Raw genomic sequence first — 72,089 nt, forward strand, 5'->3', positions numbered from 1 at the left:
CTGGTCACAATACTCCTTATCATCGCTAACTTAACTCCTTTATATTATCCTTATCCAATACTAGCAAACGTGCCTAACTGCAATTTATCCATCTTATCATCTAATATTCTTTTCATCCATTCAGCAGATTAAGAATGCATTAATAGTTTTAGTCCACCCAACCTACCCTAAAAAGTATTCCAAAGGCACACATCTAAAATCATAATTTGATGTGTACATACTGACTTAACCATAAATGCATGCTTACTGTAATAGAAAAGTTGTCTTTCCAAGAAGTACATTTTAACTCTGCTAGAACAATAAGTGAATAATGTACAGCCTTGTAGAACAGTGGTTATATATTAGTAAGCCACACAAACCTGAGATATATACCCCTAAGAACCTGGGTTTTCTCAGTCCATTTCACATTTCTTTGATGCAGGTGACTATATTACATTTTCTAACAAATATTACTGGCCTTTTATAAACAGCATGTCTTCCTCATCTTACTATGAAATTCTTTTTGTGTCATGTCTGGCACTAAACAAACAGTATAGATTGAAACATACGTCACTCCCACATACCTCATTCATTTGAATGTAGTGGCTTTACTCATCTTTTTATCAAATAGGGCAAGCTTAGGAGATTAAAAGCATCGCAGCTGCAAAGTCTTGGTCCCCTATAAACTTACATTTCACCAGTTGCCCAATAACCTCTTACTAATACTGCATGTTCTTTTGAATCTAAATGGATTTTCTGCTATGCTACTATCCAAACTTTTAGCTGTATCAACACACCCATTTCTATTCCTTTTATGTATCAGTACGTAAACCATTTACATTACAGCTAAAAATATTCACCCTTTTTCTAACATGAAGACACTCACCATTCCCCTCCCTCAGTGTACATGTTTAAACTGTACCTGTACAATAACAAATACTTTAAACAGTCCCCTGTAGCAAACAAGCCATCCACAATTTACATTCATAAAACAATCGCATGAAAAATAATAACTACATCAATGATGTATAACTAATTAAACTCAGCTAGGCAGAGAAAATCGTGATGATTCATGAGTAGCCAAATTTACTAGGTATCACTTGAATTAGGGTCTATATTATATAACCGAAGTTTTATAACTTTGAATACCATATGATCAAAGTTATAAAACTTTGAATATGTATAAAAAAATATAAAAAAAAAGAAAAAGTTACCTGACACTTTAAGTCATCCCTTTACCACATTATAGTGCGGTCTCAGAGTTGGTATATTTAAAGAGCGGGGGGGTGTGAGGGGTGCAGGGGAGCTTAACCCCCTGCTTACAATGCTTAGTTTTGTGTCAATCATATGGTAATCGAAGTTATAAAACTTTGATTATATAACACAGACCCCTTGAATTAACCAATGAGTACATATGCTCACAGATCCCCATCGCTCCCATTTGTTCTTCAGCAGTGGTCCTTCTTTTTTTTTTTCTTTTTTTGTTTTGAGTAGCTGTCATTTAAAAAAGTACTGTTAGGAAATGCTCCATTTATAGTCTTTGTCCATCTAACATCCAACATACTAACAACTGCAATCCTGAGTCAAACAACTTTTACTCTGAATGCAAAATTTTACATTAATCCTTATCAGTCAGATTATGCTTTATCATACATTGGCCGTGTTTTACAATATAAACCAAAATAGTAATCAGCAAATTTCAAAAGGAAAGTGCCATCACTTTTTGCATAACGTAATCAAAATATCATTTACTTAACCTAAATAATATCAATCACAACATTGTCATTGTTATATCTTTTTGTTTGAATATCTTTCAGAATAGCAGGGGATACAACTCTTAGTCAAACAACATTTCCTTTAAAGATAACCAGTTCTCCAAATTATCTAATACCATTGCCTTAGATGCCCTAGTGTTGCAGTTCAGATCAAATTATTAATCAATAAATCTGCAGTAAGCAAATGCAATTATGCACTGCATGACATAACTAGGATATCATATGCATAAATAATGTAGTGTCTAACATAACACATAGTTATCCATTGGTCACTCAGCCAATTTCAATCATGGCTGTAGTAGTATTATCTCCACAAATAGAAACACCACTTCTTAACCAAACATTTCAATGCTTTGAGCCGTGATTGAGCCACTTTTTTTCAATCAATCAATCAATAAATCAATCAATCATTTGAATGCATTAAGCCTAGATTGACTCAGCACATGATTCATTGCAATATTTTACCCTAATCTCTTTCACCTGGTACACCCTCACTTGCAAAGCTTTCTCTGAACATCCGGGCTCATTCCTTCTTACAACCCACAAAGCTTCCTAAGAGTCAATTAACATCATATACTCCTTCAGAAATATAAACAGTGCAGGGTACAACATGCAGAACTCCTGTTTCTTCAGATTACTACAAAATCAAAACATTACCCACTTTTACTTTATTTGCATACAATAGCCATTATCAAAAAAAAAATGCTCTTATCTTTTACCTTGCGTATCTTTCCAAGTCATGAAAGCAACGTCAACACTTGATCTTTCATTTTGTAAGTCACAAAATAAAGCACAATATGTTTATTCTGGACAGTTTCAGTCCTTATAACAGACAAAAATGAAGAGTAAGCATGCTGTATCCATAGCTGACTTTCCACAAACTAGGCCAAGACAGCAAAATTTGCTAAATAAAAGTAACACCGTCCACACTTTCTCTTTCCTGGCACAACAATGAGTCAGGTATTTTCCTTCGAGGCCTACTTTCTGATAAATTTGTCTCTTTTTCAGTTATTCCAGCTATATCATGAGCAAAGTGTACTCCTTCATACCTCTCTTTTCTTGCTATATCTCTTCAATAGTTCTCACATGGAGATTTAAGGCCCGAGTTACCATATCATTATAATGATTAGCTGTTTAAGATTAATTGTCCAACTTTATGCTCACTCATTTGATTGCAGATGATAACTGCCTCCAGAGAACTATTTCAGCAGCCTCATTACTATGTTCTTTAGTAAATTCTGGAAATTGTAAAGGCTCTTAGCATCATTTAACATGCAATCCACTAGCATATTCAGCTTGATCAATATAATCATTGAAGAACTAGTTTTCTTTACTCTCTTCCAAAATTTCAGTGTAAATTGTCCAATTTTATTCTCACTCATTTGATTGCAGATGATAACTACCTCCAGAGAACTATTTCAGCAGCTTCATTACTATGTTCTTTAGTAAATTCTGGAAATTGTAAAGGCTCTTAGCATCATTTAACATGCAATCCACTACCATATTCAGCTTGATCAATATAATCATTGAAGAACTAGTTTTCTTTACTCTCTTCCAAAATTTCAGTATAAATATCAATGTCATATGTTATAACAACTACTAAATACATTATAATGTAAAAAAGCACTATCTGTTTAATTTAGGAACACTTATGAGTAACCAGAGAATGTTTAACCCCTACCTCACCATCACTGAAAGTGTAATACTGTGGATATTTTTAACAGTGATTAACGTAGTAAAGTGGAAACCACTTTTGTTTGAGGCTATTACATTTTTGAATAAAGGTATATAATAAGAAATATACTGTTTCTAAAAAAGCAATTAAGCTCCAAAAATATGATTGAATACAAGGTTTTATTAATACAAATTTGAGGCTACTGGCCAATCAGTGCTGTTAATGAAAAGATAAAAAAGAGACCAAATGAGCACATAGGGAATAGAATAGCTGATTTGTTTATTAGAGTGAAAACTGCATTTTCCTATAGAGATGCAGACTTTATATGATTTGTTGTTTACGTGTAAGTGACACAAATTTTTGTTAGATGCTACATAGACTCTGTTTACAGCCTAGAATTGATATTATTCTCAGGGAGTGAGAAGCCATATGCAAAAGATCAAGCTGTTATAACAATGATTTGATAATGGCTGACTTACTAAATATTCTGGGAAACAAAGAGTTTTGTTTCTACTGACTGATCTAATCTGATGCCTCATATGGATTTCAGGTGTTTTTGAAAGACAAAGGATGAAACTGATTCAGTTACCTCCATATGGTGATTGTTCATCCAGGGACTCCAAAAAAAAAAAAAAAAAAAAATATATATTCATAAAATGTACAGAATTTTGTGTAGGAATAGCTTAAATGGCAGTCTTTGACATTATCTTTAGGCTTATGTGTATCTTCAGGCTAGTACATGTGACTGAGTGTTAGTGTGTATGTGGGTACCTGTGTCTGTATCCTACACTGAGTATGCACTGCATTCAGTATGGTCTATAATGCATTGCATTCATTGATAGCCAGGAAAAGCTCCTGCTCCCCTGTGATCCATTATTCATTAAGTAGATAATCATAAAATTAATGAATGATCATCTTATTTTGGGGAATACCTTCCTGTGGGAATCTGGGATATATTGTGTTTGTTTTGCAACTGTCCTTGAGGAATATGTTTCAGTTTGGATATATATTTCATTTCCAAATTTCACAAGGCTTCTTTTTTTGTGTTAATTGCATGATTAACTCTGGAAAGTACTTAATGAAGTGAGAGGCTATAAAATATCCAAGTGGACTTAGAATGCTTTATTTTTAGGCTTGATAGTATTTTAAATTCTTCTTGCAGAGTTGTAACTAGAGATGTGAAGGAAATAGCTGCCCCAAGCACAAGCTGCTAGGGGACGCAATCAGCAGGTACCAATGGAAGACTTTTTTTTGGTCCTCAAACAAACTTGGGGCCCAATGGCACCATATAAGCTAACTATGGGTCAATCTATCTGAACTATATGAAGTCAGATGACTGGATTATCAGTGTTAGCGATAACTTGTAACAATTCTTTAGCACAGAAAGATCTCTTACACTGAATTTTGATTATATAATATATATCCAGGTATATATTTATATTGGGATGGAAATGACAGGATGTATGGATTTCCTTGGATTGTAACCATACAGCTGCATGAAGCTACCATATGTGTTCACCTCTTGCAAGGAGAAGGTTACGTTTAGGTGAAATGCTAGTCCATGGGTAAGAAAGAATATGATATACACAGGGAAACTAGACACAGCTGGAGAAAGAAACAGATCTTGAGCAGAAATTTGGAACGTACCAGCTCGTAGCTTGCTGCTTTGAATGCTAGAAATAATGCCAGACAGAGTAGACATTATAGGGTAATAAAGGATCACATAATGGTGTTGTAAAACCCAAATCCACAAGCAGCGATTCACCACATCCTTGGAATGTCTGTTATTTCCCTATACTGCATACTGTGCCTCTCAACCTTTTAGTGCAAGAACTTTAGACAAAGCCTAAAATAACAGGGGGGGACAAAGGCCCAAAAATAGGAACAGATTGTAAATATTGCGCTTATAAACTTCGAAAGTTGCTTGAATAACAGGATTTGTGCTACCTTGCATTTTACAAAGCATGTGAAGTCTGAAACCCAAATTTATGTCATTATTTAGTGATTTCAATCCTCAGTGATTTGCTGGAAAACCACAGATTTTATGAGGAACAGACTAAAAATAGGAGGCAAAAATCTGTATGGCTGAGAGGTATACTGCCCACCCTTGAAGACATTAGAAAATGGTCTATCTGTTAAATTCTTCCGTATTTGTTACATTATTAATATATGCATTTTTTATATATATCTGATGTAAAATAGCTTCTCCTAATGTTTCAAATTTGCTGTAGGTTATGTAATTGTAGTAGGAAGATGTATTTTATGTCCAGAGTATAAAATATATTAGTATTTAATAATATTTCCATACACACGCATGCACACAGTTACATATATGCATGCACAAACACATGCAGAAGCAGAGACACAGACTCTCATAACATATACAGAATCTCAGATACATGCACACAGACACATCTAGATGGACAAGCACACACAGTTGCAGCAGCACAGACAGTCACACACGTACTTAATAGATGTGCACGCACACACACACACACACACACACACACACACACACACACACACACACACACACACACACACACACACACACACACACACACACACACACACACACACACACACACACACACACACACACACACACGAAGTGATCTCACAAATAAAACCACTTTCTCTGCTGTGTACATCTCAGTCTCAATGTGATCAAATGAATGGAAAAAAATACATACACTGTAAAATATTGCATTCTCCAGGCACACACAAATACATATCATTCGGCTGTCCCTGACTTTGAAAAATGTCCCGATTTTGTCTCATATTTTTGATCTGTCCTGAAAAACATTTAATTTTCTTGTAAATCTCTGAGGATTACAATTAGTCAATAGTATTGTTCAGAAAAAAGCACATTTGTGCAAATACCTTTTACTATATCAACTTTTTAAGTTAGGGTAATATTCGTATGTCAGTGGTGTAGCAATTAGTGCACTCCCCTTTGATGCTACAAGTCAGAAAGTTGTGAGTTCTATTCATACTCCAGGTGATTCGCTTGCTGACACTAAAGTGCAGCACTGGGGTAGGGTGGGAAATGCTGCACTCCTGAGTGTACCCTCCTTTAGGTGTGATGTTAAACTAAGAGCCATCTGCTTGACTTGGTGGTAGCTCAGGTGGTTGTAAAAGATCTCATGAGACCTATCAAAAAAGAGTAGGGGAAGTTCTCTAATTCCTTGTCCACATTTTCCCTAGTAGTAGAAATACTGCTTTGGGTTTCCCCTGAGAAGCTTAGTGGGACTAAACTGGTCAACAAAAGATAAATAAACATTGTCATTTCATTTTGGTCTTTGTAGTCCCATTATTGTTGGCTTTGTAAGAAGCTGAGGTCCATGTATGCACACTCTCTATCTCTCTCTCACACACAAGCACACACACATAAACACACACCATATAGCTGTATTACTTTTGCTTTATCTCTTTCCCATGCTTGCTGAATGTGGCTTTTTAAGCCACGGATAACAATAGAAAAGTGAAAAGTACGTTTTTGTAACTTCTGAATTCTTCATTTGTTTCTTTTTATATAATTATTTTTGTAAACTTGCTAAACTGATGCATTTATCAAGTATAAACAAGAGGTAGTCTTTTTTTAGTTAGTACATGTTTATGGCAGCATAATGTGCTGCCATGATGCTGTGGATCTGGTACTGGACTCTATTTGTACATTAATACCATGTTGGAGAACATATGTTTTTCAATACGGTATTGTCAATGAGTTCCACTCATTTTCCAAAGAAGAGTAAAATCCTGACTATGGATGAGGCAACATGTATTTCATTAATGCCACAAACATCTGCTGGAAATGGTGTCAGAAGTATGGGTGTACCTGTCTTAGGGAATAGGACTATCTGACCTTACTAGAGCCCACTGGAGGAGGAGTGGCAGCACTTTTATGGTGTCCTTGAGTCATACATCCAGCTCATCAAGCCACTAATTCAGTAGCCTGCACAGGTAGGTGTGCTGAAGCATACCCTATTACAAGAAAGTGAAATGGTCCTTGCAGGGACTTGGGCTGCATTTGTCTTGGAAAAAAAGGATGGATTAGGCCCTTAAAAAGAAACACACCTTATGCCTGCATGACAGCTGTGCCACAGATTGCTGTCCATCTACTGATGAAGAGGCAGGGGAGATGAATATGCAATGATTGCACCTGCATGGTTAAGGACTCTGTCATGCTCAAGGTGCAAAGTTTGATCCTGACTTCCGGACAATCCCTGCATAGAGTTTCCATGATCTTTCTTTATCACTGCTTGGTTCCCCCATGTCCCAAAATCATGCTGGATGTCTGCACTTCAAAGTCACCCAACACTGAATGAAATTATGGGTAATGTCATATACCATACATGATGCCTATCAGGATAAGGGTTGTATACAGCTTTAGGCAGCATATGTGGTACACAGTATCCTCTGTCCAGGAGAACACAGACCATAGACTGCATACTGTGTCAGGGGTAGCAGCTCAGTGATGCAAAAAGTGGCTCTAGGTGATTTGGTAGATGAATGATTATCAGGCATGTTGGCCAAAAAATGAAAATAAAAATATTTGTATTTATTTTATTTTAAATTTGTTAACTGGGAGAGTCTGACTGGATACAGGTCCATTTTCAGCAGTGGCCCAGGGAGAAAAGCTCCAATTACATTACTTTTTAACATTAAAAGCAATTACTTGTGACATTCATTACAGGCAGACTAACATTGTGAAACTAAGTGACACATATTGTATACACTGAGTAATTATGAAAGCAACAGGTAAGACAGTGTAAACACATTCATAATTATGAGGAGCAATACATAGAATTCATTAAAGTAGCTACTAGACAAATGGATGAGCAGTTAGTAATGCTCTCTTAACATGCCGGAAAACATTTCCTATCCTGTAGTAATACTAGGAATATGGGTAGGCTGAGAAGGTAGCATATCTTAGTGTGGTGCAGAGAGATTAGCTATATACTAGATTGTTATCCAGGGGTGAGACAGGAGCAAAGCCTGTTGTTCGCGAAGTGAGTTTTAAGGAGTTTTTTAAATTGAGTGATGGAATTGTTGGATGTTAAGTGGGCAGGAAGGGAGTTCCAGAGTTTAAAGACTGAGTGGCTGTAGACAGATTTTCCTGCCTCATTGTTAAATTTGTTACCTGTAGGTGATTTTGAGTGCTAGATCTTAAGGTTCTAGTAGTGATGTGAGGGTGAATTAGATGTTGTAGAGCTGGGATTTTGTCTGAGTGGTTTAATATTTTGTGCACTAGTGAGAGCTGATTGCTTTGAAGTATTAGTGGGAGCTCTAACCAGTTAAACTTTGATGAGACACTCACAGTGATGAGTTCTATAGGATGAGCCTGCAGCAAATCTTGCTATCTTATTGTAGCATGATTTGAGTTTGTTTAGATCAGTTTTGCGAAGGTTAGTGAGCACAGGGGAGGTATAGAGTAATGTAGGTAGTAGGTGTGTCCTTGCTATTGTTATTTTTGAATGATTTGAGAGATAGTGTTTGTTTTGATAGAGTAGCCCGAGTTTTTTGTGAACTTTCTATATAGTTTGGGCAATGTGTAGATCAAATCTAAGGTGGTTGTCTATTTCCACACCTAGCAGCTTGGTGTGATTTGTAGGAGTAATAGTGCTATTGTTGTCGGAGGTGATAGTACAGCTGTCAGTGCGGGGAAGGGATCTGTGGGAGCTAAAGAGGAGTAATTTAGTGTTGGATGGGTTAAGAATGGGCTGTTGGTTGGTGAATCAAATTTCGGCTAGAGAGAAGGATTCTTGTATTTGGGAAAGGAGGTGATCTAGTGTGGGGGCTACACATATAATAGTGGTGTCATCTGTATATTGCACTATAGAGGCTTTGGGTGTGGTGGATGGGAGCTGGTTGGTGAACAGTGTGAATAGTAAAGGACCTAAGATGGAGCCTTGAAGGACCCCTAGGGAAACAGGCAGCAAAGAGGATATTTGGTTTTGCCACTTTACTGCCTGCTGCCTACCATATAGATAACTCTTAAAGTAAACGATAGAAGATGAATTGAGGTTTAAGGTGGGGAGTGAGTAAAGGAGTTTCATATATTGTTGACCATATCAAAAGCTTTGGATAAATCTAAGAATGTACCAGATATGATTAGTCCATTATTTCTGTGGTTATTTATGGTGTAAGTGAATGAGGTAAGTGCAGTGGTAGTACTATGGAAGGGTCTGAAGCCATATTGTTTTATAGATAGTAGTTTGTTTTCTAGCAGATATTGCATCAATTGTGTGTGGATTACCCTCTCAAGTATTTTTGATAAGGGGGATAGTATAGCTATAGGCCGATAGTTATTGAGCTCAAAAGAGTTACCCCTTTGTGCATTGGTGTTATATGGGATATTTTCCATAAGTGGGGTACCATACATTCTGAGATGGATCTGTTAATTAAGGATAGTGACAGGGTAGGCTATAGCTTCTGTGGCTAGTTGTAGATATTTGGTGGTAGGTTGTCAGTGGCTTGCATGGTTGGTTTGAGTTTTTGGAGAAGTTTTTGAATGGTCTTGATTGATACTGAATGAAAGTTAAAGTTGGTGCTATTGTCTTTTGTTTCAGGAGGAGGATATGTTTTTGTTGGAGGGGGGTTATCAGGGCAAGTTTGGTTATTTGCAAGGGCTTGGATAGTTTCTGTAAAGACCTTGTTGAATAGTGTGGGGATACTGTCATGGTTATTTTCTGTTTTTGGTGAGGGGGTGGAAGTTTTCCCTGGTAGTAAGAGAGAGATGATTGTGACCCAGAATTTTTGTGAGTTATTAGCATGTTTATTTTGAATATTTTGGTAGTAGGCGATTTTATCTGTTTAATGAGTTTTTTGGCCTTGTTTCATAATTCAAGGTAGTTTTGTTTGTCTGTTTGGATTTTACTCTTATGAAATTGTGTCCAGGCTTTGTTCCTATTTTTGAGGAATGCATTTGTATTTTTAGTTAGCCAGGGGGCATATTTAGTTTTAATTCTGGTGGTTTTGGGAGGCATGGTGGTTAAGCATATTTATGAAAGTTGTATTAAAGTATTGGACTGCTTTATCGAGTGATAACTTTTTCAAGGGGGTTCAGTTACAGCTATTCAGGTCCCTGTTAAAGTTGTTAAGATTAACTAGTTTTTTATTTCTAATTTCCTGTACTGTTACCTGTGCTGTTAGGGGTGTTTTAAATCTTAGTAGAAATGTTGGATGGTGATCGCTGAGGGTGTCAGGCAGACATTCATCAAGAGATATGAGGGAAGGATGGGATATAAGTATCCAGTCCAGTATGGCTTGATGCTTGGTTCTTTTGTCAATTCTAGTGGGGGATGTAATTATTTGGGTTAATCCATGTAGGTTAATGTGAGAGAGTGGGTTTTGTGTGGAGCAGTTGAGCCAATCTATATTTAGGTCACTTAGTAGGGTGTTTTCTTGGGGTACGGAGTTGGATATCCATTCTAGTAGGTTTTCCATGATGGTAATATTGTTGCCTGGTGGTATATAGCAGCCTATGATGTTGATGTATTTTTTTGGGTTTAATTTTAATTTGGCAATGGTGAGTTTCACATTTTTGAGGTCAGGGGTTGAGATGTTCAATTGTTCTAGGATGAGGTGACTTTTATATAGTATGGCTATTCTCCCACCCCTTTTTCCTACTCTGTCTTTCCGAATGATGTTATACCCTGGTGCTGTAATTTCCTTATCATAGATATCTGGTTTTAGCCAGGTCTCAGTCAGAATGATAATTTCTGGATTATATATGGTGAGTAGGGCATGGAGGTCATGGACTTTGTTCAGGATACTCCTTACATTAAGATTAATAATGAGGAGTGAGTTTTTTTTCCCTATGGAGCAGGGCATTATTCAGATTGGGGCTAGGGGTGAGTGGGCCTGGGTTAGGGTGTATGTCACCACAACATATGAGTTTTGTCTTGAGGTATAGATAGAGTCTGCTAAGTTTACTGATAATTGTTATGTGTTTTAATGTAGTGTGGGATTGCCTACATGGTGAGAGTAGTTTGTGTGAGAGATGGTGAATAGGGGTGGTTTGGTCGAGGTATGGTGCTAAGTGAGTGTAGGCATATATGGGTGTATAGTTAATAGACGTAGATTGTTTTGGAATGATTAGGTTTTGTTGAGGTTGGACTTGATAGCTGGTAATGGATGCTAGTATTACTAGGGTAGAGATGAATATAGAATATAGTAGCAGTTGTAGACTTGAGTTTTTTGATAGTGAAGTCATTATTGTTTTTATTATTGGGGAGGGTGTATAGAGTTGTTGGGGTAATATGAGTATAGTAAAGTGATAAGTGGTGTAGTAGGTAGAGTGGAAGGGTAGGTAGGGTGTCACAAGTTTCAGTAATGTGGTTTGCAGAGGTGTAATTAAAAGGCTAATTGGGTGGTTGGCTCTGCTAGGTTGGATTGGTCTATGAGAGGTGGGTGTGCTCTATGGGTATAAATGTAATTGAAGTGGGGTGGGTGAGAATGGGGTAGGGTAGTGGAGTGGAGTGAGCCTGAAGAGCGAATGGAGCAGGCAGAGCTGAGGAGGAAGTAGCAGAAGAGACCAACAAAAACAATCAGTGATACAGGCACTCTCGAGCACTCAAAGGTACTGACAAGCTCAGAGGTAAGTTACTTATGAGTTAAGGTTTGGTCTAATTCAAGGAGAATTGGACAGATGAGACGATTGTGAAAAAAACAATAGGAAAGGCCAACAGGCCTTACAGCTGCAGGGAGCAGGGGGAAAAGTATTGAAACTTACCTAATACAGTGAGTGGGAATATATTGCTATCTAGTGTAGTTCCTGAGAAAAGTAAAATGTAGAATCTACTTATTACAGGGAGTGAAATGGCTGGAGGGGAGATAGTTGGGAAAAGGGACTGCTACAGAACTGCAAGTGTGCATGCTGTGGGTTAGCAATACAAACACCTTAAAATTAAGCTTTAACAAAGAGTATTGCACATACATGCAGATGAAGGGGGTTATTTTTCAGAATGTCCCTGGATTTCATCTTTGGGGAGGTATGTTCCTCAGTCTAAATGGAGTCATAGAAGGGGAAACCCGAGAGAAAAATACCCAAGCGAGCTGAAAAAGAGAGAGAAGTACTTTAATATAGAGGCATGGGAGAACTGGGAGAGGCAGTAATATGATAGGCTGGAGAGATGCAATTATGTGTGATAAGTACAGCACAAAAAAAAGAGGGAAAGACAGTTCAGAATGGAAATATGATACCAGTTCCAGGGAGAAATAAAAGTATTAGATGGAAGCAGCACAGTTAAATGCAATTCAATAGGCAATGGGTGCATATGCAAAAATGAATTGCTCTTGAAGAACTTACAGCAGCAGGTACTTATTCACTATACAGTCAACATATACAAATACAAGTTCCTCTATAAGAATTGTCAACAGCAGCTTATTTACTTTGCAGATAACAGATTACAGCAGGAGCTAATGCATTTTACAGCCAGAAGTGACCACAGCAGAAGTATTGCACACGTAAGGCATTAGTGTAGAAAATATTCTGAATATCTCCTTTTGACTTTGAAAAAAGTATCTAGATATAACCATTCTCTTCTCTACACATAGCTTTGGTTTTGATTTAATAATCAGGGATAGTATTTCTTATACTCTGAATTATATATGCCCTTAGGGGACATCCTGAACAATCACAGAGATAATCACAACCCCCTGGCTGCTTGCTATACAGTTAGAGTTTATGTCAATAGCTGAGAAGGCTACCTTGATGTAACTGGAAGTTGCATAAATTAAATTGTTGCTGTTCATGCATGTGTACCTAACATCTCTCCAGATGACTGACTCCTCTTGGGGTCTTTGCGGGTGGTGTTTGAAAGGGTGACGACCTACTGAATCTGGAGCTGAAGAATGTTGAAAGTACTCTAATATGTATTACTGGGGAGTAGAAATGACCTAATCACCCACCTGAGGGTTAAAACCCACATGGCGAATATGAACACTGTATTCAAACAAGGCTGCTCAAAAGACAGCTTAGTACCAGAACACTTTGATAATACCAGAACACTATGATCCCTTGAAAAGGCAATACAAAAGATGATCTGTTAAAGGATGATGTTGAAAGTGAATTAACCTTTAATTTTGAAATGTGAGTCTTACAGGCGGTAATTAAAGAAATACACAAGTGGTGATTTTAGAAATGTTTTGCTTTATTAAGGAGACTGCAAATAGCAGCTGTAACTGGATGACTCTAGGGTACAGATTAACGACAATATTTTGTATTAAAACTATCATTAATTTAGTTTAATTGAATTTTAATTCATTTTCATTTTTTAAGCATGTTTTACTATCCCAAACAGTGTTCATCTATGGCACAGACCACATATATGCATTTACATTAACTTAACATGGTTGCATTCAGTAGGAATCTATACCAACACAAGTTAATACATTCAGCAATAGCAGACATACTGCAATAGTGAATTAATATAGAACACTGAACATAGTGCCAGTGATGCAGATACATAAACACTGAACAGTATTGTTGCATTCAGTTCAACATTTATGCTATATTGCAGAATTAACAATAGTATAAGCATTGTAAAGTTAATAATGACTCAAGCAAGTAGGTGAGACAACACCAGAGAAAACAAATACAAAAGCATGTATATGCATGTTGTTGTCTATCAGTTTTTTCCCGGTTAGGGGTCACCATAGCAGAACTCCGATTCGCTAATGATTGGCAGTAGATTTTGACGAACGGCGAGGTGCCAGCTTGACGTTCAACCTTCAACGAAGGCACGCCCATTTACGCATATCTTTCGAACGCCCACCCAACCGTGGGGAGGACATGCAGACTCCACACAGAAGGCACTCCCCGCACTCCAGCCGAGAATCGAATGGGAGAACCTCTTGCTGTGAGGTAACAATGCTACCGCTGCACCATCGTGGAAGTTCAAAAAAATGTACGAAATTAACAACAGCAGAAGTATCAAACAAAGTAATGGTGGGTTAAACAAGTACATCAGTCAGTGAGAGTATGACTAAGTTAAGATACAGTTAAATAAGGAATGGATGCGATACTTCACGTAATATGAACTGAACAATGAAAAAACTAGAAATTCATAATATCTGAATTGTAATTTTCAGGCTGTTGTACATCAAATTATATTTCTGGCATTGAAAGGTAAGACAGATGTTAAATTGATTTTATGTGAAACTGTCTATGGATAATAAGGCAAATGTGAAGAGGGTAAGGATATGAAAGTGGTTAGTAGAACAAGGATTATGAAAGTGTAGGAGCATGGTGATAGGATAAGAAGAATATACTATGAGGCATAGTAAGATGTTTCTTTCCTCATCTTCAAGGCCAGCAGGAATTCTCAGACTGTTCCATTATATCTCATGCTTCTCACTGTTACTGTCCAGGACTGAATAGGCCTCAAGTTTTTCATGCTAAGGTTCTCATGTGAATTAAAGATTCTCAAATTGTTGTATCTTGAATAGCTTTCATCATTTGTTGCTTTTTTTACTGGATTCAAATTGATTGGATTTACTGGATAGTGAATTTTCATTCTTCCCAGTCATTGGTACATTAGTGTGCACATATATTGCCTTTATTTTATGAATAAAGTAAACTATCTGATCAATGACTCAAGGGCATTCAGTAATGATGTAATTTTTCTAAAATGTTATTCTTTTCCTTTTGTTTACTGACCAATTAACCTAAACTGCAATTGCCTTTCTGTTCTCCAGTGACTTTGTGAGAATAAGTCATGGGGGAAGCAGACCTCCAGGCAGCAATGAGGAGTTTTCAGCTTTAACCCTGTACTTGGCAGCAGACATACATTACCTGCAGAGTCTCTATTATTGCACATGCCCTCTGAAAGCTACCATGTGGAGAAGTCTTGGCAGTTCTAGAAGTATATCTCCAGCCCTTATTCTGTATGTCATGTATTTCCTTCTTTAGTTAGTTTGGACAGTGCAGCAAACTGGGCTGTTCCACCCCCAAGCTTCTCACTCATCCTCTGACACTGGCTCCTCCAGCCCTCAAGCTCCACCTCCAGGCTTCTCACTCATCCTCTGACACTGGCTCCTCCAGCCCTCAGGCTCCGCCCCCAGGCTTCTCACTCATCATACCACACTGGCTCCTCCAGCCCTCAGGCTCCACCCCCAGGCTTCTCACTCATCATACCACACTGACTCCTCCAGCCCTCAGACTCCACCTCCAGGCTTCTCACTCATCCTACCACACTGGCTCCTCTAGTCCTCAGGCCATCACAGTCAGGTCTTTAACCCTCTGCACCATAGAGACAACAGCAATGATGTCAACCAAATTTAGAAATGATGTGTTATTGCATCTGGAAACTAGGGTTACCACCTGTCCCACTTTAAGAGAGGCAGTCCCTCTTTGGGCAGTTGTGTCCTGCGAAGAAATCGAAAAAATGGCAAGTGTCCTGAGATTTTAGGACAGACATATTTGCTATATTTTTTGTAATAGTTGCATATTGTACTCACTTGTATTGCATATTGTACTCACTACTGGTCTTGTACTCACTTTCCTCACTTATCTAGAGGAAAATAGTTTTTTATTCAGGCATGTCCAAGGGTCAGCTCCCAGTGTTGTCTCTTGTCTATCTGATGAATCTGGGCATCATGGGGCAATGTAGAAATTGCCTCATGTACACAAACAACCCTCTCCTCCTACCACCCAACACTACAACCTGTGAGATATGCACTTATCTAGCCAAACTGGAGGTAAAGCTCTCTCCAACCAAGACTGAACTTGACAGTCAAGAGAAGAAGGTAAACATTTGCACCACACCACACTCATCACATAATCTCACTAAATCTACACCATCAAAATCCACACATAGAAACACAAAAACATTCGCGGAGGCACTCAGTAAAAATCTGCTCAACCAACAGAGAACTCCAAAGCAGAAATGCAAGCAACCTCCACCCCACAACATAAGCCAAATAACACATAGCCCACAGACTCAGTGTGCCACTCAACCACAGCCAATAAGGCAAAACAACGTACCCAACACACTAGTCATAGGTGACTATATAGTCAGGCACAGTGATGTCCCACTCACCAGGCTAAACAAGGAGAAGGTTACGGCCAGCTGCCTGTCGGGTGCCAGGATCCACCACATAACCCACGCACTCAGGTCACTCCACAACAAGTACAAATATGACTCTGTCATTGTCCATGTTGGTGTGAATGACCTGAGATGTACCTCCCTGGACTACATGAAAAGAGACATGGAAGAGCTCTCCGATCTTGTATCCCAGGCAGGTATGACCCTACCCCTGAGTAGCATTCTGCCATCACCCAGAATGATGCCGCAGTACAAGGACATAATGATTGACTTCAACAATTGGCTAAGCTTCTGGTGTCATTCTAAAGGGATCCAGTATCTGTCTGCCTGGGATGACATGGTCAACAGACCATGATGCTATGCCAGAGATGGCCTGCACCTGTCACCCCTGGGATTCCGAATACTGGCTAAGGTTCTTGCCGCCCCTATAGTGCCTTTTTTTAGGCAAGGTTCAAATGACAAATTCACCACCATAACAGGAACAGGCAAGCAAAAACTGAGGGTGATGCTACTCAATGCTAGAAGTCTAAATCTCAAAATGCACTCACTCAAGGCACTCCTAAAAATGGAGAACATCGATATCTGTGCAGTGACTGAGACCTGGTTCAAGGCTCCAGAGAGCACCCCTGCACTACCAGGCTATAACTCATATCACACTTTTTGGCCATGTAACCTGGTCCGAAACACCAAAGGCAGAGGTGTGTCCATATTCATTAAGGATATCCACACCTCCAGGCTAGTTACTCAGCATAATGCAGCCGAGGTTATCCAAGTGCAACTAACTCTGTGCAAAAATGCAATCCAAATTCTAGCTTGCTACAGATCCCCCACCATGCCCCAGGATTCCCAGTCCTCCTTTCTTGATGTACTGGGAAATATTAGAGTTTATCCAAACACCCTAACAATGGGTGATTTCAACTACCCTACCATTAACTGGGAAAACTATTCATGTACCAACTCCTTCACTCAACGCTTTCTGGAATTCATAGACTCCAATGCCCTGGATCAACTTATCCACACCCCCACCAGGGGTGACAATATCCTAGATCTAGTCATTACCAACATGAGTGACCAGTGTTCCAAACCTGAAGTCAACACCTCATTGGTCCGATCTGACCATAAGCTAATTACCCTAGATATCCACATCCTGCCCCCACCCCCATTAAGGAAACCATGGTAAAAATGTATCCAAAGCCAACTTCATGCTTCTTAAGACAGAAGTGGTGAACTTCATGACACCCATGCAGATGGACAATACAGTTACGACTACTGAATCCTATACAATTGCACTTTATAAGCACTTACAAGAGTGCATGAATCATGCTATCCCAAACAGAATCAAGACACTATCCTCCAAAAAAAGGAAGCCAATCTGGTGGTCCCCTGCCATAAACAAACTGTACAACAGAAGGAAGAAACTGTTGCAAAAGAGAGTAAAATCCCATGAGTGGAGGAGCTCCCTGGTCAGCCTCAGTAAGAAGCTGCAATTCCTGATAAAATCCTCCAAAGCTAGTTACAAAAACAAAATCACCACTGATTCTAAAGACAACCACAAAGCATTCTACAGCTATGTCAAGAATCTCAATGGCAACACTCAGATCTGCTCTGAGTTACAGCACAATGGCACTAAATATACAGACCCTACTGATATTGCCAACATCCTGGCAGATAGGTTCAGTAATAACTTTACCCCCTCTCACCCCCTAAAGAGCCCATCTCTATACCGGAAGAATGCAAAGTTCCTGTAATCACAGCTGCCCAGGTAAAAACCACACTCTCCAAAGCCAAGAACACAGAATCCATGGGACCAGACAACATCCCAGGCTGCGTTCTACACAAACTACAGAACGAACTGGCACACCACCTAAGTACCATGTTCAATCATAGCCTCACCTCAGGCTTTGTGCCTGCTGAATGGCGCACAGCGATGGTTATCCCACTCCACAAGGGGGAGCCACCACAGACCCCGGGAACTATCGCCCATTAGCCTGACAAGCCTGGTCTGCAATGCCATGGAACGTATCATCATGGAACTTATAAACAAAGACATTGGTAAGCTCCAAACTCTGGACCCCAGATCATGTCTCCTAAACCTGATAGACTTATTTGCAGCAATCACCAAAGCTGTAGACGAGGGTAACATGGTTCACACAGCCTATCTAGATCTTGCCAAGGCTTTCAACACCATCCCCCACTCTGGAATTATAGATAAACTCACTAAACTAGGTATAAATCCCTATGTCACAAGATGGGTTGCCAACTGGCTCACTGACAGAACCCACACTGTGAAAGTACCAGACTCCAAATCCGAATTCAGACCAGTGACAAGTGGAGTACCACAGGGTTCAGTCCTGGGTCCTCTCCTGTTTGGTATCTACTTCTCTGAAGTACAGGCTAACACAGAAGGTCTTTGGCTAATGAAGTTCACAGATGACTGCAAACTAGGAGTCATAATCGAAACTCCTAACAATGTGGACATCCTACAAAAGGGCCTCACTGAGACAGAAACCTGGTGTCAAAGCCATGGCCTCAAGCTCAATACCAAAAAGTGCATTGTCATCCCCTTTGGTAAAAACTCTGTACCCATGAACTACAACATAGGCAGTAGTATACTTAACACTGAAAGTGTGATAAGAGACCTTGGGACACAGGTGGACAGTAGTCTCTCCTTTGATAATCACATCGCCACAGTAGTCAGGAAATCCTTCTATGTGGCACACCTCATCACAAAAGGTTTCTCATCCAGAAAAAAAGAGGTCATTGTTCCCCTGTACTCATCACTCATTAGACCCATTATAGAGTACAATGCCCCTTTGGGTATGTACCTCACAAGACTTCTACAACAACTGGAAAGGCCACAGAAATACCTCACAAAGAGGATTACCAGCCTCAAACAGATGCCCTACGCAGACCATCTCAAAAAACTCCAGCTTTACTCCGTCGCATATCGCCTACTCAGAGGTGATCTCTGCCTAACATTCAAAGCTATGTCAAGCCCAGAGCTGTTGGACATGCTCCACTTAAAGAAATCCCAATCCTCCGAGCTACACACTATAGGGACCTAAACCTTGTTACCAAAATAAACAGAACATGCAGGAGGGATAGATTCCTGTCCCAGAGACTTCCTATACTCTGGAATAATCTACCTATCTATATCAAGCAAAGCTCCTCATTAGCACTCTTCAAGAAAAATCTTGATGATTGGATGGAAAATCGGAAATTCACCCCAGGGATCACTTCTGTGGCTCTGCTCGACAGTGACACAGGCAAATAATTTTCTTGTGTGGCAAAAGCCAGGGTACCTTTTTGGCTGGGCTTGTATAGGCCCCAGGGCTGATAGCTTAGTACCTACCTATGAACCTATGAACCTATAAAACAGTTTTTCTGTCTGAAATACCTAAATGATATAAGAAACAGAATAAGCAACTAAAATGCTACAAGAATAAGCTTTTATTTTGGCAAAAAAGTGAAGTTCTGCCCTTTGTACTGGTCGTGGGTATGTTTTGCCCTGCAAAATCTGACATTTGTAACAAAAATGTCCCACTTTGGGCATTTGAAAAGGGGGCAACCCTACTAGAAACTTTACATTAGGATTTATTTTTGTGGGGAAGATTTTCATAGAAACTCGGTGCTTGGCAGACATTTTGAAATCTCGACTCCTTCCTCTTCTGTGTCTAGGCTGCTTATAAAATTGATGTCTTTGATCTTTGGATGTAGATATATGTTGCTGAAAACTAGAATGGTTGTCATAGTCATCTGAATACAGGATCTGCTTTCTTACATGTCATTAATGTCATGTAAAGTAATTTAAAAAATAATTTAAATTTAAATGTACTGGTTAAAAATTATTTGAAAGCAAGTATTGCAGTGAATTATGTCTCATATTGTCAATATCAGTACACAATTCACAAAGCATTAAGACTACAACTTGTTAATGAATTTCATTCTGCAGCCAAAGGGTTGAATCCTTCAATATGCATTCCCCTACTGTGTGACTTTAACCAAAAAGTGCTCCTGGACTGCACCTGAAGCCATTGACTTTTGCCTAGGACTTTATCGCATTAGCAAATAAATAAAAATTAAGAAACACCAAACTGAAATTATTTAGTACATGTATTTGTGAGAACAGCATAGAAATCATCAGTTATTTAATGTTTCGAATACATTTTAGGGGAATCACTAAAGAGGCATGAAAAAAATAATTTTTCTACTACTGATAAACCAAAGGGTAAAGTTTTTGTTATTATTTAATACTTTGCGTCACTGCCCACTAGCCAGAGAATCACTGATAATAATAACACAATGAGCATAAATCCGTATTGAATTCATAATTCTCTGTCCATCTATGTAACCACTTACTCATCTACCATACCTCCTGATACAGAAATTATGTTTTTTCTTCAACCATTGACTTGAATGTATATCATACATAATTTTAAAGGTCAACTATCTTTAATTAATTGGTCTTAGAATAACAAAGATTTCATGTTCATTATTTGATTAATGGATATATCTGGGTTGCAGTTTTATTAGCAAAGGTCTCCTGCTGTATTAAAAAAATATATCTATGTCTTAAAAGACAGTGTGCATACATTAATTTGTTAAGATCTTTCTCATAGACATTTAATTTTGCATTAAAGGGGTAGCAGATTGAAGCTAGTAAAGCTTATTAATCATTTGTGTTTGAATGACATTATCGTAGAATAAATCATTAAATGTTGTATCAACACCATTTAGAGAACAGTGCAAAATTCTACCCAGAAAAGTACCTGAGGCAGTTGCTAGATTCAATGGTCAGTAAAGAGAGGCTGATACTACAGGACACCATATATTCCCACTTGTCAAATAATCTAGCAAATGCATAAAAAGCAGTTAGTATCCTTGATGCAGTGCAGCTTCGAGGACTGCTTCTTTGCCTCTCAGATGGAATTAATCACCTTACCTAACCTTGTAGGCATTGTCAGAACAGTCACTTCTTATACCATCAATCCATTTAAGCAAGTGACAGTTCATTGCATTTGTCCAAGTAAGGCTGTTCTCTTTTCTGCCCTCAATCCGCACACCCATGTGCCTTCACAGATACATTGTATATAAAGTTATTGTAAAAGACACAATGAAAGTATGAAAAAAAGAAAGAAGAAATGTATTTATAATCAGCAGTTTTACCTTCTAATGAGAAGTGAAATGGGGATTTCTTTTCATTCCCTGCTTGATTTACGTTTCAAGAATTTGTCATTAATTTCTTCTCGTAGAATACTTTAGAATGATAAATGAACTACAGAAGTAGGAAATACAAAATTTGTGGTACCTCTGATTAGAATAGTGTAATAGATTCTGCTGACTCATTCTCACTCTACTGTCTCAGCTGGTAGTTTATTTACAAATGTAGGTAATATTTTTTGAGAGGTGGGCTTCATGTTTGTAATACAAATACAACACTCCAATTAATATAATATGGCTTGATTGCACTTTGTACATATGATTTGCCATACTTAGCTGAATAAAGCCACACACATGACATGCGATTCTCACAGCACACAGGCAGTTTGTGATACATAGCTGACTGTATGACAAAGAAAGAGAGTTCTCATCTCCTCATATACATCAAAATAATGGCTAGCTAATATGACATATGAGCTGCAGGTAAATAGAAGTAAGATGGGTATAGAAATGTATTATGTATAGACAACACTGTGGCTGCAGAAAGTGACAGTGTCTGGAAGCATTAAGACTACAATGAAAAAAGTCAACCAACTTTTAAGAGAAGGAAAACATTTAATTATTCATCTTTGTAAAATATTATTTATTTAAGTAGTTACTTAATTGGTCCTGATAAGCTGAAGGCCTTTTAACAGGATGGTTGTGGGATGAATTTTACCTGCATAGAGAAATGGAGAAAAAGTATGTACAGAATATAGTTCATATTGAGGAGAAGTTCTTTTACTAAGCTTATATACGGTATGTATCATCTGCTTCATGGGATTAGACTCCCTGCTGTTTGGTTGGTCATGCCATTTGTACATGTCTTTGACAATGCCATCATCATGCAGGCACAAGTATAATTACCATGACATCTGTTTTCATTACTTGTTTCTTTCTCATCCCCACAGCTGTCTCATCTGTCTGTGTGTCATCTGTCCTCATAAACCCATTCTTGTATGGCTTCACCTCCCTCTCGTGTTATAGTCATCTGTGTTAAATGTTCCTTTCCATCCCCTTTATCCAAACCCATGTACTTACTCCTACTCAGCCCCTTCTTTATCCAAAAAATAATTACTGGGCATATCCTTACAAAAAGAAAAAAATCTACTCCTCTGACATTTTCCTAGACCATCCCTTACATTTCTCTATTTGTGTTATCCAGGTTCTCTATTTGTGTTATCCAGGTTCTCTATTTGTGTTATCCAACTTACCTTTACTCTGTTCTGCTTTTCTTCCTCCCCCTTCCTGGGTGGTGTGCATTGCTTGTGTTCCTCACACGTCACAAAAGCACAATATTTTTAGATATCATTCCTGTACTACGCATGGCCTGCAAAATCCTGAGCAAAACAGCAATATCTTGAAGTCTTGCAAATATCTTTCTGAATGCACATCCACTTTTATAAGACAGTGGTTGCATATTTTTCTGTATTTCACTTGCCTGCAGTCATTTTTCAATTTATTATTAGGGTTATTGTTGTGTGGGTGGCCGCAGTGGTGCAGTGGTTAGCATTGTCAGTTCTCAGGTTCAATCTTCAGCTGGGGTGCTTTCTGTGAAGAGCATGCATGTTCTCGCTGTGGTTGTGTGGGTTTCCTTGGGGTGCTCTGGTTTCTTCCCATATCCCAAAGGCATGCTGTAGGCGGACTGGACTCTCTAAACTGGCCCTAGGTATGCATGTGTGTGCCTTCCATGGAAGGTTGGATCAGGCTGGCAAATCAACACTGTAAAACTCCACTGCCAATCATGAGCGGACAGATGATCCGATGTGGCGACCCCTAACCGGGAAAAGCCAAAAGAAGATTAGGGTTATTGTTGTATGAAAATGTTACAGCTCTTTCTCTATTTTTTTTTATTTATCCAATAAATGAATATTCACAGTGTCACCTGTTTGTGTTTGTGTCAGCAGTGACCTACATTTACATATAAAATGTATCTGATTACCTTTCAGCTTGTTATATATATTAAGCTGGTTAATAATTTTGTGGGTGTGCTCATCATATCTTACATACTGATCTGTGGACTGTGGTGACTGACATGCCAAATTGGTTGCTTCCCTTTCCCCCATACTGTAATACATGGCATAGCATACATGGCAGTTTCGTTAATATTTGCAATGACTCACCATTGTTTTGGAATTCCGCCCTTTTCCAAATTACCATCTTTCTTGGATTGACAAATCTTTGAATAATAGTTATAAAAAGTCATATTTTTGTTCAGTGTGTGTACAAAAAGGAGAATAGCTTCATAAATGAAGAAAGGTCTGTCTTTTTTATAAGGTGTTCCAAAGGGGGTCTGCTTCGAACTGCCAACGTTCACAAAGCTGATGATCCAAAATACCCTGAAACACAGAAGGGGGAAAAATTACATTTAAGCAGTTTTTACAGGGGGACAAGCCCTACTCCCCAAGCTTATATATATCCACTCGACTGTCACACTAACTCCAAGAAGGGAGGAATCTCTCCCAGAATGAATCAATGCTGGCATATACACTTAAAAATCAAACCTGCAATGATTTCTTTTTACAAACGTGATCCACTTGCATTTTTTTTTTTTTTTTTTTTTTTGCAGGCAATTGAAGCTCGAGGAATTTTCACCATGAGCAGCTATACAGGAGCCATTCCAAATATCTGTGGAAGAACAGTAAAACAGGAGTTATTTTTAAGGGCCATATGACTGTACAAAGTGGCAAGATTTTATAAAATCCAGAAATCTACTTTTAATTATAAATTGATAACAAATTTACCTTGATAGGAATCATGTTGCTGGCCAGTAGTTAGCAGTTTCTTTTCTTGTACGCTAATTCTTACTGACTAAAAAGATCCAGTTCCATTTGCAGTCCATTAAAGCCGAGTTAGCTGTTCATTTTTTGAATAAATTGCCCCATTGGCTAGATATCATCACTGTGTTTCAGAATAAGTGTACCGCCTTTGTTATGACAACATTCCACTAACATCATTAGAACTTTGTTCTTTCCTTTCTTTGGAACATGAGTTGGGACAGTACACTTAATGGGTTTTAAGGTGATATATATGACACGATCGTTTTATTGGATTAGTGGTTTTGTTTCTACGATCTTTTTCCACTTGTTTTTTATTATTATTAGATCTTTGTTGTATATATATATATATATATATATATATATATATATATATATATATATATATATATATATTTTTTTTTCCTGGGCTAACAGAATATGTTTGTGTTTATTTAATGAATATAACATGATAAACCATTGCTACAGTTCTTCAAAAGTTCTTCAGAAGGATACACAAACCTGGCGAAAAAACAGAAGAAAACAAGTAATTACCTGTATCGGCCATATTACACTGAGTCATATATTATAAGAGATACAACAACAATAACAGCTCAGCACATTTTCCATGCCCCAACAGTATAACAGCAGCATTAGCATTGCAGGACTCCCATCTGCTGTGTATATACATATACATTTTACAGATAATCACAAGTGGGTTAGCAATGGTCAGAGTCACAGTTTATAACACCAAGAAACTTTACTTCAGGCTCATTCATGGTGATGATCATGTCACACCAATCTCATTTATCTTTGTTTTGTGTTGTGGAGGTCGGCATACAGAGTATGGCAGTCTTTAATGGAGAATTGTCGTTTGAGGAAGAGTTTGGGCAGCCTGAGGTCGAAAATGTGATTTTTTCACAGAAGGAAGTAGCGACAGCTATTTTGGGACTTAGTGCAGAAATGCAGAGTCTAAAGACAGACTTGGCCCGTATTTTGGAAGTGTTTTCCCCTCCTGATGGTTCTATTTCATGTGTGCAGGTTCAGAAGGAGGTAGACAGACAAGTTCCCATTCAGGCGAATGCCGGTGAAATGGGGGCACAGGTTGGAACACTTCGTGAGTTTACCTCAGTTCCACATAAGGGATGTGGAACCAACCATTCTTCCCAAAGGTTTGAACAAACATTGGGTGTCGACCATAGAAGGGGAGAGTCTACTGTTGTCACCAGTGGACTTAATAGTATTTTGGACGTTGAAAATGTTCAACAAGGTGTACGTGTACACCAAGGTACTGTAATTCAGATTGACAAAGTTATTAACAATGAATCAGGGTGTTTTCATAATGTTAGAGAATGGTTTGATTATGTATAAAGTAAATGAGACTTTTTTAATAATTATTCCTGCCACCAAAATAAGTCTAAAGAGGCAGGTCATTCTTTTACAGTGTCTTTTTTAAAGATGGAATTAGGGATTTGGAAAACAAATTGTACAAAATAAAATGTGTCATTATTGACATTGCATATTTAGAAGAATGTTTAACAAAAAAAGTTGTCCCACAAGGATTATGTGTTTGTAAATACCCTGAGGGTTTTACTTATGATTTGGACATGCTTAATGAATTTAATAGTGTGCTGGATGAATGTGGTTTTAAAATTTTAAAGCTGATGGTAAAATTGGCTAAAATGAAGGTGGATATGATGTTAAAGGAAGCAGAGAAATTGGAGGAAGCCATCAGAAAGGATTTGTTATTTGAATTTAATAAAGAAAGTTATGATAACAGTTTTTACAGGATTGAAAGAAAATGTGAAGAAATATATGAGAGGGAAAAAAAAAAGAAAATTAGAAAGGGATTTGAAACAATACAGTGAAAATAGGGCTTATGTGTTCAAATGGAGAATTTATAGGAACAGTTCATACAAACAATCTGATCCTACAGTTGTAAGGGACTTGACCAAATCTAAAACAGTTGAACAATCTAAAATAGGTGAAAAATTTGTCAACAACAGACAAATTACTGTGGACGTTTTACACCACAATCCAACCACCCCAGTGATTAATATTTCCACACCTAACCCCACCACTGTGGATGCTGACAAAGATGTGGTAGTTACTACTGACATGGCTGAGGGAGGGGAAGAAAGAGAGTTGAATGAACAGGATTTTTCTGGGGGAAAGGGAAGAGGAAGAAACCAAGTGAAGACAAAAAAGAAAGGAAAAGTGTAATGATTAACTTGGACAATAAAGTAAATAGGGAAATAGTTATTGATTCTAACAAAGTGACTTATTCCTACAATGGTTTTAAAATTTTTAACCTAAGTGAGATTGAGATTAATGAAGAACACTTTCACTTTTTTGAAAAAGGTTTTAAATTTGTTCCAACAGTTAGATTTGGCGTTTGTGATACTCTCATAGAGTTAAAACTGTACACTAAAAAATTAAATTTTGCATTAATGTTTGAGCAGACCAATGACTATGATACAACTAGCTTTAGAAAGGCTAGTACATTCAACCCTCGTCTCCACCCGGCTTTACAGGTGTTTGAAGAGACATGTGCATCAGATTTATACGAACTGAGTTTAGATAAAACAATTAAGAAAAAGTTTTTGTTTAAGGCTAATTTGACCACAAAGGAAAAACACGTCTTGGAGGACTTACTCAATGACAGGGGGATTTGAATTATGAAACCCGATAAGTGGGGTGGTATGGTCTTGGTCAACACTTTTGATTACTCTAGTAACATTTTGAACATCCTGGGGGACGTTGATGTCTACATTCCAGTTTCTACGAATGAGATCAACATCTCTTACAGGAAAATAGATCTAGCCATAGAAGAATTCATCATGGAAGGTAGACTGAATGAAAAGATTGGTATTATGTTGACCATTAAGAAACCAAGAACAGCGACTTTCTTTGGAATTCCAAAGATCCATAAAAGTACAGTGGAATTTATACAATAAACGTTTTATGGATTTGTAACCTGTGCACTGACACGATCGTTTTATTGGATTAGTGGTTTTGTTTCTACAATCTTTTCCACTTGTTTTTTATTATCATTAGAACTTTGTTGTTTCCTTTCTTTGGAACATGAGTTGGGACAGTACACTTAATGGGTTTTAAAGTGATATATATATATATATATATATATATATATATATATATATATATATATGTTTTTTTTTTCCTGGGCTAACAGAATATGTTTATGTTTATTTAATGAATATAACATCACCATTGTTACAGTTCTTCAGAAGGATGCACAAACCTGGCGAAGAAACAGAAGAAAACAAGTAATTACCTGTATCGGCCCTATTACACTGAGTCATATATTATAAGAGATACAACAACAATAACAGCTCAGCACATCTCCCATGCCCCAACAGTATAACAGCAGCATTAGCATTGCAGGACTCCCATCTGCTGTGTATATACATATACATTATACAGATAATCACAAGTGGATTAGCAATGGTCAGAGTCACAGTTTATAACACCAAGAAACTTTACTTCAGACTCATTCATGGTGATGGTCATGTCACACCAATCTCATTTGCATTTGCTGCCTTAAAGCGATACAAAAACAAACTAATTCTTCATGTTAATTCTTCATCTGCAACTAAATAATGCAACATCTCCCTTAATTAAAAATATAATTAAAATGCATAAATTGTTTCAGTAAATGCTGTTTTATGACTCTGTTAGGTATGTCATATGATAGACACAGATATAAATCCAACAAAGGAAAGCAAGGCAAATGTTTTTGGAAAAATGTTACTTGACATTCTTATATCATGCACAATCTGTATAGTAAATTGGTTTTGTAGCGAGTCCTCCAATCCTAGAGTATTTGCAAAGAAATATGGTTAAAAATTTAAATTTTAACAGCTTTAATGTCATTAAACGTTTATTATTATCAGCATTAGGATCAGTCATTAATGTAGCTTCTGACTGATATGAACCATCACATATCTGGGCATTTTCACTTTGAGAAGGTGGTACTTACTTCTTGACCTCCAGAGCAGACAATAAGTCTTTCTTGAAATATTTTACTTACAATAATTTGCTCCTAACAATAGTGACAGAGCAAGATGTTTCCTGTTTTTTCTGAACACTGGTATATCAGTGCCTTGCACTAAATATGATATAAAATTCTCTGTAAAACTAATTAAAGCATATAGGACAGAATTTTGGCAACAGATTAATCTTGAATTTGCCTTGAAGTATATTGGTTAAGTTCTAGAGAAAGCATATGTAGAAAACCTTTGCAGATGGATATAACCTCATTACCATCTACAATATTAAATTATACATTTTTTCATGCAAAAATTGCCCTACTTTTTTGCATTTTATTTTGTTAATATGGAAGGCCCCTTGACTTTTCTTTTGCCAAAACATAAGGAACGACTGACTTAACAATGTCTTGCTACCTACACTTATGTACAGGCTACTGTAATTCCATGATTAATGCATCAGTAGTAGTTTCTTACTTCACAGAAAGACAAGCTGTCAACTAATTTTTGCAGGTGGAATAGCTCACATTGAAAATTAACATGTCATTATGTAGAAGTGAAGCCATTTTGTAAGAAAGAAGCTGGTCCTTCAAAGAGATGTTATTTTGTTTACCCATAATGCTTCACAGAGTGTGTAAATCATTGCCCAGTACCTACCATGACACCATTTTGTAGATGTTGTGGTTATAGAGAAGCCTAAGTAGATGGTGAAAATAAAAATCAGACAATACACTGAAATAATTTTTTTGTTTGCAAAATCATTTGCAACTTTAACTTGTCAAGCATAATGGTAAATGAAATTAAATATAAAACAGATATGCTTCCAGAAGTGACCAATACATTTTAAAATCACCCTTACTCTCTCCCCTTTCTAAAAAAATGAAACAGTTTTGGATAATTTATTATAGTAAACTTTTAACTTACATTGCCTATCCGCCAACATCTCATGGAAATGAAATAGGCAGTTTGGACTCTAAACATCCACCCACTGAAAACTGTGATGAGAACAGGCTTATGGACTAAAATGCCAAAATCCTGTAGTTCAGAATAAAAAAATAATAGTCTAAGAATTCAAATGCTAATGAGAGTTTGTTCCATCTGGCCATTGTTTTTTTGAATATCTGGAACTTGAAATAATGTATTTTTAACTCCTGTTAATATACACATCTGTAAATCTCCTAACTCACAGATTGAAGACTGTTACATGCTATCACCTCACCAAAAGATCAGTGTCAATAAAAGTTTTATTTCAACATTACAACGCTTGCTTTGTGGTATCACATAACTGTACAACTTGTCTCCCCAAAAAAACGTAGAGCACATTTTTGTATGAAATAAGCCGGTAACTCCCGCTTTCCTTCTAGCTAAATGTGGACGATTATGGATATAATATCTTCCTCTAACTTCAGTTTCTGAACATATTACATGTTTTATATTTCTGCACAATGTGTTCTATTTATTTACCCATTTAGGCTAATACAGGGCATTATAAGCCCCATCATTACATTTGCTCATGTCTGTGCAAATCATTGCTTTTACTTGGAATATTTTCATGCAGGTGGATTGAATTAAGGACTGCCATCTTTAAATAATATATCCTGAATACATGAAAGCTGGTCTTTATAAGGAAAATAAGGGTCTATATTAGATCAGCAAATGCTTAAACAAGCGAATGCTGATTGATCGACCTTATTTTAGCGAATGTTAAAAATATCGAAGCAACAGAAACTCAAATTTTTTCCTAGCGAAAGAATTTGGTTGTCCATTTCTGTTGCTTTGGTATTTTCAGTGCTGTGGTGGAAAGTTACGGTTTAGATTCAGGTAAGTGTGCGATTGTGTGGATGCGAGTGTTCGGGTGGGCTAGGTGAGTTAGGGTTAGGGCTCGGGTTAGGTATTTGTGTGATTGTGTGGACGTGAGGGTTAGGGCGGGTTTAGGTGAGTTAGGGTTAGGGAGCAGGTGAGGTGAGTGTGCGATAGTGACGGACCTTAGGGTTAGGGTTTGGGTTAAGGTAAGTGGATACTTAGTGGTGTGTGCATAGTTTAGTGTAGGGTTAGGTGTCAGATTTTAGGTGCATGTGTGTGGATTTCTGTTTGTTTGGTGTGCTTGTGTTGTGTGTATGAAAAAAATCGCTGATCTGACAGTTCAAGATTGTAAGCTTTCACTTACATAAGGTCGATCAATCAACGTTCGCTTTTTTAAGCGTTCTCTGATCTAATATAGACCCAAAAATAAGCTCAAATGACTAGATGCAATGACTTGCCATTATCTTCCCATCCTGACATAGTTAACCAATGGCAGCTATAGTTCAAAGGCTTCTGCTGTATATGCTTTTAACTTTTCTGTTTCTTTAACACAGGTAAAAAGTATGAGCAGTTCCTAAAAGTGAGATGCAGTACTTTTCCAGCCTGATGAGGTAGAATGTGTGTCACCCTTAAAGAAAAGCATTAAAACTTGCACTTCAGGAGCAATGAAGTTGCTGGGTGAGCCTCATTAAAATCAGGAAAAAAGAACCATGAACTACATGCAAGCTCATTTGAGATGCTAAATTAGTCAAACACTTATTCAGAGGTGTAGCTGGTTCAACCAATGCCCCATGCCATCAAGTAAAGAGCAAAAATACAGAAGCACTTCACTCACTGTAATAAGCCTATTGATAGCCTCTAATGAACATGTGTCCATGAAGCTCAAAAAACAACACATGAACCAAAACAGAGCTCAGTATTTGGAAGCACATTTCTTCCCAGTGGTCATTTGGTGTTTTGCCCTTCAGTTGGCACACTACATGACCTCTGTTTTGGTTGATGCCTATTGATAAGGCACTCGTTTTAAAATTGCTTACCCTTCAAAGATTTTCCTTATATGGAAAGATAATAACTACAAAACTGCTAATTGCTTAAAACTTAGCAAGTTTTGCACAGAGTTATTTGGCCATGATTGAGTATCATAATTGAATACATGTGCTATTCTGTCATAGACCAAAATTTGAATATATGACCTTATGCATGTGCTGCATACAGCTCATTATATAATTTTCACAGCATATCCTGCAGTATAACAATGTCTTTGAAATAGTAACAATTTAGACATGATATAAAACCAAGAAATCTATGTGCAAACTCTTCCATTGCATTATAAGTATGTCTGTGTGTGTGTGTGTGTGTGTGTGTGTGTGTGTGTGTGTGTGTGTGTGTGTGTGTGTGTGTGTGTGTGTGTGTGTGTGCGTGTGCGTGTGCGTGTGTGTGTGTGTGTGTGTGTGTGTGTGTGCGTGTGCGTGTGCGTGTGCGTGTGTGTGTGTGTGTGTGTGTGTGTGTGTGTGTGTGTGTGTGTGTGTATGGATTGGGAGTTTATGGTGTCTTAAGAAGTGAATTTGAAATGTCTTGTAGTTCTACAAGAACTAAGATGGTAAAAAAGATTATCTTATGACATTCTTTCAGACTAAGTTAATGCCAAGATTCTTAACTCATCATAGTTTAAAACGTTGAACCTGAGCATAATCTGCTGCCTTTAAAGCATCTAAGTTTAATGTTAATATTCTATCTGTGAATACATTTTTAATTTACCCTATGTTGAGCAAACAGATGGGTGTGAAATGCACTGTTTTGGACTGCAGAAATTAAAGTACTTAATGCAGATATGTAAGGCTATGAGCTGCTTCTCTAGTGCAGGGTTTAATGCCCTCAGCATTCATAGCAAGTGCATTTCCCATTTGCTTTTCACTTCCTTCACCCTTCACATAGAAACTAGCAAATGCTTTACTATGTTATTTGGCCTTGAACCCCAGTATATCTCTTGCAGTTTAATGGGTTGACAGACGCATTTTCAATAAATGTGAGTTTCAAGGGAAAAAAGTTTTCTGTTGCTCAGGCTAAGTGTGTTTTCAGAATGAGACGGTTTTGTTAAGAAATGGCTGTCAGTGTTTTTTCTGTTAATATTGAAACAACATTTTTAAATTAAATCTAAGTCTCTGATCATTATTAAAAGAAAAAAAGAAAAAAGAAAATAGTATGTAGACTGACAGGTTTGAACAGTGTTTTGGAGTAACTGGGAAGAGATAGCCAAATAACAGGATACTGGTGTGATGAAAGGAGATATTGCCAGTTCAGCTAGCAAGAATTTTGTAAATAATTAGATGTCATTTGTGAATAATAACATGCTTTATATAGAAGTGTAACAAAAGGAGGTACTGTCAGCAGAGTTATCTGGAATTTTGTAAATAATTATATGTAATTTATGAATATCAACATGATTCAGATAAGGTGTTTGTGTTACAAATGTATTAGAGCTGTATGTCATATAAGATGGTTTGTACAGACGTGCTGAAGTGGTATTATACAAAGTGCTGCTTGAAATGTATCCACAGTGTACCATACTGGAATAGAACAGAAATGTACATACACTATTCTAACTGTTTAAATGCATATATTTTAACAGGCGAAACTGAAATACAGGAGGTTAACTTGCAAAACGTCAGAAAAATAGCTGAAATTAAAATACTTTATGGCTAGGCCATGAAAAAGATGCTATCTTTCAGTTTCAGTTCAACAAGAAGACACAATGTCTAAGTGTCTTAGAAGTGTTTTATTGTTTTATACTTCCACTGTTTACCAAAATATAAGGAAAATCCATAGTCTATGCATTTTCAGAGGCAGATGCTAAATACTGCCAGATTCCAGCAGTGGGGGGTTCTCACCTGGGATAGATTCAGATGACAATAAATTATGTCATTCTGCAAGCTATCCCAGCCGTAATATTTGAGATATTAATTTGAGAGGTCTCTGAGTGAGAGACAGCATTCTGTATTCTGTCTTGGACCTAACAAGATCCATTCACCACACACTTGCCTTGCTCTGAGTAAGTTTCTAGGTTATAGTAATTTTCTTATATATAGTTAGGAATATAGCAAGGCTTAATTTAGATGTTTTTCTTTATTTATTTGAGACTGTCCTACAATGTTGTTTTAAATATTTCCTGTGATTTTGAACTCTGATATCACCATTATTATATACTGAGTGTTTTCTTGTTGTTTTATTATTGTGGCTGATTCGTCTAGATATATTTAAGTTCTGAGAGTATTTGGATATTTATTTGGTGACACTGTGGGCCACTCCTAATAGCCTTGCTTTTGGTCAAACTACCATTTCTATTGATAGTTACATTACAAAGTAAGATTGAATGCCCTTTGTTAAGGGCCTTAAAGTAGCTGATAAGGACTGACTGGTGGCAGTGATAACTACCTTATAGCCTGGGCAGAAAGGGGCATAACTAGTAAACCTGTGCCAGCCTTTCCCAGGTGTCTATGTGTGTGTGTGCGTGTGTGTGCGTGTGTGTGTGTGTGTGTGTGTGTGTGTGTCTAAATCAGACCTCAGAGAGTATGTGTGTCAGCTACTTGGACAGGGACACAAAGCACTGGGTGGACTTAGAAAGTGCCGGAGGTCTTAGTTTGATCACTCAACTGAGATCTCAACTCTATGCCTGTGTCAGTGGGGAGTCTTATTGGGATCTGGAGAAAAGATGGAAAGACCAGCCCCAGACTGACTGTGGTCTCTTTGTGCTTTTAAAGGAAGCTGTACTTGATGCATAGAGCTGCATCTGGAAACACTGTGTCTGTACCTGTCATCCTCCCAGTGTATGTCCCCCACTGTTGCCAGTGGTGTGGATTGAGGCTCCTTAATTACTGGTCCTGTGGTGGGGTGTCAAATGTACTGACTAGCAGTGGTGGGATATCGACATACTGAGATTCAGTGGTGTGGATATTGAATTCCTGCAGCCTGTAAACAGTGGTCACTAAGGAAGGTGTTTGTACTCTCAATCAGCCACACTTGGTCCTGGCTGTGTACCTGAACTAGTGGCTTCCCCTGCTATTTATGGGCTCTGTTGGGGTGATTTAGGCTGCCCACCATGGGTTCCATATCACAATAGTTTTATTTATTTTTGTTAGCTTAGTTAGTCAAGGAGAGCAGGCAAGCATGTCAGCAGAGGAGTATGGCAAGCTGACAATGAGCCAGTTGGCTGAGATGTGCCAAGCCAAAGAACTGGGGCATGCCAACCTGACTAAAACAGAAATGATTGCAACCTTAGTCACAGCTGCATCACAAACAGCAACCAGGAGGGCATCTAGACTGGCCTTGGGGATATACAACTCTCAGAAAATTGACAATTCAACTTTGCCTCTGAGGACTTAAGACTTGAACTGGAGGCTAAATGGTCAGAACTAGAATCAGCAAGAGAGGCTGCAGCATTTGGAGGCTGAAGTAAAGGAGAAAAAGATGGCATTAAAATCAGTAGAGAGACTGAGACATCTGGAAGCCAAAGAAAATGAGAGGCAGAGGCAACAGTAAAAGGAGATGCTGGCTCTTCACCATGGTCATAGAGGTAATGTGGATGGGAGTAACTGAACCTCAAAAGCAACAAATGTCAGTAAATTTCTTCTACAATTTACAGAGGGTGATAACTGTAATAGTTTTATTCATATATTTGAAAGGGTATGTAAACAGTATAATGCTGACCAAGGGCTCTGGGTAGAGTTCCTGACCCCCTTACTCCATGATACAGCTGTAACTGCTATTTCTAAATTGTCTGATACTGATTGCTTAAATTACAATACTATTAAAAATTGTTTATTACAGTATTTTAAGTTAATACCTGAAGCTTATAGAAAAAAGTTTTGTGAGCATAGACGGAAGGCAGATGAAAGTGTGTGGGAATATATTGCTGAGTGAAGCACTTATTTTCATAGGTGGGTGAATGGGTGTTAGGTCACCACTTTTGAAGGGCTGGCACACCTGTTGGTGAGGAAACAAGCCTTTAGCACATTGCCTGAGGACATGGGAATCCAGGTGTCAGATAGGCAATGCAATACCACAGATGAGATGGGGAAAAAAGGCAGACCTATACTTAGCAAGTAGGGCATCACTGCACAGGAAAGGGATATCCAGGGCTGCTCATGGGTCTAAGGGAACTCATGGTGGGCAGCCTAAACCACCACAACAGAGCCCATCAATAGCAGGGGAAGCCACTAGTTCAGGTACACAGCCAGGACCAAGGGTCAACTGTTTTAAATGCAACCAGTGAGGGCCATCTAGCATATATATGTCCATGGGGGCAAGGTGGGGAACAAAAGGTAGGGGAGCCAGTAAGTGGGAATGACAGAATGTCAGCAGTAAGATGTCTGGAGACAACAAGGGTACCAAACTACCACAAGAGGTTATATCATATCTTAGTAGATGGAAAACAGGCCACTGCTATGAGAGACATAGCCACTGACCTAACCATTGAGAAGCCTGCAATGGTTAAAGAGCAGCACTACTTGCTTGGGCAGTCTACTCCAGTCAGAGCTTTAGGAAGGACCCCATTCCAAATACCTTTGGCTAGGGTTCATCTTGACTGGGAGGATGTTAAAGGAAGCAAGCAAGTATGTGTGTTTGAGGATATCCCTGCAGATGTCTTGATAGGGAATGATTTTGGTAATGCAATACGTTGTGTGCATGGAGTTACACACAGTCAGGCTTGGAGACAAGCATGTGGGTCTGGCAGCCTGGGGGGGGGGGACCCAGACAGACCACACACTTGAAGCCAGGACTGGTGAGGTGTCTACTTCAGGGAGGGAGCTACCCTGTAGCAGTGAGGCTGAAGGTGAGCCACAGGTGCTTGTGGGTAATGATGTTGCCTTGAACAGAGTGACTGCAAGGGCAGAGGTGAGTAGTAATACCCAGGCTGACAGTGAGGCACCACTGTTAGAGAATACCAGACTTCTTGTGGAAGGGGAGCTGAGAAGGGTTACAAAGAGAGAGCTGAGACATGCTCAGCTCTCACAGTCTACATTACAAGGCCTGAGGGAGGGAGGGAGGTAGTGAGGCACCTGATTCTCAAATAAAGGGGGGAATCTGTATACTGGGACAAAGGGTTACTGTATAAAATGTGGACCCCTGTGGGAGGGCTAGAGGGTGAGAGAATATAGCAACTGGTAGTGCCCAGAGCCGGCCATCTGGCACTTTTAGCCGTAGCTCATGACATTCCCTTTGCAGGATATATGGGCATGAAGCATACAAAGAGACATATTATTCAGAACTTTTATTTGCCTGGGATTTCCAGGGATGTAACAGTGTACTGCAGGACCTGTGAGCAGTGCCAAAAGGTAGGTAAGGCAGGAGACAAGGTTAAAGCTCCTTTGATGACTTTACCTATGACTGAGGAATTGTTTTAGAGGGAAGCTATGGATATTGTGGGGCCTCTGAGTACCCCAAGTTCTGGAAGAAGTATATACTAGTGGTAGTGGATTATGCTACCAGACACCCTGAGGTGGTGGGTCTACCCTCCACTGAGACAGAAAAGGTGGCAAGTGCTTTGTTAGAGATTTTCAGCAGGGTAGGTTCCCAAAAGAAATACTGACTGACAGAGGTGCCAACGTCATGTCAGACCTGCTGGCTTGTCTGTGGAATCACTGTGGGGTGAAGCATGTAAAGACCACCCCAACCATCCCCAGACTAATGGTCTGGTTGAGAAGTTAAACTCTGCACTAAAGAGAATGATATGGGCATTTGCAGTTCAGTTCAAGAGGGAGTGGGCTAATATTTGCCCCATCTGTTGTTTGCTTACAGAGATATGCCCCAGGAATCCACAATTTTTCACCATTTCAGTTGCTGTATGGCCATAGGTTAAGGGGACCTCTAGATTCGATTCCTGATGAGTGGGAGGGTGAGTACAAGGATCCCCTTCAAAACATTGAATGGTCATAACATCTAAGCTCAGAACATTGAGATCATAACATCTAAACCTCATAATGTCTAAAACTCATAACATCGAATTTCATAACATTGAAACTTTGCAACACAACTTCAAAACCTACAAATCACATGTAAATAACACCCCTCCACTTAAAACAACACCAAAGTAGTAAACACACTTTGTACTTTCCCCCCTGCACCCCCCATAAATGAAGTATACCAACTCCGAGATCGCACTACAGTGGGATTCAGTGCAATCTCAGAGTTGGTATATCTAATTTATGGGGGATGGGGGTGAAGCACCCACATAGGGGGTGCAGGGGTGCTGAAATCTGATGTTATGAGTTTTAGACATTATTGGTTTTAGATGTTATGGTCTCAGGGTTTTGAGGTTCAATGTTATGAACTTTAGATGTTTTAAAAGGGATCCGAAAATGAATCCCACAAGGAATATGTCATGGCATTTATCCTAAATCTCAGGACAAGGTTCAGGGAACTCATGGGCTTGGTGCAGAAGAACCTGGCAGAAGCACAACTGCAGAAAAAGGTGTGGTATAACATGAATGCTCGAGCTACAAAGTATGCTGTGGGGCAGCAGGTTATGGTTCTCATTCCTGTCAGACACAACAAGCTGCAGGCAGCTTGGGAGGGACCCTTCAAAGTGGTAAGGAAGGTCAATGATGTTAACTACATGGTAGAACTGCTAGGCAGGGACACAAATTGTACCGTGTTAACATGATGAAACCTTACCATGATAGGGAGGCCCTGGTGCTAAGTATTTGCAGAAGGAGGAAGGAGGAGTCAGAGGGGGATCTATGGCTACAGGGAGCCAGCCAGCAAAATCTCAAGTTACTATCATGGAGGCTAGAGTTGCAGGCATATGATAAGACAGTGCAACACTGTACTGGGGTCAGCAATACCAAGGCAGCTGGGATCTCAAGGCAGGGAATGGTGTAAGATATTCCCAGATAGGCTCATCCCTCTCAAGCAATGGTTCTCAAGGGTCACTTGAAAAACAGCTTGAGTCTTTGAGGGGGATAGAAGTGTAATGAAAGGACATACTGCCAGCCCAGCTAGCTGGAATTTTGCAAATAAATATATGTCATTTGTGAATATTAACATGATTTATATAGAAGTGTAACAAACGGAGGTGCTGCCAGCACAGCTATCTGGAATTTTGTAAATAATTATATGTTAATTGTGAATATCAACATGATTAGATATGATGTTTGTGTTATAACTGTATTAGAGCTGTATGTCATATAAGATGGTTTGTACAGACGTGTGTGCTGAAGAGATATTTTACAAAGTGCTGTTTGAAATGTATCCACAGTGTACCTTACTGGAATAGAACAGAAATGTACATATACTATTGTAACTGTTTAAATGTATATAAGTATTTTAACAGGAGAAACTAGAATGCAGGAGGTTAACTTACAAAACTTCAGAAAAATAGCTGAAATTAAATTAGTTTATGTCTAGGCCATACAAAAGATGCTATCATTCAGTTTCAGTGCAGCAAGGAGACACAATGTTTAAAACTAAGGAGCTTTCTGTATTGTCTTGGAAGTGTTTTATTGTTTTATGACCTCCGCCATTTGCCAAAGATCTGAGGAAAAGCCCTTGTCTATGTATTTTCACAGGTAGATGCTAAATACTGCCAGATTCCAGGAGTGGGAGTTCTCACATGGGATAGTCAGATGGCAAGAAATTATGCAATTCCGCAAGCTATCCCAGTAGTAATATTTGAGATATTAATTTGAGAGGTCTCTGAGTGAGAGACAGCATTCTGTATTCTGTCTTGGACCTGACAAGATCCATTCACCACACACTTGCCTTGATGTGAGTAAGTTTCTAGGTTATAGTAATTCTCTTAGATATAGTCAGGAATATAGCAAAGCTTAATTTAGATGTTTTTCTTTATTTATTTGAGACTGTCGTGTAATGTTGTTTTAAATATTTCATGTGATTTTGAACTCTGTTGTCACTGTAATTATATAATGAGTATTTTCTTGTTGTTTTATTATTTATTATTACATATATTTAAACATTTCATTGTGGCTGATCTGTCTAGAGATATTTATGTTCTGAGAATACTTGCATATTTATTTGGTGACACTGTGGTGCCACTGCTAATAGCCTTGCTCTTGGTCAAATTACAATTTGTATTGATAATAACATTACACAGTATGAATGCACACCCTTTGTTAAGGGCCTTAAAGTAGTTGATAAGAAGTGACTGGTGACAGTGATAACAGAAGGGGGCATAACTAGTAAACCTGTGCCAGCCTTTCACAGGTGTGTGTGTGTGTGTGTGTGTGTGTGTGTGTGTGTGTGTGTGTGTGTGTGTGTGTGTGTGTGTGTGTGTGTGTGTGCATGTGTGTGTGTACATCTAACCTCAAAAAGTGTGTGTGTCAGCTGCTTGGGCAGGGACACGAAGCACTAGTTGGACAGAGAGACTACTGGAGGTCTTAGTTTGGTCACTCAGCCGAGATCTCAACTCCATAGCTGTCCCAGTGAGGAATCTTATTGGGGATCTGGAGAAAATAGAGAGAAACCAGCCCCAGACTGACTGTGGTTTCTTTGTGCTCTTAAGGGAAATTGCACTTGATGCATAGAGCTGCACCTGGAAATACTGTGCATGTACCTGTCATCCGCTTAGTGTACTTCCCCCACTGGCGTCAGTGGTGAGGACTGAGGCTCCTTAATTACTGGTCCAGTGGTGGGGTGTCTTAATTGTTATGGCTGGATGGGGTGGAAGATGCCATTACTCTGCCTAGGGCTCCATTGTACCATGATCTGGCTCTGCTATCAGATACAGATACTTGCAGAAGACATATTAAGATCTGTGGTCAAAATTAGTAGTCTGTGTAAATATCATGTTATATAAACACGTGCCTCTATTTAAAATTTGTATTTTGCTTAACATTTTTAAATAGAGATCTAACAGATGAAAAGACCTTTTGCTGACACACGCAACTAATATACCTATACTATTTTTAAGGTTTTCTCATAAAATACTTTCTGGAATTTTTTAGTGACCTGAATATCCTACATGGTAACAACTTTCAAATGAATGAATGAATGTGCAAACAAATGTTTGTATTGTTTGCATTAATTCTAATCTTTCTTGTTTGTTAGTATTATTCTTGAATAAAAGTTTGATTGTGCTGAACAGGCATTTGCAAGCAAGAAAGACATGATGGTGCTGATATCATAGAAAATAGAAATGTCTAGTATGAGCAGAGATGTTGATGATGTGAAATATGTCTAGAGGAAGTTGAGAAGTAGCTTAAGGTATGGAGGGAGGTGAGACATCTGTCAGGGGTGTCATTAAGTCCCTTCACCTTTCTGTCCAGCAAATCCCACAAGGAAAGTACAAAGACAGTAGAAGAAGAATCCAATTTAGGAAAGAATACAGGCAATCTAAAATGCTATACACTTGTCAGGCTGACCCCCATGATAGGAACATTTATGAAAAAATATCATAGGAGAGAAAATGACATTTTCAAAAGAAAAATGAAGTTCAGAAAAAAAAAAGCATGGCTCAATGGCCAGAAAATTTGGTCAAACTAATTTGAGCAAATGCTATTACTGAGTGACATGTAATACAGAAAGGCCAATCTGGTAGAAAGGAATAATTGCATTTCAGCAAATTCTTTGACTGCACATCACATAGGAAACTGCCTCATAAGCTTGAGAAGATGAGGACAGTACACAAGATAGAGTGCCCAAAACCAAAAAAACCATTACAAAAAAGTGAACAGGCACTCAGAAAGGATGTCCAACACTCGGCACAGAAAGTAAAACAGTTTATCATTCCAATACACACAAAAACACAATAAACAAAATAAATCACATTAATGCTCAACCAGACACAGCGATTTCATCCTTTAAAAATACTTAATCATATGTATCCCAAAATCCCATAGCTCCCTGTTTTTATACAACACAAATTAAATTTCAAATTAATAATTCAATTAAAACCAGTCAGTTAATTTGTACAACCTAGCTTTAAAATGGGTCTATATTACAACTTCGAACTCACAGGAGTTCACACATTGCAATACTGAACCATACAGTTCGAAACCCAATCATAACAAAAATACAGAACAGCAATTTTTTTCCCAGGGAAACAAAAAATTGCTGTTTTGTGACAAAAAAATAAATAAATAAAACTTACACTTTAAACTTGAACTAAACTGGGGGGGTTTGCCACCCCACACCCCCCTACTTAAATATACCAACTTTGAGATCGCACTACAGTGGAGGAAATAGCAAAGACCTGAAAACGGCCCACCGATTTTTTTCCCTGGGACAAAAATGGTGTGCAGTGGCTTTGCTATTTTCGTATTTCAGACTTTTGGGGTTCAATATTGCAACGTTTGAACTCCTGTGAGTTTGACGTTGTAATATAGACCCTTTAAAAGCTACTATAATCAAACAACCCTAAAAAATATATAAATACAGATATAAATATAAACATGAACAAATACATTTATAAATAACATATATAAATATAAATATATTAAGCAAGCGTTTTATGAATAATAAAATATTCTTTTTAATTTTTATGATGATGTATGTGATATTAATATGTTTATATGTTAACACCAGGACAAAAATGTCTGAAAAATGTCTAATTATACTTCTTACTGTTATGTTTCGAAAGGTACTACTATCCAAATAAACCTCCAAATCTACATTACTTTTGTTACTGCTAGCCAACAGAAGTGGGAGTTTATTGGGTGCATTACCCCCCCAAAACATACACACAACTTTACACACCATGTAACATAAAGTAGCATTACAATTCCCTAGCATCATACCTCTCAACCTCTTAGAGCAAAAAATCTAGACAAAGTCTAAAATGATGGGGAAACAAATAGGGACAAATTTTAAATATTGCTCTTACAAACTTAAAAAGTTGATAGAATAATAGGTTTTGCATTAGCATGAATTTTCTGAAGGATGTGGAGTCTTAAACTCAAATGCTTGTTATTATTTAATGACTTCAATCCTCAGCTATGTGCCAGAAAGGTACAGATTTTTGGAGGAACACACCGAAAATATGAGGCAAAAATCTGGACATTCTGTGAAAATCTGTACAATTGAGAGGTATGCAGAGCATCCATTGCAAACTGCTGTGGTATAATTCAGTGTAGCATTATTCCCAAATTGTTTTTATTCAGGTTCTTTATGCCATCACATTATATTACACTGTTACTGGAAAAAGCCTCAATGTCCTCATCAGTGGGGTGTATTATGAACAATGATGACTTGGGGTAGGAAGATAAAACTAGCAATATAAGGGGCAAGGGTGAGACTGCAGCTTGAATATTTTTCCAGTATTAGAGACAGTTTAGGGAAGAAGGGGTTAAACTGTCTGAAAGTATATGGATAGGTTCATAGGTTCATAGGTTGGTACTAGGCTATTGGCCCTAGGGTCTATACAAGCCTAGCCATAACAATTCCCTGGCTATTTCTTCCCACACTATTTACTTCCCTGGACCCCTGTCTAACAGGGTGACTAACGTGATCCACAAGGTGAATTTCCTTTCTCCCATCCAATCCTCAAGGTTCCTTTTGAAGAGGCCCAAGGAGGAACTCTGGTTGACATATATGGGCAGTCTATTCCAGAGTCTGGGGAGTCTCTGGGTCAGGAACCTATCCCTCCAGCATGTTTTGTTTATTGTGATGACAAGGTTTAGATCTCTGGAGCATGTGGCTCCGAGGGATTGGGATTTCTTTAAGTGGAGCATGTCCAAGCTCTGGGTTTGACATGGCCTTGTATGTTAAGCAGAGATCGCCTCTGAGTAGACGATATGTGACATAGTTGGAGTTTTTTAAGGCAGTCAGCATAGGGCATCTGCTGTAGGCCTGTGATTCTTTTACTGAGGTATTTCTGTGGCCTTTCCAGTTGTTGCAGATATCTTGAGAGGTACATACCAAATGGGGTGCTGTATTCTATAATGGGTCTAATGATGGATGAGTACAGTGGGACAATGACCTCCTTTTTTCTGGATGAAAAGCCCTTAGTGATGAGGTGTGCCACATAGAAGAATTTCCTGACTGTTGTGGTGATATGGTTATTGAAGTTGAGACCACTGTCCACCTGTGACCTTAAGTCTCTTATCGCATTTTGGTGTTTAGTGTATTGCCACCTATGTGGTAATTCACGGGTACATGTTTTTTCCAAAAGGGAATAACTATACATTTCTTGGCATTGAGCTTGAGCCCATGGCTCTGGCACCAAGCGTCTGTTTCTGTAAAGCCCTTTTGTAGAGTATCCACATAATTTGAGGATTCAATAATGGCTCAGAGTTTGCAGTCATATGTGAACTTTGTTAGCCAGAGTCCCGTAGTATTGGCCTGTACTTCAGAGAAGTAGATGCCAAACAAGAGTGGTCCCAGGACTGAACCCTGACGTACTCAACTTGTCACTTGTCTGGAGCTGGATTTGGAGTCAGCTACTTTTACAGTGTGGTTTCTGTCAGTAAGCAGTTGGCAACCCATTGAGTGACGTAGGGATTAATGCCCAGCTTAGTAAGTTTATCTATGATTCTAGAGTGGGGGATGGTGTCAAAGGCCTTGGCAAGGTCCAGATAAGCTGTGTGGACTACCTTACCTTCATCCATGGCTCTGGAGACTGATTCATAGAAGTCAATCAAGTTCAGGAGACAAGATCGGCCTTTCACAAACCCAAACTGGGTGGGGTCCAGTGTTTGAAGGTTGCCAATATCTTTTTTTATAAGTTCCATGATAAGACGTTCCATGGCCTTGCAGATCAGGCTCTTCAGACTGACGGGGCGGTAGTTCCCAGGATCCAAGGTGGATCCCCCCTTGTGCAGTAGGATAACTGTAGCTGTGCGCCACTCAGTGGGCACTAAGCCTGAGGTGAGAGTATGATTAAACATGACACTTAGGTGAGGTGCCAGTTCATTTTGCAGTTCATGTAGTACACAGCCCGTGATGTCATCTGGTCCCATGGATGCTGTATTCTTAACTTTGGAGAGTGCGGTTTCTACCTGTGTGGCCGTTATTATGGGGGATGAAAGCCAGGATAATTAAGGCTGAGTTAATGAGGAAAGAGGAAATCAAACGTCTGGAATTATATTTGCATGATTCTAGAATGGAAAGATGATTATGATACCAGCAGATAAAGTGATAAGAGTAGCACAGGAGGCAATTCACGTATGATGAACACGATTAAAAAGACAACCTGGTTTCCTGACTGAATGTATGACACTTAGCTTGGATATATGGAAATGGTAGTGGTTGAGTGGAATATGTGCCCTGGATTGGGAGTACACTGCAAAAACACCAAATCACTGAAGAAAATAACAAACTTCCAGGCAAAAGAATAACCACAAACCCTTCTCTAATTATGTTAAAAATGTCAGAAACAATGTCCAGCACTGTGCAGAGATAAGAGTAAATGATATCACATGCTTGGACCCAGAATACATGGCCTATGTACTAGTGGATAAATTTAGCTCAACCTTCAGCATTCTTTTCCTCCAACATTTTTGAATCACATACCCACACATACAAACTCACAATCAAATCACCCAAGGACAACTTATCAAGGTGCTTTATAAGGCCAATAACACTATGTCTATGGGCCAAATAACATGTCAGGCTGCCTACTGGTTGAGGTTGAAACATGACATGTATGATCCCATACAGAAACTATGTAATAGCAGCCTCAAAACAGGCTTTGTGCTGGATGAACTGAAGATAGCAACAGTCATTCTCTTGAAGAATGGACCTGGATAATTACAGAACCATAAGAATAACCAGCTTCATCTATAAAGCATCATTGTGGAACAAATTTATAAGGGTATAGATAATCTGTAGGCACTTGACCAATCCATTTCAGACTTGTCAAGGGTATGTTATGCCCATTTAAGCTGGGTGACCTCTTCACAAAAGTCGATGAGGCAAGGAATGAGGGGAAAACAATGAACATTTTATAACTAGACCTTGATAAGGCATTTGACACCATCCCACACTCAGGACTCATAAATAAACTCTCGCAGCTAGATGTCCATGTCTGTGTAATTTATTGTATAGCAAAGTGGATCACAAATAGAACCCAGAAAGATAGGCTGGTTGGCTATACTTCCTCCAAAAAGCCTGTCACTATTGGTGTGCTCTAAGCTTCAGTCCCTGGGCCAGTTCTCTTTAGAATTTAATTCTTGGAGTTCTAAGCTAATGATAAGCATTTGTGACTGACCAAGTTTGCAGATGACTTTAAGCCTGGTGCCATTATAAACTCCCCAGAGAACAACAAAATTTTCCAAGAAGGCATGTCCCAAACAAATATCTGGTGCCAAAACCATAAACTAAAACTAAATGCCAAGAAGTATATAATCGTATCCTTCAGCAAGCATGTCTCCCCTTGTACCTATCACATTGACAACACACTCCTGAAAGTTGCTCTAATAGTCAAGGAGCTGAGAAACTATGCTGACAATGAACTGTCCATTAATCACCACATATCTACTGTTGTAAGGAAGTCCAATGAACTGTCCATTAATCACCATGTATCTATTGTTGTAAGGAAGTCCAATGAACTGTCCATTAATCACCATGTATCTACTGTTGTAAGGAAGTCCAATGAACTGTCCATTAATCACCACATATCTACTGTTGTAAGGAAGTCCAATAAACTGTCCATTAATCACCACATATCTACTGTTGTAAGGAAGTCCAATGAACTGTCCATTAATCACCACGTATCTACTGTTGTAAGGAAGTCCAATAAACTGTCCATTAATCACCACGTATCTACTGTTGTAAGGAGGTCCAATAAACTGTCCATTAATCACCACATATCTACTGTTGTAAGGAAGTCCAATGAACTGTCCATTAATCACCACGTATCTACTGTTGTAAGGAAGTCCAATGAACTGTCCATTAATCACCACATATCTACTGTTGTAAGGAAGTCCAATGAACTGTCCATTAATCATCATGTATCTACTGTTATAAGGAAGTCCAATAAACTGTCCATTAATCACCCCATATCTACTGTTGTAAGGAAGTCCAATGAACTGTCCATTAATCACCACATATCTACTGTTGTAAGGAAGTCCAATGAACTGTCCACAAATCACCATGTATCTACTGTTGTAAGGAAGTCCTTTTCCTTGCACAGCTTACATCTAAAGGCATTGTGTCCACACCCAGGGATGTAATTGTTCCACTGTATGTGGTACTCACTAGGCTGATCACCAAATATAATGTCCCATTTGGTATGTATTTGTCCAAGCCCTTGTCACCATTGGAAAAACCATGATGTTTTCTCAGGAAAAAAAAATCAAGGGCCTAAAATCCTAAACATAAACTATGCAGACCATCTCAAAGCCTTAGCTATCTTTTCAGTATCATACAGGCTACTGACAGGTGACCTCGACTTTATTTATAGAGCTTCAACAGACCTGTTCTGTCAGACCTATTACACATTGACAAGTCCAGTGGTACCATAACCAGCCACTTTGGGGATCTCAATCTCTTCTTGGAAGGCTAGGTTTGTATTACAGAAAATAACACTCCTATGGAACTGTCTTCTATTCCACCCAAAACAAAGTACTTCTCTTACTCCATTCAAGTGGAATTTTGACCAGCGAATGGGAATCCTGAAATTCACCCAAGGTTAGTAGCACTCCTGTTCCTCATGGATGGGGTAACATGTAAGCGTCCCAACATATCACTGTTTGGCCAATCTCTGGGTTGTTTGTATGCAAATTATAAGGGCTAAAACTACCATAGACATGTAAGGCTATGCTTCTAAAGATCCTCACAAATCAATAGCCAAGTAAGCACCTACAAGCCTATAAAATGATAGGAGTGGAGAATGTGAAGAGAAATTTCCTGCACCGTACATCTACTTTTATAACCAGTAAGGAAATGCATGGTCTAAATTAGCCAATAAACTGCTAAAATGCAGGAGGTTAATGCTGCATAACTCCGATGTCAGTCATACTCACATTCCACTCATGCTCTTTGATCTAGTCATCATGTCTCAGGGACCACAAGATATGTGTAGATTCTGTCTCTCACATTGTATTTCATCATAGGCACCTCAACTATACTTTTTGAATGTGGCTCAACTGACCTGATTTGAACAGAAAATGAAAAAATCCATCAATGGTGACCTACACAGCATGTGAAGGTCACATTACCTGGAGGAGGTATTCATAAATGGCAAAAATGTCTTTATAATGACATCTTATTTTGACTGTCACCAGTGAAATTCAACAGGAATTGATCTTGCTGAGTAACACCATTCATCCAAAACAGTATATCCACTCTTTTTTTACCACTTTTCTGCTTATATTTTACATTTGTAACAATCACTTGCTACAATGTATACCGTACATGGAGAGCTAAAGTGCTTCAGTTTTACAAAAAAAGATCTTCCTTTAAACTGTAACAAACTGTTTGCTAGAAATACAGTTTATGCCACACTCACAGCACTAAACATTTCAGTTATTACCAAATATGCAATGCAATGCACTGCTTAAGACCAATCAGCATCTAGTGATCACAGACCTAACACTTCGCGTCCAAGGCATCTGCCCCCTTTACCTCACCCCAGCTATGATACTGCTGTCTCTATGAAGGAACTAGTACTGTAGACATCAAGGCTGTAAGGCAGCTGTAATGCCTGTTACTACTAACAGGCAGAGCTATTTCTCTGCTGCAGATGTTTATTGATATCAAAGGGAAATACTCTTAGTTTGAAACTTGCTAATAGCATTCAGTTGTTGTTGTATCTTTCGGCTTTTCCCAGTTAGGGGTCGCCATAGCGGAACTCCGGCCCACTAATGATTGGCAGTAGATTTTTATGTACCGAGTTGCCAGCCCTGACACACAACCTTTAACAAAGGTACGCCCATTCAAGCATGTCTCCACACAGAAGACGCTTTAGCTGAGTACCTAATAGGACAACGTCTTACTGTGAGGCAACAACGCTACCGCAGCACCACCACCGCAGTTCCCAATAGAATTCAGTGCCAATGTGAAAACTGAAAGTGTGACCAAAGTGTGCACTTTCAGTTTTGAAATTATGTATAGTGCTCTGGGATGCCTCATTAGCCCATACTGCTTGAGGAATTTCAGTACACTTCATTTGGACATGGGCTTAGCGTAACTGCTTGGGCTCCATGTGTAAGATGCATTGGAATTTGGACATCAGACTGCAATAAATAACTGATCAAAACATATCAGAGAGTTTTTGATACATTTCTCCTTCCCAATATTTGTTATTTTCTTACCCTGATCTCTGTATAATGCAAAGTATTGTTTTAATAATGTATATTATCCAGGGGACCAAATCTGCAATTTACACTCTGCTTGGCTAAAAGAAGTAGAGTGAGGTCATAAAATGTCTAGTTTCTTGTTCTGACAGGTTACTTTAAATTCAGGAAGATAGGAACGACAGATTTTATTATATGCAGATACAGCTACGAAAGGCTTCTTTATACATGACTAACTCCTTTGATAAGCTGCACAATGTCTTGGGTGAGATTAATAAAATCCTCTTGTAATTACTGTTTTCTGTTTGCACTTTTTATCTTCCACAGCTGAGCTTAATCTACACTGTGGTGACTCATATCATTAGCTATTGGCTACACTATAGAGGCTGCTGAGTTTCTAGGAAAGAGCTGTAATGAGCAATCCCTGCTCAGAAAGATGACAGAGCAGATCCAATAACTGCATTAACTTCCTGGGAGATGGAATTAAGAGTGTATTTTAACCTTATTAATGTTTCTACATTTCCTTTAAAGATTGAAATAGTAGCTATACACCAATTATTTATTCCCATGAAAAAAAAACACTTTGATGGGAGAAAGTATTGCAAACCATCAGAGTTTGATTCAGTCATTTTTGTAGGGCAGGAAGTACAGTATATCACTTATTTTTTTTATACCTTAGCTGAAGATTAAATTTCCAAATGTCATGGTCATTACTTTTTGAATTAGAATTATATGATAACTGGCAATATACATATACAGACGCAAACACACACACACACACACACACACACACACACACACACACACACAGAGTTACATAGACAATTAACATAGATATTATTTTTGTTTTAAAGTCAAACCTTGATGCAAACAATCCACAAGGAAAATGAATTTCTTTTTTCTAGAAACAAATAGTCTAAGTAGCTAAAAATGTCATCCTTTACACATCTATAAAACAGCAGTCACAAACTAATTTTACTGTCTCTTTATATACAGTTTTGCTTTCTTTTCTTTTTGAGAAATGTTGCAAAATAAGTTTAACAAAATCAAAGTACATAAAAATGCTATCTTACAAGCAAGATGGCGTTGGCGTACTTATATGATTGATGCCTTTCAAGTTCAGAATACAAGGTTCAATTTACATTACTGCCTGAGTGGACTTTTATATGGACCTTTGATACATGTGTAATGGGGGCTACCCTACAATTGCTTGAGGCATAAAGAAAAAAAATGAAAGACATAATTAGAAACTCTATTTTCTATTGGAAATAATTACTGCAGTAGTTTCTCTAAGTGTGAGTCAGTAATGATTCATAGGTTCATAGGATGATACTAGGCTATTGGCCCGGAGGCCCTTATAAGCCTAGCCAAGAATTTCGCCCATGTTCCCACAAAGTCAGCACCTGTTTCCACTATCAGGCAGGGATGCAGGTGGATCCCAGGGGTATATTTTCTGTTTCCCATCCAGTTGCCCAGGTTCATCTTAAAGATGGCTAGAAAGCTACTCTGCTTGATATGGAGAGGGAGTCTATTCCACATATGGGTGGAGTCTTTGGGACACAAATCTATCCTGCCAACAAGTATTTTAATGGCACAGACCAGGTTGAGGCCTTGTGTGTGGGTTGTGTGAGTGGAGTTTGACTTATGGATATGCAGCAGCTCCATCAAGGCTGGGTCTGAGATGGCCTTGTATGCCAGACACAGGTCACTGCTGAACAGTCTGTATGAGATTGATTAGAGGGACAAGGCTTTTAGCCTATCTGTATAGGATAGGTGTTTGAGACCTTGCATTTTCCTGGTCAGGAACTTCTGTGGTCTCTCCAGCTGATGCATATGCTTGGCAAGGTACATGCCAAAGGGGGCACTGTACTCAATAATGGGTCTGATAAGGGAGGAGTACAGGGATGTTATGACCTCCTTGTTGCTAGATGAAATACCCTTACTTATGAGGTAGGCCATGTAGAAAGCCTTCTGTACAATGAAGGCAATGTGCTGGTCAAAAGTCAGGCTGCTATTAACCTGGGTGCTCAAGTCCCTCACAACTGACTGCATGCTTAGTACATTGTTATTAATGTGATAATTAGTGGGGATGCCATTTTCCCCAAAGGGGATAATGATACATTTCTTGGCATTCAGTTTGAGGCTATGCTTCTGGCACCAGTCATTAGTTTGGGTAAGGTCCTCTTGGAGGATGTTCACATCACTAGGGGAATTTAAGACAGCACCAAGCTTGCAGTCATCTGCAAAATTGGTCAGCCACAGACCACTGGTTTTGGCTTGCACTTCAGAAAAGTATATTCGAAACAATAAAGGCCCCAAGACCAATCCTTGGGGTATCCCGCTCGTTATGGATCTACTACTAGAGGTGGCTTCCCCTATTTTGACTGAGTGGGCTCTATCAGTGAGCCAGTTAGCTACCCATCTGGTAACATATGAGTTTTGATGCCTAGCTGGGAGAATTTATATATTATGCCCGAGTAGGGAATAGTGTTGAAGGCTTTGGCTAGGTCAAGGTAGGTGTGTACTGTCTTCCTCGTGTCCATGGCTTTAGTGACTGCTTCAAAGAAGTCAGCCAAGTTTAACAGGCATGATTGCCCTTTGACAAAACCAAACTGTTTGGGGTCAAGGACTTGGAGGTTGCCAATATCCTTGTTTATAAGGTCCATGATAATGCATTTCATGGCATGGATTCACTTGTTTTGAGAGATTTCTCCTTTCTTCAGGTTGGTGTGACTATGGAATTAGTATATTTAAGTACGGAGGGTGTGAGGGACTTGCCCTTCATATGAAGGGGTGTAGTGGGGCTTGCCCCCTGCACAAAACAATTAAAAATTGATTTTTCACCCTTCTGTGTTTTGGGCACTTTTTCCATCTTTTTGACTCCTCAGCTTACAGAAAGTCTGCATTTTCTAGTAGAACTGTGTGCGTTTGTGTGTACAGTCTGCATTTTCTAGTAGAACTGTGTGCGTTTGTGTGTACATGTATGCGTGCGTGTGTGCGTGTGTGCATGCGTGCGTGTGTGCGCGCGCACGTGTGTGTGTGTGTGTGTGTGTGTGTGTGTGTGTGTGTGTGTGTGTGTGCGCGAGTGTGTGTGTGTGTGTGTGTGTGTGTGTGTGAGTGTGTGCATGTATGTGATTGTGTGTGTGTGTGCATGTCTGTCTGTACCTGCTCATGTCTCCATGTGTGTGTGTGTGTGTGTGTGTGTGTGTGTGTGTGTGTGTGTGTGTGTGTGTGTGTGTGTGTGTGTGTGTGTGTGTGTGTGTGTGTGTGTGCATTTCTCCATCTACTCCCACTTCCATCCTAAATTATGCTGGGCTGGTGTTCCTAGTCAATTTATATCATCTGCAGAATGCTGTTATGCAAGAAGTATACACACATGTTGAGTTTCACAAACCGCATACTATTGTCTATGGATTGCTTAGAGCTTTTCTATACCATAGAGCATCATACAAATTGCAGTCAGTGAAGTAGAATGTTTATGAATTTTACCCAACATAAGTGCTACATTGAAACACATTAAAAAGCAATTAACACAACTTTCTCACAGAATTTACTTAATTACATAATCAAATCACATTTTAAACAGAGACACTCTTCCGGATTCAGCAAGTCCTGCACACTGGCAGGAGCTCCAGCAGGCAAAATGTCTGCTGTGTGATCAAAGAATAAGCTGTAGGGATGTGCACGAGCGCTCCTGCACTAGTCCTGCATGGACTCAGCCCCTGTATGCAAATTACCCCATTTGCAGGTGAAATCCATGCAAATGAGGTGAATTTGCAAGTCGGCCGTGCAGGACTAGTGTAATCTACAGAAATGTACTTGGTTAGTAACCAAATACATTTCTGCAAAATACAAAACAGAGCCATGACAGCTCCAAATAAAGTGTGGATATTATGTAGAAAGCATGCCAATGGCCATTGGCATGGAAAACAGTTGCAAAAATAAAAAATCAATTTTTATTTTTTTTATCAGATCTCGACTGTATAAGCGATCGGCAGTGGTGCGCAAATGGGATTGGGCGAAAAATAAAATAAAAACCCTAAAATAAGCATTCTAACCAAAATCACTGTTTTGTCATTATACTCAATGGCAGGCAGAAGACAACATTGCCAGTGAATAGTGGCTGCTAAGGGGGGGGGGGGGCGGACTCAGTATGGGATCTGTAACTATGCATCAGCAGGCAATCCTATGCAAATGAGGGGAATGATACTAAATCCCAGATTTCCCCTGCATGCTAGTCAGCACCCAACAGTTTAAGAGCAGGAATAACTTAGTGGAAGCCTAGGAGTTAGCTGATATCATGGGGGGGGGGGGTCAGGCAAATTGTAAGTGGATTGGAGCCCTGTGGCTTTGTTTACCCTTAGCTTAGCAGGGTTAAGCAAGGGGGTGTGTCTGAAGCTGCCAAGCACACTTTACATTGCCTGAGCGGGTGTGTGCTCTGCACACCGGGTTATAAAGGGAAAAAAAAGTAAACCGGGAAATAACAGCTCTGTGCACATTTGAGCACTGTGTTTCCACAGCGCACTCCCAGGCTTAAACAGGAAGGCATTTAGAAGGGAAAACATCAGTAGGAAGGTAATCTAGAACTAGCATAGTTGGCAGGTGAAATGTATATCAGAATCAGCCAATTACACAGGCAGCAGGCCAGCCCAGCCTAGAACACTACTATAAACTATGCAAACACCTTTCCCTCTGTTTTTTCTCACATACTCTACACAACCAGTGTATACAAGCAGGAGAATTTTAACAAATACAACAAAATGATAGGGGCTGCAATAGCTATCATACATCAACATGTGAAAGAGACTGAGGGTGGTGAGGATGAGAATGCTGTCGACCAACCCACAGTGAGGAGATGGAGAAGAGTGTACAGATCCAGGGTAACCTACCAGGGGCTACATGAGCTGGAGATAGTGGAGCACTATAAGGTGGACAGGGACCTCTTACAGCAAATTGTTGAGTTATGCCAACCACACTTCACACACAAAACTAACAGAGAGGAACCCATCCCAGTGGATACCAAGATATGTGTAGGCCTAAGAATACTAGCTGCAGGTACCTTCCAAAGGTCAACTGGGGATAATGTGGGGATCTCACAGGCATCAGCATCCAATTACTCCAACAGTTCCTGTATGACATGTCAGCACATGCCTGTGAGCACGTATATTTCCCCAACACACATGAGGCATTGACCAGCAGTATGCATTTCTTCCACCAAATAGCAGAATACCCTGAGGTAGTGGGTGCTATAGACTGCATGCACATATGCATCAAAGCACCACCTGGTGAGCAGGGTAGGGTCTACATAAACAGCAAGGGGTTCCCCTCCATCAACTGCCAGGTTAGGTGCAATGCCAGGGCATAATAATGAATGTGTGTGCTGGCTGCCCTGGAAGCTATCACGATTCCCACATCTGGCATCTGATGCAGCTGTGCTAGAGATTTGTCACTGGGGACATCCCTTACAGTCACTTAGTGGATGATGCTGGTTACGCACTGGAGCCATGGCTGTTGACACCCATCAGAAATGCACACACACCCGAACAAGAAATCCATAATGAGGCACATGCACAGACCAGAGTTGTAATAGAGCATGTGTTTGGGATGCTCAAGTCATGGCTCCAGTGCCTGGACACATCTGGTGGAGCCTTGCAGTACTCCCCAGCTACATGTACTCAAACTGTCATTGTATGTGCCATGCTACACAATATGATCCTGTGGAAATAGCTGCAGCAGGAACAGCATGGGGTAGGGCCATACAGCATCCCACCATTGCCAAGGCCTGCACAGGCACAGAGTGACTCAGAGGAGGAACAACTTGAGCCTGCCCCAGTAGGCAGAATGAAGCGTGCCCAGTATGCCATGGCCTTGGCAAAGAGGCAACGCATAGCACATACACTGACACAGTAGGGACCCAGGGAATGACACCACTCTCTGACTCGCACATACAGTAAAAGGGTTGCCAAACATGACACTACCTGTGCTTAACCATGTATAGGAATTGTACTATGTGCAACCGACATAAATAGCCCTCCAGCACTATCCTCAATACTGACACATCCACAAGGTAAGTCACTCTCCTTATCAATTGCCAAATGGAGTAGTATGTGTTGTTACCTGTATCTATGGTATGGATGTGAGCATGCAAGGGAATTGGGTGGCTGAATGGGATGCCAGCAGATATTAGACACCTAAAGTGGCAGCATGAGATGTGGAACAAATGCTGGTGTAAGAGTAGTAGCCAGTTCTACACATGGTGACAAAACCCACTGCAGGAAATGTGCTGGGCCAAATGTGTGTCCATATGACACACACATGCCAGTCAGGGAGGTTCACATATCCAACAACAGTCTCAGCCAGCAGGACAGGTGTAGACAAACACAAGCAAAGGCTGTAGTAAGGCCTCTGAATGATGCTTATGGGTAACCCCCCCCCCAGCCTACACAGACAGGCTACAACAGGTCAGATAGTGGGATGTTAGTTCTGAAGGGTAGGAAGTCAGAAACTGATATGTAGGTCAATCAAACCTAAGACCTATAGTACACTGATATGCCTCTAGTCAGCATGATAGGTTACAATACAGAATGAAATGCAGTACCTGACATACTAGCACAGTCATAGCAAATGTGTACAAGTGTCAGGTGTGCCCCCAGTCCTAAGTAGAAATGTAGAAACAGACAGGTTTGCCCCCCCCCCTCTCCTATGTAGAAATGCAGAGTTAGTCAGGTCTGCCCCCAATCCTATGTAGAAATGTAGAAACAGACAGGGGTGCCCCCTTTCTCCTATGTAGAAATGTAGAGTTAGTCAGGTCTGCCCCCCAATCCTATGTAGAAATGTAGAAACAGTCAGGTGTGCCCCCCAACACCTATTTAGAAATATAGTAACAGTCTTGTGTGCCACCCAATCCAATGTACATATGTTATAACTGTCAAGTGTGCCCCCCAATTCTATGTAGATCTGTATCAACAGTCAGGTGTGCCCCCCCTCCAATCCGATGTAGATATTTAGTAACATCTATGTGTAGGTATAATACTAGTGGAGCACAGATGACCTGAGGTGGCCAAGGTAGCAGGATAGATTGTAGCATGTGTACAATATGCAGGTATGCGTGTGTTAGGTTGGTGTGTGTTTCATAATGCGCGAGAATGGTCAGTATGTATGCATGTTCAGGTTTGACCTGGTGGTCATTGCCCATTACTGATGATGACAGGACCAGGTCCCAACAACTGCAGTGCCAATGACAATTCACCCCAGTATAAGACATGCATGCAGTAAGCCATTGTAAATGTATGGTGGTAATATGTTTCACCATCTGAAAGTTGGACATGGCATGACTGTCGGCATAGATATACAAGCAGTACACTGGGAAAAGTACCCCAGACATACAGTATATAATGTGTAACCATGAAATGGACACACCCTTGGAATTGTACATATAGATATGCATCACATTAACTGGCCTTGTAGTAGGGAATACCGATGTCATCTGGCCGAACACTTGCAGATCACAAAGGTGATAGGACTGATGTATTGGTTAATGGTTGATGTCCCTGCACAGGGCAGCATAACTGGAATGCCCCATGCATATCTGTGAGTCAGATGCAAGTAGTGTCCATAGCACACATGCACCCAGGTCACCCAAACACCACCCACAAGTACATCTCTGGTTGTATCCTTGCTGTTGGGAATGGGTACAATATGAGCCCCACCTGTGTATGGCAATAGTGAAAGAATGCAGCATGCAGTGCAGGTGTCCAATGCAGGTGTGTTCCTAGCTGTAAGTAGCACCCTGCCAGCATCCACACCACCTGAGCAATACTGATAGAAAGTATTGGCATGAACACCTAGCACATCTACCCTGTCACCCCAGTGGAATATACTGTATGGCAGTCTAGGACTGTAGGACTGACAGAATGCAATGGCCTGCTACAGCTGACCTGCATCAACACCAAATGGCCTACAGGCCTCTGCCAAAGGCATGTGTCTCACCCGTACTGCCAGTGAATGTTATGTCATGGACATCCAAATAACAGCAGAACACACTCCACATAAGCCATATGCAAGGCTAAGTGGACATACCACAGTAACATGTACACCATGTCCCACAACATGAACTGTGGACCAACACCAAAACACAGCTGTGATGAGGTGATAACTATAAGGAAAGTACCAGAGAATGTATGCATAATGTATGGAAGAGGATAGAATAATACAGGGGGTGGGAGCATGGGAAGCATGGAATGTGCAAGGTCTGACACACAGCCATGTGCACATACTATCCTTGGCTGCAAACACAAATATGGGTGGCTACAAACCTGCCTGTACACCACAATAGGGGTAATGTCCTGACTTATGACCCCTGCCTCTGGGTAACCTTTGTGAATCCGTACAGCTGTGAGGTATTACCACAGCAAGATAAGGCCATACTGTCATGTTGATAGATGTAAAAGTATGGGATCCCCTGCCAGCACTGCACCAAGGTGCTGAACTGGATACAAAGACCCAGCAGCAAATGTCAGCAGCTCCCCCTCCAGAATGGCATAACTTACCATGAATACGTAGGCATGTGGCCACAATACTGGACACAGCTGTATTCACCCTGTGTACCCCAGGACATCACTGTGAGCAAAATTGTACACCTGACAGTACTTGAGGGCATAAAACGTCACAGTGTATAACAATACACGTCTGAATATCTCTTTTAAAACCATGTAGCAGAAACAACACAGACACAATCACCTACAGTACACACGATCCCTTGCACAGTTTGACCCCATATTGCCAACAGATCTACAGATATCCTTTAGAAGCAGTTTGCTACCTGTAGGTGTAGAACACAAAGGTCTGCACTAGAGTACAAACTACCTGGAATGGATCCACACATTCAATACAGAAGGGCATACTGGGAATGCTCACACATTCAGAGAAATGAAGGCAATGTCAGACAACAACATACTGAAAGGTCATATGGGGTATGCTCACACACTGAAACAAATGAAGCCCATGACTGCTAACAACAGTGGACCATACATATCTGACAGTTGCAGATGTTAGTGCATACACTCCTCAGTATGCACCAGTCATGCTTTGCACACGCATTGGATAGGAATACACCCATATATTCAAGGACAACACACTATAATATGCCAAAAGTACACATACATAGATGTGTGGAAGAGAGTGACAGTGGCAAAGAGCCTTCCATCATCAGGCCTGTCCCATCCAGCACACAGCCAAATAACTACAACCACATGATGTGTAAGTCCCACTCGCTGTAGAAATTAACCACTGGTATCCCTCAGCATTATAGTCTCTGTGGTGCAACTGGTAGCTATGCAACATGACTGTACAAGGCAGAACTCATCTAGCAGTTGTATACACATACCTGCGGAAAATAAACCTGAGTGTGCCTAAGTGTGGTATGTCTACCTCTAGATGAATGGGTTATGGCCCATACACACACACTGCCCTGCCCATAGCCCTACTATGACAAGCCTGCTGATGTCTTTCACTTTCGAATACACCTTTGGGAAAGAGGTAGCCCAGTAATCCCTGTGGTGCATCCTATAACTGTGTAATGCTGTAGTTTGATAAATCAGTTAGGTAGGAGTTCTAATCCCAGACATGGCAACTGTGTGTGTGTGTGTGTGTGTGTGTGTGTGTGTGTGTGTGTGTGTGTGTGTGTGTGTGTGTGTGTGTGTGTGTGTGTGTGCATGTGTTTGTGTGTCTCTGTCTGTGTAGGGAGCAATGCTTTTAGGCTAATCACACTCACTACAATTCAAATGCCCTACTTTGGCAAGGCTGCTGATGTCATTCACTGTGAAATACACCTTTAGGAAAAAAGTAGCCCAGTAATCTCTGTGGTGCATCCTATTACTGCATAATGCTGTAGTGTAATAAACTATTTAGATAGGAATTCTAATCCCAGACATGGCAACTGTGTGTGTGTGTGTGTGTGTGTGTGTGTGTGTGTGTGTGTGTGTGTGTGTGTGTGTGTGTGTGTGTCTCTGCCTATGTAGGGAGTAATACTTTTTAGGCTAGTCACACTCATTACAATTCAAATGTCCTACTTTGACAAGGCTGCTGATGTCATTCACTGTGAAATACACCCTTGGCAAAGGAGTAGCCCAGTAATCTCTGTGGTGTCTCCTATAACAGCGCAATGCTGTAGTGTGATATAGTACGTTGGTAGGGATTGGTATTTAAATGCCCTACTTTGGCAAGGCTGCTGATGTCTTTCACTGTAAAATACACCTTTGGGTATGGAGTAGTCCAGTAATCTTCATGGTGTGTCCTATAACTGTGTAATGCTGTAGTGGGATAATCATGGCAGCTGTGTGTGTGTGTGTTTGTGTGTGTGTCTCTGTCTGTGTAGGGAGCAATGTTTTTAGGCAAGTCACACTCACTACAGTTCAAATGCCCTTCTTTGGCAAGCCTGGTGATGTCATGCACTGTGAAATGCACTTCTGGGAAAAGAATAGTCCAGTAATCACCGTGGTGCATCCTATAACAGAATAATGCTGTAGTGTGATATAATACTTTGGTAGGAGTTCTATTCCCACACATGGCAAGTGTGGATATGTGTGTATGTGTCTGTGTGTGTGTGTGTGTGTGTGTGTGTGTGTGTGTGTGTGTGTGTGTGTGTGTGTGTGTGTGTGTGTGTGTGTTTCTTTGTCTGTGTAGGGTGCAATGCTTTTAAGGCCATTCACAGTCACTACAAACTCCATTGACCTTCTTTGGCAAGCCTGTTTATGTCATACCCAGTGAAATACACTGCTGAACCACAAAAAGACGTCACCTCCCAGTCAAGCAGAAGTCAAGTTCAAAGTTATAAATCCTGTGAAATATTGAAATACAAGTCCAAAGTGCGTGCCAAATAACGCTTTTATTTATAACAAAAAACAGCGTTTTCGCCGTAGTAACACCACAGCTTCTTCAGAATAAAAACCATTTTTTAAAAAAACCGTCAGTTAAATACATACAAAGTGCATGACGTGGTTAAGTAAAAACATACATTTAAAGAGCCAGTACATTTAAAACCACCCACTATGCTTATACCAGCTAAATTCATAATAATGTTTGTTAAGTAAAATCATTTTAAAATGCTTTCTATCAGATTGTATAAATAAATATTCATGTTGAAAACATATCGTTAATGTAGTCAAACCTACTACAAATGTTATAGTGTCCTAAAATGTAACCCTTTAGTGAAAACTGCAAATTGACTACTATAGAATACAATAGTAAGTAATCTAAACGATTGTGTCCTACATGTTAATTAAGGAGCCTCCCTAATTATAACGTTTTTTAAAAAACAAAACTGGTCAATACAATAAAATGTGAATAAAAAACTTGATTTTATATTCATATATAAGAGATATTATTTATAATAGATCGAAATGGCTAATTAATTCATAACTCTTACCACGTAGTTGTTACAGTCAAAAAATCATTGTGACAATGGGTTCCTATTATGTTTTTGTCTCAGATAGTTCCTCATTCTTAATATGCAAATGATATTGCAACTTTCATTTAATCCTGGAAAGCAAAAAGAGTTCAAACGTATCTGCCATTCCAGTTCACGGACCTCTAATAGAATGTTAATAGGTCCCCCCCTCAAAGTGTGTGGTACTGAGTCTATAGCCGTAAAACTAAAACTGTGTCCTTCATGTTTCTCACAATGCTTAGCCAGGGCATTATCGCATTTTTTTGTTCTTATTGCGTATAAATGCTCATATACCCTGTCACGGAATCTACGATCAGTTTTACCTATGTAATATGCTTCACAGCAGTTACATAGTGCTAAATAAACTACAAACTTAGAAGTACAATTGAGTTTACAATTAATATAGTATCTATTCCTGCCTACTTGAAAAGTGCTGCAGTTGTTAATATGTTGACAGTATTTACAGAAGCCACACTGCTTACACCCCTTCATTTTGACATTATTGTTGAGTTTATTGTTGCTTTCAAGGATAGACTTCAAATTACTACCTCTCTTGTATACAAATTTAGGTCTATCGCCTAATTTTTCAAATAATTCTTCATTGTTTAGAATGTAATGCCAATTTTTCATAAGAATCAGTTGAATGTCCAAAGAGTCACTACTAAAGGTAGATATAAAACTGATTTTGAAAGGGTCACCTCTCACATAATCATTATTACTATTTGTATTCTCTGATGTAAGTTCATTACTCCTATGTCAGTAACCGTTGTAGGGACTTCAATTTCAATTATTCTCTTTTTAAGAAGAGGGACATATACACCATTTAATCTTTTGTTGTCAACTTCATTCATAAGTTCTGAGAACAAATCTAAGGGATAATCTCTACTTATAAACATATTTTCAAGCTTATTACATTCATTATAAAAAGCTGCTTCTCTGTTACACATTCTGGCTGCTCTTATGAGCTGTCCTTTGATCATGGCTCTTTTCTGTCTGAAAGGATGTGAGCTTTTGAAGTGTAAAAGGGAATTACAATATGTTGGTTTTCTATGTATTGTAGAGATGTATTCGAAATTCATATCATCCTTGGAAAGTTGGACGTCTAAGTAGTCTATTTCAGTGGTAGAAAAGTTAAACGTAAATTTCAAAAAGGGGGTAGAGTTATTACAGTGTTCTACTAATGTCATAGCTTCACCTACATCTCCAGCAAATAGAATAAACACATCGTCAAGGTACCTAGTGTACAATTTAATTTTCTCTGTCATGGTGTTGCTAAATAAGTAAGTTTTTTCCCAGTACGCCATGAAAAAATTGGCGACCGTGGCCCCACACGGTGACCCCATTGCTGCACCTTGTGTTTGTAAATACACTTTCTCATTGAAAATAAAATAATTAGATGTCAATATTATATCCAACAGTTCAGAGACAATATCTATCTCATTTTTTGAAGCACCCAGGTCTCCAAGCATGAGGGAAACCCATTCCACTGCTTCTAGGTGTGGTATCGATGTATAAAAATCGACCCCATCAATCGTAAGAAAGTTGTAAGAATTATCAAAGTCAATGTTATTCATACTGCTGAGGAAAGACCATGAATCCTTGCATATATGAGGTACTAGTCTCAAATATTTGGCTAAAATTGTTTCTACTAATTGTGCACAAGGGTAAGTGATAGAAAGACGGCCATCAATTAATGCACGTAGTGGTGGATTGTATAAGTCTTTGTGGATTTTCGGAATGCCGAATATCACAGGATTTTTAGACATATTAATGTCAATGTAGTTAAATGTGTCTATATCAATTTTGCCTTCAATGAACATGTCTCTAAAGTAACCTCTGGTCCTTGTTTTTGACATATTTAACTCATTGATCGATGACAAAGTATACGCTGGACCAGAAAGTATACATTCCATCTTTTCAATGTAGGAGTGGTTGTCAAAAATGACCAAACACCCTCCCCTCCTTTGTCTGGTTTGATAACTCTAGTTGCTGAGGCACAAAGTTGTTTAAGACATTCCTTTTGTTCGACTGTAGTATTATAATCTACATGTTTTTTTGATGGTCCAACTTTTTGCCCCAAACTCCTAATATCAATCTCACATGTTTTCTCAAAAGAAGCTAGCACAGTATGTAAAGGAGGGTTAAATGTGCTAGCTAATTTTAGTTTATGGTCATGTATGATGTTAGTGTTATTAAAGAAAATATACAAATTGAGTTTCCTCACAAAACATTTTAAATCTATAATAGTTTTGGGGATGTTACATTTCCTTGTGGGGACAAAAGTATTGCCATAAGCAAGTGTCTAGCTGCACACTTGAAAAGTTATAGATTTTAAAATCACCTTTTTTGTTAGTCAATATTGTCAAGTTGTTAGTACAAGTGTTTTCTGTTGTCATTGTTTCAGGGACAACAGTTGCAGCATTTGATTTTGAAGTTACAGTGGAACTACTACAATTGGCAGTAATTGAAGATGTTAATGTCTGGTTTTGTTCCATTTCTTCTGCTGAGCTTTGGGGTTCCGTGGTCCTAAAAAATGACCATTGTAAAAGTTATTGTTGTAGTTCGACTGCCTGTTATTCACATATTGGGGGGGCCCATTCTTGTTAACATTTTCCTGTATTCTATTACTTCGTCTCAAACTTGGTCCTTCTGCTTCGTCAAGAGCATAGTCAGGGTTGTTCACAGTGGAAGAAAATTTCTGGCCCTGTCTCCCATTCATTAAGTCTTCAGTAGTGGTATTGTTATGACCACTTAGTTTTGTGTAAGCTGCATTGTTAGAGTATGCTGTTCTGTCCCTCAATAATTTTTTGTTCTTAGTTGTTTTAGATTTTTCAATAAATAAATCTATACTCGTAAAAATCCGAGTATAGTCGAACCTACAACGTTCAAAGTCTAAGTCATTCCTTAGTACTGTGTCCAGGTCAGATACTTCCTTAGTTAGTTTACCAATCTGAATATTGTAATGCTTTATCAAAACATCAAGGAGCTGTAAACCCTGTGCGTCAAACAGTGATGTCAGTTCCTTATTAAAATCAAGGTAAAAAAATAATCCAGTTGGACAAAAAGAAGATCTTAACCCCTTAGGGATCAGTTTTTCAAAATGACATTGTCTAAAATATTGTACTTCTAGTTGTAGTCTTTTTAACTTTAAAAGGTTAATGTCAAATTTCTTCAAACTATCAACAATAGTGTCATTACTTACTGGAGTATTAGATGAGTCCATGGCCAATGGTTCCTGTCCTGGAACAAAAATCATGTTGTCCACGTTGTTTATCCAGTCATTCACTTTAGGAACTCCTAATATCCCATGATGTTGTTGATTATTACCCAAACGTGGAAAATGCTGTTCTTGCATACTTCCAGTCAATGGAGTATCGTTGTAATCCAAGGTCGATGTTCATGTCATGTTGGGTACTTGGCCAGGTGGTATTGACCCTGTTAATGTGCTGTTCAAAGATGCAATGTCCACTGCATCTCTTAAAATTGTTTCGACGGTCCCTGGTCTCACTGAAGCTCCTGTTGGCTTAGTCCTGTTAGAATCAGAGTCGCGTTTTTCCAAAACGTTGCGTTTCAAAGAGATAGCGTCCATACGCTGAGAGAGGTCTCTCAAAAGTGAAGCCAGACTGTAATTATCATTCTCAATCTCCGAGTTGGAAAGTCTGGGACTGCCTGGGCTGGAAGGTTGACCAAGCGACAAACTCATAACTCCACTACACAAAGAAACAAACTGCTGAACCACAAAAAGACGTCACCTCCCAGTCAAGCAGAAGTCAAGTTCAAAGTTATAAATCCTGTGAAATATTGAAGTACAAGTCCAAAGTGCGTGCCAAATAACACTTTTATATATAACAAAAAACAGTGTTTTTGCCGTAGTAACACCACAGCTTCTTCAGAATAAAAAACATTTTTTAAAAAGACCGCCAGTTAAATACATACAAAGTGCGTGACGTGGTTAAGTAAAAACATACATTTAAAGATACCCAGTGAAATACACCTTTGGGGAAGGAGTACTCCAGTAATCTCTGTGGCACATCCTATAACTACGTAATGGTATAGTGGGATAAACTAGTTAGGTAGGAGTTCTAATCCCAGACATGGCAAGTGTGTATGTCTGTCTGTGTCATTCGTATCCAGTGTGGAGGTGATTGTGAGTGTGTAACAACTGGACTCATTGTGGAGCGGGTTTTGCAAATGTCTTATATTGTGACCCTATTATGTGTCACAATGTCCACCTTACAAGGATAACAGATGTGAAATAGCTGAGAGGCTGGGGTGGCAATCCATACCCCTACATGTGACATCATGGCCTGGCAAACAAGTTAGAAACCCTTGTATTCCACAGAGAACATTCTCAACCCATGTCTCTTACACAAACACACTTGCCTAGGCAACAACTGGTATGTTGGTAGTACCCTGCATATTGCCCACAGATAGCAGCCATGGTGTGATTGCAGTGGACTACAAAGGGTGTGGCACCCCGTCTTTCAGTACAACATGCAGACAGTGTGCCTCACTATGTTCCCCACTGGATGCCAGCAACACCTGTGGTACCATCAAATGTGACACACAAAGGACATACCATGCCTTACAGATATGCCCTGTATGGATCGATGCCACTGACACCAGGGAATACCTGTATTATGCTATCAATGTAGGTGCAGGGTCAGCCTGCTGCCCATTACCAGTTTCTGGCACATGAGGCCAGGACAGGCACATCTGATGATAATCTGTGTACACAACATGGGCCAGACACCCCAGGTACACTTCCACATGTCACTGTACATGCATGTGGGATATGTGCACATCCCAGATAGCATCCATGTCATGGACTAAAGAACACATACATGGCAAGCATTGCACAGCAATGGCCACACACAATAGTTACCCAAGTGACTGGATGGTGAATACAATACCCACCTGTGTGGCCAAATCCAGACACTACACCCCTGAGCCACACTGCAGACCATTGTCATGTGGCCTGATGCCAAGATATACCCTTCACCTAGCCTTGTATAGCCTTCTGGCACAGTCAGCCACTACACATCTGTGAAGCAATGCACACATGCATGTCAGTACTGGTACCCTGTGTCTGTGTGTGTTTGGTGGATGATGCTTTCAACCACATTCACACTCACTGCAACTCCCATTGGCATACTGAAGCATGCTGTCTGATGACAGACACCTTTACATACCCTTTGCCCATATAATTTCCAGATAACCCCTGTGGTGCATGTGATACATGCTCATTACTGTATTGTAGCAAACTAACTAGTTAAGAAGTGTATTCCTGTCCCTGCCTAGTGTGTCAATGTGTGTGAGTCCCTGAGAAAGTCTGGCTGTGTTGGCACTGACACTTGTTCATGTGGACAGGCACGTGTACTACACCTACTGTATCACTACCATATCACTGTTGCAGATGTCACTCACCACCACATATACGTTTGGACAGCTCCTCAAAATGTAAGCTATGTGGCGCATGCAAAAACTGCATAGACATGTGATAGCAATACATAGTCAGTCAGGGGGTTGAAACTCTGTACTGGTACGTGTGTGACACAAACATGCTTAGGTTTTACTCTCTCACCTCCTCCCTGTCTTACTTTGTCTCTGTCTGTCTCTCTCTCTCACTCCCTCTCTGGTGGATGTGGAGAACTACACCTGCTTTGCTTAGGCAGCAGCTTGTGTTTTGTAAGTGGTGCTCATGATCAGCTGATGGCCTCTGCTTGAATTGAAGCCCTCCTCTTGCTTACTGCATGTGGAACAGCTGTGGTAGCATTCCCTTAATCATTTGTATGGAAACACACTTTAATATCTAGAAACATCATGTTGGTGTTGAGCCTTTCCATTCACTGTAAGCAGGACCTAGATCTGGTGTTTGGCAAACAGCATCACAAATGGATTTGGGATTTACCTCTAACAACACACACTGTGGAAACAGGCCAACACATAGGAGGGGGTTTGCCTGACAAGACTACAGAATGTAAGTGTTGCTATTCTGCATTTGGAGTAATGTTGGTTTAATAGGGTGTGTGTGGATATGGCCAGTCTACATGTTTTAATACCTGTCATGACAGTGCTATGGTTTTGAGGAAACCCCCATCTGTAGGGTCATCTGCAGTCTGGGCAGTGTGTGGTGCCTTTTGTTTCTTGTGTTACTCACAGAACACCTATCTGAGAACTGCAGAAGCATAGTGTGAGGATTACAATCAGTACATGGTGACAGCCATGAGAGTCACTGACTTCATATCCCTCATAGGTCATATGTCACAGCAAACCCTGTTACAACAGTAAATGTATGAGGTTATCATAGCAACATGTCAATATTGGCCCTGTATGTGTACCACCAGCCACAACTCTGTCAACTTTTGTACATATGTCATGCAGTAAGTGGTGCATATGTTCTGTACACCATTATTTACTGACAGCATATCAGATATCAAGCCAGTGAGATATCAGACCGTTACACATGTATAGTAGGGGTTATATTTGAGGACATAATCAGGGCATTCTGTGATTGTGTGTACAGTACTAAGGTCTGTATACTTACGGTGATTGTCAACAGTGTGTGTATTGTGAATATGTACCTTGGCCTGTGTACAGACTGTGGTAGATGACATTGTTCTTAGTCCTGTTCTATCTGATGTTACATGCTGCTCCAGTGTATGGAACCCTATCGGCTTGCATGTTTGTAGTGCCAAACACACACATGTCCCATACCATAGACAGGCATCAGACCACACTGTGTAGTGGCCCATTATATGTAGAGTTATTGTGCGAGTGACACATATGAGGATGGTTTTGATCAGACAGTCCATATACTGTAATATTAAGCTAGCTTACCATATGTGGCTGCAGCTGTGATCACATTGGTTGTGGGTATGCACTTTCACACAGGTGTCTGTTACTCTGTGCTGTGACATGCCTGTAGAGCCTGCTATATTTGCAGGTACATGTATATTCCCCCATAAGACATGTAGGCCAGTGTTGTGGCAGTCTGCCTGTAGCTTGCACATTGCTTTGTTACATGCCTAGCAGCTTAGTGTACTTACCCAGTGGGATGTTATGTCCAGATATTTGCCAGATGTACTGCTGCCAGGCCACCATAACTGTCATGTATTTCTGACAAAGCATTGGGATGCTGTAGAGATGTATGTCACTAACTAGTGGGTAATATGTGGCCATGTGACCTCTGCACCAGCAGTTATTATGTGTCAGGACAGAAAGGACATATGGGGGCATATGTATTCCAGTATTTATGTGACATACCCATCTACATGGCTGTTAACATCCACATTGTCAGGCTTGGTCGACATGTCTTGTGCTAAGGGGTTCTGTGTATGCCTCTGGACTGACCAGAGTGCATCAGACTGTCCACATTTATTAGCCATATCTCTGCTGTAGTACACAGGATCATTACTGTGCTAGCAGTGGTACTGAACTATGATGTCCCTAGGATGTCTGTCAGTAGCCAATGGCGCACATGTTAAAAGCAGATGTGACCTCCCACACACAACGTGTCTGTTAAGACAACCCCTATTACAGTAGCAACAGTCTACATATATACCTGCAATACATACTTGACATCCCATTGCACTAAGAGGTCGGGACTATTGGGGCTAAGGTAGGACTCCACTCCATGTTCTTGACATATGGTGAACATATATGTATATAGAATTATCCATATATCTATATAGATATATACACATATACATATCGACATACATAGATGGATTGTATATTTACACACACACACACACACACACACACACACACACACACACACACACACACACACACACACACACACACACACACACACACATATATGTATATATATATATATATATATATATATATATATACAAAGAGTTCTAGACATGGCCATATATATGATGCACTATACAGATGTGTATACAGACATATGTATGAATATACATTTGTATGTACATGTAGACATATATCAACATGTATGTGCATATATCCATATCCCTGTCATGTGTAAATGTCATGATTGTGTATACCTTCCCAGATGTAGCTCACCATATGTATCTGATATGTGTACATTATGATTAAACAACATATGTGATACAACAGTCATATTAATAACAAGTACTACACAATTGTGGAAGTAAAGCAATTGTTCAATACTAATCAATATGTGTATTGACAGATATATTGGAAAAACAACAGCTGTCTTCACAGTGGTCATGGTATAGTGGTTAAGTGCTGTGACTATAATGTACAGGGTACTGGATACAAGACCTGCAAGGGTTGTTCATTTTGTTGCTGGGCAGAACAAGGGCTGTCAGATATGGAGTGGTTAAGGCATTTTTGAGCAGCTTTAAGCATGTTTGCGTGGGTTTGCATGAAGCTAAGTGGTGCTAAGATACGGGTAAACATACGGTTGCTTACACAGTGTAGGCTTCACTTACCAGTGCACAAATCAGCTTAGCTGTTATATTGGAGCAATGTTGATACCTGCTAAGCATGGCTTAGCCCTGGTAACCAGTTTGCACCACCCAGTCCAATAACATAGTTGGGTAATGACATCTGTAATAAGCGTATGTAATGCCATGTACAATACATGGGCCTATGTGCTGTCATTACAGTAGCAAGGGGTGTGAGTGTCATGTCTGGGACACACATGTATACGAGACCTATACAGCACTGGTATCTGTGTGAATGTATTACATACAGGGGTAGTAGCCCAGGGTACATGCTGTCACCCTGGCATGTAGTGTATCATGGTGGTACTACTGTTGACAGTGCTTTCCCAGGCAAGAGTAGAGTGCTAAATGTAGTACTGACAACAGGCACACCTGCAGGCATAGCTCGACTCTGACACCTCCCTATTGTATCCCTGGTGTGTGAGCTGTGTCACAGTACATATCCCCTACTGGATAATGATCTGACGTGGAATGTAACAGTAGACTACCGTCTGTACAGCACATGTTAGTGAGGGCTTTCAACATGTAGTTATGGCATACATATTGTTGTCAAACATCTATCGGCAGCACATTCATCCTACTGCATAGCTACATTCCAAGCTAATGACTGTCAATCCCTGTACATATGTACAGATGGCAGGTATCCAGCTGGGATATGTACAGGCAATCTATGCTTGATTGACACTGACATGTCTGCCCAGCTGTGTAAGAACTGGCACATATAGGAGACAACACCCTGTATGCACCACATGCCACAGGTACCTCCACTACACTACCACAGTCAACAGAACATGGATGGGTACAGGTCTCCATCACAGACACTAATGATGTGTTTTAATACATGTTGCATACATGAAACGAAATAAAGTACCAAACTGCCAGAGCCACGGATGTCAAAACCAAAGTATTTAATGTTAAAATCCACAAGTAAACACAGAAATCAATCCCAAACACATAAACGCTTGATTACAAAAAATACGTTTTTGTCTTGTACAAACTGACTTCTTCAGATACCCTCCATTAAGTAAATCAACCTTTATATACATTACTTAAAAAAGCAATTACCCAATCGATGCAGTCTTAATTAAAAAGTTAATTATATAATTACCATTGCCTCCTGCCCATGTATTCTAAAAACCATTTCTCTTATAATTCGTTGGTATTTATTAAAACTATTATGAAGACCTGATTCACAAACAGTACTTTAATAAAATATATAAATATCTTAAAAGTGAATAATAAAAGTTATAAAAAACAGTTATAAAATACTATGAAAATCATTTTTAGGTATTATAAATAATTTGTATAATATTGCATACATGTCAACTTGATCACCTCAGTGGCCATGAGCATGAGGCACCCAGAGGATTGGCTGATGTATGTCACTCTCATCCTGAGGATTGCCACAGTGGTATCTGTTGATAGATTGTCTACTGCCACATGGCACACACATCTCCTACACAGCCCATCTCTCCATAGACAATAGCTAAGTACACAGCTATGGCCACATGCAGCAATGCATCCCAGTACTGACACATGTGTACGTGTGTATTACTGAGTATAGCAGTGTCTGCATGTTAGCACACCCATACTTGGGAATTCCATGAGGGCCTTCACAACCACCACAAAACATATTGCCATAGTCAGTTGTGGCTGCTGCTTTATGGGACATTGCATGTACCCTGTTATGCTCCTCTCCCTACCGGCTCGATGAGCCTTGCAGTACTAGCACAACAGTGTTATACAAATGGGTCGATAGGCATGGGAAACCCTTGAGTTCTGGCAAATGTGTGTGTGTGTGTGTGTGTGTGTGTGTGTGTGTGTGTGTGTGTGTGCATGTCCGTATATCTGTAGGGTACAGCATTCCGAGGCCACATACTCCTATTACAATACCCATTGCCACACAATAGCACAGATAATGTTGTAGCTGCCCATAGGTGAGGCATGACAATGCAAAACCTGACTAAGCCTGTGGCATATGCATTAGATGCATATCCCTATAGTACCACTGTTGGGATATACAATTGAGTGTATTGCAGTCATGGGCAACGTGTGATGGTGGGTATGTCAGAGTGTCATCATGGGTTTCAGGGAGTTCAATATCCACTGGGTGCTGTGGGTGCTGTGTACACTTTCAATACACCACAGTACAGCCAGTATATGCCCCAAGTGCCACTTTATGGTTACCAATGTCACCAGCAACCATACAGTTAACTGATACCACAATCTAGCCCAGTTATGCATGTGCTGTGTGCAGCCTAACCGTAACACATTGGATACATGGTCATGTTAGTTAGCAGCGATAGGCCCAGGTCTCTTGGATGTGTGTCTGACTGTTATGTGTCTGTTAATGTGTATATGAAGGTATGTCACATTATGTATTGTTCATATACACCCATTACACCCCCCATTAGCATACTGTTCATGTCTGGGGATGTTCTGCATGTAATATATAACCTTGAACACACCTCACCCTAAACGCTGTGTGGTATGTGCAATGAAAGCCACACACTTCAGTAGCACTACATACCTAGGTAGGGGTGTACTCCCAGTGTTGCCAAGTAAGAGTGTGCGGGTATGTGGATAGGTCTACATCAGGTTGCAGATTATACATGTCCCAGAGCTTCACCTGTCCATGTGGCACAGGTAATAACTGTTATACAAACCTGTGACATGTGTTCTACTGTACCCCAGATATGTCACAGCCATGGTGTCACCACAATGCCATACCCCTTGTGGAATATGACTGCAGACCATCCTCCTGCTGACACATGTACACCTACAACACAAATGGATAACATTATGGAGACCACAATCAACCAGTGTTACTAACAGCTATAATGCATCATTGCTGGATGGCTACACTACCTGACATGGATGCATTAACCTTTACTCCTGACAACAAGTTACACAGCAGTACTTTGGTACACTTTAGTACAGCCACTGTGTGCATGAGAACCATTTTAGCCTGTCCCTGCATCCTTGTTATGGATGTGGCACAGGTATCATCATATGCACAGGGTGTGTGTTTTGGTTTGCCAGAGGCCAAGGGTGGGCCATACATTTGACACCATGTATGTGGGTGAAGGGTGTAATGAGGTGAATTGGGCATGGTGATGTGGTGTGAGTAGGTATGGGGTTGCCCTAGGTCTGTCCGTATAGTGTGTGGGTTATGCATGCACACATTTCTGCCATGTGGCTGCCCTACACAGGTGCTCATGGACATCTGGAAACCATACCTGGCAGGGTGTGGAGTTCACTGCATCCAGCCATGGACATGTGGACTGTGCCTGCCAGGGGTTCGATGGGCATGTCCAGGTATAGGCCTCAATGTGCTACTCTGCCCTGATGATGACAGATGTTCGCTGGAACTAGGTCCCTCTTGGAACTGGCCAGGACCAAGTGCTCATGGCCTGCTGTGGTGTGGTGTGGACATTTCCCCCCCTGCAGTGCCAGGGCTGGTACTGCCACTATGGGAGCCCCTTGGTATCCTAACACATCCAAGTTGACTGCCAGCTGTTGGTGTTGTTGGCCTGTGTTCACGCAGCCATCGCTGCACTCCCACCACACGTTCAAGCATGGACAAACCACAGATGATGAGGGCTATAATCTTAACAGACCATCTATCCATGAGCTCGGTATAAGCACGAATGGCACCAGGGGATGTTGTCCCCCCCGGGGGCACACACAGACATGATCTTTTCCCCCAAGGTCATGTCCAGGGTCTGTTCCATAGCGAGCTCCACAGATACATGTGGGATG

The sequence above is a fragment of the Protopterus annectens genome, chromosome 6.part0, assembly GCF_019279795.1.
Source record: "Protopterus annectens isolate FY-2018-M chromosome 6.part0, PAN1.0, whole genome shotgun sequence".
NCBI classification, from domain to species: domain Eukaryota; kingdom Metazoa; phylum Chordata; order Ceratodontiformes; family Protopteridae; genus Protopterus; species Protopterus annectens.